General features: G+C 36.8%; 3 protein-coding genes across 3 annotated transcripts; 1 reads left to right on the top strand and 2 right to left on the bottom strand.

Annotated features, from left to right (window-relative positions):
• Positions 1-19,709: 19,709 nt before the first annotated feature.
• On the top strand, positions 19,710-21,612 carry LOC133235936 (putative olfactory receptor 2W6). The gene has a single exon (XM_061397711.1). The coding sequence runs from the start codon at positions 20,562-20,564 to the stop codon at positions 21,507-21,509; it is 948 nt and encodes a 315-aa protein (XP_061253695.1). The 5' UTR covers positions 19,710-20,561; the 3' UTR covers positions 21,510-21,612.
• A 19,810-nt stretch (positions 21,613-41,422) lies between these two features.
• LOC133236555 (putative olfactory receptor 2W6) lies at positions 41,423-42,634 on the bottom strand. The gene has a single exon (XM_061398644.1). The coding sequence runs from the start codon at positions 42,519-42,521 to the stop codon at positions 41,550-41,552; it is 972 nt and encodes a 323-aa protein (XP_061254628.1). The 5' UTR covers positions 42,522-42,634; the 3' UTR covers positions 41,423-41,549.
• Positions 42,635-62,502: 19,868 nt separating this feature from the next.
• On the bottom strand, positions 62,503-63,464 carry LOC133236554 (olfactory receptor 2W1-like). Its single transcript, XM_061398643.1, is given in 2 exon segments — positions 62,503-62,870; positions 62,873-63,464. Coding segments are annotated over 2 exon segments (960 nt in total).
• Between the last annotated feature and the right edge of the window lie 8,625 nt (positions 63,465-72,089).

Below are 72,089 nucleotides of genomic sequence, written 5' to 3'. Positions count from 1 at the left end.
TGTTTAGTAGTTTTCAAAGTAGAGGTCTTGTACATCATTCATCTAAATTTATTCTATTTAAGATGCTATTGTAACTGATATTATTTTACACTTTCAATTTTCAATTGTTTATTGCTCATATGGAAATATAATTTGGTTTAAATTTTCACCTTGTATCGAGCCACCATTCAACTTCACTTATTAATTCTTGTTACAGTCTCTACTACAGTTTTAAATTGAATTTGTGTTTATCTTGTTCCTGAATTCAGGAGGAAAATATTCATTATTTCATGATTAAACATAGTGTTAGTTCAAGCTTTTTTTTGTAACTAGTCTTTACTAAATTCATTAAGCACACTGCAACAGAGAATCTGGCGGACACTGCCATCCAATCTGCATCTTGACAACCATTAATCTAGAGATGAAATACTGGCATGTTTACATCTTCACTTTCTAGAAAAGAACACTGCAGAAAATGGTCTCTACCTGCCTCTTCCTTTCGATTCTTACATGAATATATGTAATGGTTCTTACTTTCTAGCCCTCATAGTACAAAAAACCAGACAGAGGGCAGCCAAAGTGAGTTCTGAGTATCAATCAATAATATATTTCACACACTGTTAACAATTCTTTCTTCAGTCTGTTGGTTCTGGGTTATTTGATACTTTCATTGATCTTTTTCTTGGCTGCATTAATTCTGAAAAATTTAAGAAATTACATGAATTGTCTACTATCTGAGCTGTTTCATATCAGAAAAACTTATGTTTCTTTCACATATAAAAGACAGTTTGTTTGGATATGAAATTATTTGCTAGTGAATTTTTCCACTGCAAACTTTCAGTGGCCATTTCCAGGACCATACTTCAAATGTCTTTTTTACTTCCAACATCTTTGCTTCCATCAAAGTTACTATATCTGCTTCTTTCTTTTCATCTTCAATTTTGTCACTACACTACAAAATGTTAACCCTAGCAAAAACTAGAGTACATGAAGTGATGGACTGACTCAAATTTCTGAACATCCTATTCTAGATTTTCTAATTTTGTAGGGCACTTGTTTTCAATCTTGGCTGAGCACTAGCCTTTTGGCAAATACAATTCATTGCTTTGGCAGGTGGCATAGCCATGTGCCTTATAAAATCCTATAGATGATTCCACTATTATCTATTATTTTTAAAATTATTTTATTTATTATAATTGGAGGCTAATTACAATATTGTGGTTGTTTTTGCCATACATTGACATGAATTAGCCATGGGTGTACATGTGTCCCCCATCTCCCTAACCCCACTCCCACCTCCCTCCCCATTCCATCCCTCGGGGTTGTCCCAGTGCACCGGCTTTGAGTGCCCTGTTTCATGCATTGAACTTGGACTGGTCATCTATCTCACATATGGTAATATACATGTTTCAATGCTATTTTCTCAAATTATCCCACCCTCACCCTCTCCCAACGGAGTCCAAAATGTGTTCTTATATCTGTCTTTTTTGCTGTCTCACATATAGGGTGGTTGTTACAATCTTTCTGAATTCCATATGTATGCATTAATATACTGTATTGGTATGTTTCTTTTTGACTTACTTCACTCCATATAATAGGCTCCAGTTTCATCCACCTCATTAGAACTGACTCAAATGTGTTCTTTTTAATTAGTTCAGTAATATTCCATTGTGTATATGTACCAAAGCTTTCTTATCCATTCGTCTGCCCATGGACATCTAGGTTGCTTCCATGTCCTAGCTGTTGTAAACGGTGCTGCAATAAACATTGGGGTACACATGTTTCTTTCAATTCTGGTGTCTTCAGTGTGTCTGCCCAGCGGTGGGATTGATGGGTCATATGGCAGTTCTATTTCCAGTTTTTTAAGGAATCTCCACAGTGTTCTCCATAGTGGCTGTACTAGTTTGCATTCCCACCAACAGTATAAGAGGGTTCCCTTTTCTCCACACCCTCTCCAGCATTTATTGTTTGTAGACTTTTGGATAGCAGCCATTCTGACTGGCATGGGGTGGTACGTCATTGTGGTTTTGATTTGCATTTGTCTGATAATGAGTGATATTGAGCATGTTTTCATGTGTTTGTTAGCCATCTATATGTCTTCTTTGGAGAAATGTCTGTTTAGTTCTTTGGGCCATTTTTGATTGGGTCATTTATTTTTCTGGTATTGAGCTGCATGAGCAGCTTGTATATTTTTGGGATTAATTCTTTGTCAGTTGCTTCATTAGCTCTTGTTTTCTCCCATTCTGAAGGCTGTCTTTTCATCTTGCTTATAGTTTCCTTCATTGTGTAGAAGCTTTTAAGTTTAATTAGGTCCCATTTGTTTATTTTTGCTTTTATTTCCATTACTCTGGGAGGTGGATCATAGAGAATCTTGCTGTGATTTATGTCAGAGAGTGTTCTGCCTATGTTTTCCTCTAGGAGTATTATAGTTTCTGGTCTTACATTTAAATCTTTAATCCATTTAGAGTTTATTTTTGTGTATGGTGTTAAAAGTATTCTAGTTTCTCTTTTACAGGTGGTTGACCAGTTTTCCCAGCACCACTTGTTAAAGAGTTTGTCTTTTGTCCATTGTATATTTTGGCCTCCTTTGTCAAAGATAAGGTGTCCATAGGTGTGTGGATTCATCTCTGGGCTTTCTGTTTTATTCCATTGATCTGTATTTCTGTTTTTGCCAGTACCATACTGTCTTGATGACTGTAGGTTTGTAGTATAGTCTGAAATCAGGCAGGTTGATTCCTCCATCCATTCTTCTTTCTCAAGATTGCTTTGATTATTCAAGCTTTTTGCATTTACATACAAAGTGTGAAATTGTTTTGGTTCTGTGAGAAACACCATTGGTAGCTTGATAGGAATTACATTGAATCTATAGATTGCTTTGGGTAGTATACTCATTTTCACTATACTGATTCTTCTGACCCATGAACATGGTATATTTCTCCATCTATTTGTGTCATCTTTGATTTCTTTCATCAATGTTTTATAGTTTTCTATATATAGGTCTTTTATTTCTTTAGATAAATTTACTCCTAAGTATTTTATTCTTTTCATCGCAATGGTGAATGGGATTGTTTTCTTAATTTCTCTTTCTGTTTTCTCACTGTTAGTGTATAGGAATGTAAGGGATTGTGTGTGTTAATTTTATATCCTTCAAGTTTACTATATTCATTGACTAGCTCTAGTAGTTTTCTGGTGGTGTCTTTAGAGTTTTTTGTGTAGAGGATCAGGTCATCTGCAAACTGATAGTTTTACTTCTTCTTTTCCAATCTGGATTCCTTTTATTTCTTTTTCTTCTCTCATTGCTGTGGCTAAAACTTTCAAAACTATGTTGAATAGTAGTTGTGAGAGAGGGCACCCTTTTCTTGTTCCTGACTAAAGGAAATGCTTTCAGTTTTTCACTATTGAGGATACTGTTCGCTGTGGGTTTGTCATATACGCCTTTTATTGTGTTAAGGTATGTTCCTTCTATGCCTGCTTTCTGGAGAGGGTTTTTTTTGTTTTTCCCCTAATCATAAATGGGTGTTGCTGTTGCTGCTTCAGCTAAGTCGCTTCAGTCGTGTCCGACTCTGTGTGACCCCATAGATGGCAGCCCACCAGGCTCCCCCGTCCCCGGGATTCTCCAAGCAAGAACACTGGAGTGGGTTGTCATTTCCTTCTCCAATGCATGAAAGTGAAAAGTTAAAGTGACGTCGCTCAGTCGTGTCTGACTCTTAGCAACCCCATGAACTGCAGCCTACCAGGCTCCTCTGTCCATGGGATTCTCCAGGCAAGAGCACTGGAGTGGGTTGCCATTGCCTTCTCAAGATGGGTGTTGAAATTTGTCAAAGACTTTTTTCTGCATCTATTGAGATAATCATATGGTTTTTATCTTTCAATTTGTTAATGTGGTGTATAACATTGATTGATTTGTCAATATTGAAGAATTCTTGCATCCCTGGGATAAAGCCCAGTTGGTCATGATGTATGGTCCTTTTAATATGTTGTTGGATTCTGTATGCTAGAATTTTGCTGTGGATTTTTGCATCTGTGTTCATCAGTAATATTGGCCTGTAGTTTTCTTCTTTTGTGGCATGTTTGTCTGGTTTTGGTATTAGGGTGATGATGGCCTCATAGAATGAGTTTGGGAGTTTACCTTCCTGTACAATATTCTGGAAGAGTTTGAGTAGGATAGGTGTTAGCTCGTCTCTAAATGTTTGGTAGAATTCACCTGTGAAGCTATCTGGTCCTGGACTTTTGTTTGTGGAAGATTTTTGATTACAGTTTTGATTTCCATGCTTGTGTTGGGTTCTGATAAGATTTTCTATTTCTTCCTGGTTCAATTTTTTAAGAATTTGCCCATTTCTTCCAAGTTGTCCATTTTATTGTCATATAGTTGCTGATAGTATTCTCTTATGATCCTTCATATTTTGTGTTGTCTGTTGTGATTTCTCAATTTTAATTTCTAAATTTGTTGATTTGATTCTTCTCCCTTTTTTTCTTAATGAGACTGGCTAATGGTTTGTCTATTTTATTTATCTTCTTGAAGAACCAGCTTTTTCAGTTCAGTCACTCAGTCGTGTCTGACTCTTTGCTACCCCATGAATCGCAGCATGCCAGGCTTCCCTGTCCATCAGCAATTCCTGGAGTTCACCCAGACTCACGTCCATCAAGTCAGTGATGCCATCCAGCCATCTCATCCTCTGTCATCCCCTTCTCCTCCTGCCCCCAATTCCTCCCAGCATCAGAGTCTTTTCCAGTGAGTCAACTCTTCCCATGAGGTGGCCAAAGTATTGGAGTTTCAGCTTTAGCATCATCCCTTCCAAAGAAATCCCAGGGCTGGTCTCTTTCAGAATGGCCTGGTTGGATCTCCTTGCAGTCCAAGGGACTCACAAGAGTCTTCTCCAACACCACGGTTGAAAAGCATCAATTCTTCGGCACTCAGCCTTCTTCACAGTCCAACTCTCACATCCATACATGACCACAGGAAAAACCATAGCCTTGACTAGATGAACATTTGTTTGCAAAGTAATGTCTCTGCTTTTGAATATGCTATCTAGGTTGGTCATAACTTTCCTTCCAAGGAGTAAGCATCTTTTAATTCATGGCTGCAGTCACCATCTGCCGTGATTTTGGAGCCTAAAATATAAAACCAGGTTTTAGTTTTGTTGATTTTCACTATAGTCTCCTTTGTTGTTTTTTTTTTTCCCCCACTTATTTCTGCTCTGATTTTTATGATTTCTTTCCTTCTACTAACTTTGGGGTTCTTCATTTCTTCTTTTTCTTGTTGCTTTATTAAAGTTAGGTTGTTTGATGTTTCTCTTGTTTCTTGAGGTAAGCTAGTATTGCTATGAACCTTCCTCTTAGCACTGCTTTTCCTGAATCTCATAGGTTTTGGGTTGTAATGTTTTCATTTTCATTTGTTTCTATGCATATTTGATTTCTTTTTGATTTCTTCTGTGATCTGTTTGTTATTCAGAAGCATGTTGTTTAGCCTCCATATGTTTGTATTTTTAGTAGTTTTTTTTCCCCCTGTAGTTGATATCTAATCTTACTGCATTGTGATCAGAAAAGATGCTTGACATGATTTCAATTTTTAAAAAATTTACCAAGTGCAGATTTATGATCCAGGATGTGATCAATCTTGGAGAATATTCTGTGTGCACTTGTGAAAAAGGTGAAATTTATTGCTTTGGGGTGAAATGTCCTATAGATATCCATTAGGTCTAACTGGTCCATTTTATCATTTAAGGTTTGTGTTTCCTTGCTAATTTTCTGTTTGGTTGATCTATGCATAGGTGGGAATGGGGGTATTAAAGTCTCCCACCATTATTGTGTTACTGTTATTTTCTGCTTTCATACTTGTTACATTTGCTTTACATGTGGGGTGCTCCTATGTTGGGTTCTTATAAAAAGCCATTTTAATGCCCCTTTGACATCTGTATTCCTGAGTGTATATTAGTGGGTTAAGACTTGGGGTGACAACAGTGTAAACATATACACAATGGAGTATTACTCAGCCATTAAAAAAATACAGTTGAATCAGTTCTAATGAGGTTGGTGAACCTGGAGCCTATTATACAGAGTGAAGTAAGCCAGAAAGAAAAACACCAATACAGTATAATAATGTATATATATGGAATTTAGGAAGATGGTAATGATAACCCTGTATGCGAGAGAACAATTGAGACACAGATGTATAGAACAGTCTTTTGGACTCTGTGGGAGAGGGAGAGGGTGGGATGATTTGGGAGAATGGCATTGAAACATGTATAATATCATATAGGAAACGAATCACCAGTCCAGGTTTGATACAGGATGCAGGATGCTTGGGGCTGGTGCACTGGGATGAACCAGAGGGATGGTACAGGGAGGGAGGTGTGGGGAGGTTCAGGATGGGGAACACGTGAGCACTCGTGGTGGATTCATGTTGATGTATGGCAAAACCAATACAATATTGTAAAGTAATTAGCCTCCAATTAAAATAAATAAATTTAAATTAAAAATTAGAATGGAAAAAAAGAGGATAAGAAATTTACCAGCTTTGTGCATGGAACCTTTCTTTGGTTGCAAGTACATGTAGATGACACTGCCATAAAAGAGGCTGACCACAGTGAGATGAGCACCACAGGTGTTGAGCATCACAGGTGTTAATTACCTTGCCTTCCCTAATCACCTTCCAGCCTTGCCTGACTTGATCTTAGTCACAGCTTGAGTGATGATTCCCTATGAGACAAGAATGAAAAACAGTGGCAAAACAAGGTAAATTACTCCAGGTGTGTAAATGGTAACATCCATTACTTTGGTGTATGCACAGGCTATCTTAAGAAAGACAGGCATCTCACAAAAGCAGTTATCGAGTATGTGACCACATAGCAGCAGTGAAAAGCCAAAAGCGCTCATAGCCAGGGCGCCACACATGCCAGTCAACCATGATGCTGCTGCCATCTTCTTACAGAACTGAGGGTGCATGATAACCAGGTAGTGCAGGGGTTGGCAGACTGCTGCATAGTGATCATAGGCCATGACAACCAATAAAAGGTTTTCTGTTGCACCGAAGTCAAAGGCAAAGAAGAATTGTAGGATACAACCTGCATAAGTAATTAATTTGTTTGGCCCGCACAGATTTATCAACTTCTGGGGAACAACACTAGTTGTGTAACAGATACCTAAAAATATGAGGTTATTGAGGAAGAAGTACATGGGTGTATGAAATCGGCTGTCTGGAAAAGTAGCAGGATAATTGCTGTGTTGTTTATCAGAGTCATGATATGGAAGAGCAAACTGGTCACAGAGATAATGGGGTCAAGTTTGGGTTGATTGGAAAAGCCCAGCAGAACGAAGTTACCACCTGAACTGGCATTGGGTATGTCCACTATCTTCACTTTTTGACATCTGTAGAAAGGGGTAATGAAGAAACCAGAAAGTGAGTGAGTGAGTGAAGTTGCTTAGTCGTGTCCAATTCTTTGTGATCCCATAGACTGTAGCCTACCAGGTTCCTCTGTCCATGGAATTTTCCAGGCAAGAATACTGGAGTGGGTTGCCATTTCCTTCTTCAGGGGATCTTCTCCACCCAGGGATCGAACTCAGGTCTCCTGCATTGCAGGCAGACGCTTTACTGTCTGAGCCACCAGGTAAGCCCAAAAGGGGGAACAACAGATTATAAAATTTTGTTGTTCACATAGATGACTCAATATTGTGAAGGAATAGTGTTTACCAACAAAAGCTCAGAAATTACAGAAAATGTCTTAGTTGACCACTTTGTGTTCAGTTAACAAGCTGAATAATGAACTGTGTTCCATCACTTGATTAGCTAAAAAACTACTAAAAATACAAACATATGGAGGCTAAACAACATGCTTCTGAATAACAAACAGATCACAGAAGAAATCAAAAAGAAATCAAATATGCATAGAAACAAATGAAAATGAAAACATTACAACCCAAAACCTATGAGATTCAGGAAAAGCAGTGCTAAGAGGAAGGTTCATAGCAATACTAGCTTACCTCAAGAAACAAGAGAAACATCAAACAACCTAACTTTAATAAAGCAACAAGAAAAAGAAGAAATGAAGAACCCCAAAGTTAGTAGAAGGAAAGAAATCATAAAAATCAGAGCAGAAATAAGTGGGGGAAAAAAAAAAACAACAAAGGAGACTATAGTGAAAATCAACAAAACTAAAACCTGGTTTTATATTTTAGGCTCCAAAATCACGGCAGATGGTGACTGCAGCCATGAATTAAAAGATGCTTACTCCTTGGAAGGAAAGTTATGACCAACCTAGATAGCATATTCAAAAGCAGAGACATTACTTTGCAAACAAATGTTCATCTAGTCAAGGCTATGGTTTTTCCTGTGGTCATGTATGGATGTGAGAGTTGGACTGTGAAGAAGGCTGAGTGCCGAAGAATTGATGCTTTTCAACCGTGGTGTTGGAGAAGACTCTTGTGAGTCCCTTGGACTGCAAGGAGATCCAACCAGGCCATTCTGAAAGAGACCAGCCCTGGGATTTCTTTGGAAGGGATGATGCTAAAGCTGAAACTCCAATACTTTGGCCACCTCATGGGAAGAGTTGACTCACTGGAAAAGACTCTGATGCTGGGAGGAATTGGGGGCAGGAGGAGAAGGGGATGACAGAGGATGAGATGGCTGGATGGCATCACTGACTTGATGGACGTGAGTCTGGGTGAACTCCAGGAATTGCTGATGGACAGGGAAGCCTGGCATGCTGCGATTCATGGGGTAGCAAAGAGTCAGACACGACTGAGTGACTGAACTGAAAAAGCTGGTTCTTCAAGAAGATAAATAAAATAGACAAACCATTAGCCAGTCTCATTAAGAAAAAAAAGGGAGAAGAATCAAATCAACAAATTTAGAAATTAAAATTGAGAAATCACAACAGACAACACAAAATATGAAGGATCATAAGAGAATACTATCAGCAACTATATGACAATAAAATGGACAACTTGGAAGAAATGGGCAAATTCTTAAAAAATTGAACCAGGAAGAAATAGAAAATCTTATCAGAACCCAACACAAGCATGGAAATCAAAACTGTAATCAAAAATCTTCCACAAACAAAAGTCCAGGACCAGATAGCTTCACAGGTGAATTCTACCAAACATTTAGAGACGAGCTAACACCTATCCTACTCAAACTCTTCCAGAATATTGTACAGGAAGGTAAACTCCCAAACTCATTCTATGAGGCCATCATCACCCTAATACCAAAACCAGACAAACATGCCACAAAAGAAGAAAACTACAGGCCAATATTACTGATGAACACAGATGCAAAAATCCACAGCAAAATTCTAGCATACAGAATCCAACAACATATTAAAAGGACCATACATCATGACCAACTGGGCTTTATCCCAGGGATGCAAGAATTCTTCAATATTGACAAATCAATCAATGTTATACACCACATTAACAAATTGAAAGATAAAAACCATATGATTATCTCAATAGATGCAGAAAAAAGTCTTTGACAAATTTCAACACCCATCTTGAGAAGGCAATGGCAACCCACTCCAGTGCTCTTGCCTGGAGAATCCCATGGACAGAGGAGCCTGGTAGGCTGCAGTTCATGGGGTTGCTAAGAGTCAGACACGACTGAGCGACGTCACTTTAACTTTTCACTTTCATGCATTGGAGAAGGAAATGACAACCCACTCCAGTGTTCTTGCTTGGAGAATCCCGGGGACGGGGGAGCCTGGTGGGCTGCCATCTATGGGGTCACACAGAGTCGGACACGACTGAAGCGACTTAGCTGAAGCAGCAACAGCAACACCCATTTATGATTAGGGGAAAAACAAAAAAAACCCTCTCCAGAAAGCAGGCATAGAAGGAACATACCTTAACACAATAAAAGGCGTATATGACAAACCCACAGCGAACAGTATCCTCAATAGTGAAAAACTGAAAGCATTTCCTTTAGTCAGGAACAAGAAAAGGGTGCCCTCTCTCACAACTACTATTCAACATAGTTTTGAAAGTTTTAGCCACAGCAATGAGAGAAGAAAAAGAAATAAAAGGAATCCAGATTGGAAAAGAAGAAGTAAAACTATCAGTTTGCAGATGACCTGATCCTCTACACAAAAAACTCTAAAGACACCACCAGAAAACTACTAGAGCTAGTCAATGAATATAGTAAACTTGAAGGATATAAAATTAACACACACAATCCCTTACATTCCTATACACTAACAGTGAGAAAACAGAAAGAGAAATTAAGAAAACAATCCCATTCACCATTGCGATGAAAAGAATAAAATACTTAGGAGTAAATTTATCTAAAGAAATAAAAGACCTATATATAGAAAACTATAAAACATTGATGAAAGAAATCAAAGATGACACAAATAGATGGAGAAATATACCATGTTCATGGGTCAGAAGAATCAGTATAGTGAAAATGAGTATACTACCCAAAGCAATCTATAGATTCAATGTAATTCCTATCAAGCTACCAATGGTGTTTCTCACAGAACCAAAACAATTTCACACTTTGTATGTAAATGCAAAAAGCTTGAATAATCAAAGCAATCTTGAGAAAGAAGAATGGATGGAGGAATCAACCTGCCTGATTTCAGACTATACTACAAACCTACAGTCATCAAGACAGTATGGTACTGGCAAAAACAGAAATACAGATCAATGGAATAAAACAGAAAGCCCAGAGATGAATCCACACACCTATGGACACCTTATCTTTGACAAAGGAGGCCAAAATATACAATGGACAAAAGACAAACTCTTTAACAAGTGGTGCTGGGAAAACTGGTCAACCACCTGTAAAAGAGAAACTAGAATACTTTTAACACCATACACAAAAATAAACTCTAAATGGATTAAAGATTTAAATGTAAGACCAGAAACTATAATACTCCTAGAGGAAAACATAGGCAGAACACTCTCTGACATAAATCACAGCAAGATTCTCTATGATCCACCTCCCAGAGTAATGGAAATAAAAGCAAAAATAAACAAATGGGACCTAATTAAACTTAAAAGCTTCTACACAATGAAGGAAACTATAAGCAAGATGAAAAGACAGCCTTCAGAATGGGAGAAAACAAGAGCTAATGAAGCAACTGACAAAGAATTAATCCCAAAAATATACAAGCTGCTCATGCAGCTCAATACCAGAAAAATAAATGACCCAATCAAAAATGGCCCAAAGAACTAAACAGACATTTCTCCAAAGAAGACATATAGATGGCTAACAAACACATGAAAACATGCTCAATATCACTCATTATCAGACAAATGCAAATCAAAACCACAATGACGTACCACCCCATGCCAGTCAGAATGGCTGCTATCCAAAAGTCTACAAACAATAAATGCTGGAGAGGGTGTGGAGAAAAGGGAACCCTCTTATACTGTTGGTGGGAATGCAAACTAGTACAGCCACTATGGAGAACACTGTGGAGATTCCTTAAAAAACTGGAAATAGAACTGCCATATGACCCATCAATCCCACCGCTGGGCAGACACACTGAAGACACCAGAATTGAAAGAAACATGTGTACCCCAATGTTTATTGCAGCACCGTTTACAACAGCTAGGACATGGAAGCAACCTAGATGTCCATGGGCAGACGAATGGATAAGAAAGCTTTGGTACATATACACAATGGAATATTACTGAACTAATTAAAAAGAACACATTTGAGTCAGTTCTAATGAGGTGGATGAAACTGGAGCCTATTATATGGAGTGAAGTAAGTCAAAAAGAAACATACCAATACAGTATATTAATGCATACATATGGAATTCAGAAAGATTGTAACAACCACCCTATATGTGAGACAGCAAAAAAGACAGATATAAGAACACATTTTGGACTCCGTTGGGAGAGGGTGAGGGTGGGATAATTTGAGAAAATAGCATTGAAACATGTATATTACCATATGTGAGATAGATGACCAGTCCAAGTTCAATGCATGAAACAGGGCACTCAAAGCCGGTGCACTGGGACAACCCCGAGGGATGGAATGGGGAGGGAGGTGGGAGTGGGGTTAGGGAGATGGGGGACACATGTACACCCATGGCTAATTCATGTCAATGTATGGCAAAAACAACCACAATATTGTAATTAGCCTCCAATTATAATAAATAAAATAATTTTAAAAATAATAGATAATAGTGGAATCATCTATAGGATTTTATAAGGCACATGGCTATGCCACCTGCCAAAGCAATGAATTGTATTTGCCAAAAGGCTAGTGCTCAGCCAAGATTGAAAACAAGTGCCCTACAAAATTAGAAAATCTAGAATAGGATGTTCAGAAATTTGAGTCAGTCCATCACTTCATGTACTCTAGTTTTTGCTAGGGTTAACATTTTGTAGTGTAGTGACAAAATTGAAGATGAAAAGAAAGAAGCAGATATAGTAACTTTGATGGAAGCAAAGATGTTGGAAGTAAAAAAGACATTTGAAGTATGGTCCTGGAAATGGCCACTGAAAGTTTGCAGTGGAAAAATTCACTAGCAAATAATTTCATATCCAAACAAACTGTCTTTTATATGTGAAAGAAACATAAGTTTTTCTGATATGAAACAGCTCAGATAGTAGACAATTCATGTAATTTCTTAAATTTTTCAGAATTAATGCAGCCAAGAAAAAGATCAATGAAAGTATCAAATAACCCAGAACCAACAGACTGAAGAAAGAATTGTTAACAGTGTGTGAAATATATTATTGATTGATACTCAGAACTCACTTTGGCTGCCCTCTGTCTGGTTTTTTGTACTATGAGGGCTAGAAAGTAAGAACCATTACATATATTCATGTAAGAATCGAAAGGAAGAGGCAGGTAGAGACCATTTTCTGCAGTGTTCTTTTCTAGAAAGTGAAGATGTAAACATGCCAGTATTTCATCTCTAGATTAATGGTTGTCAAGATGCAGATTGGATGGCAGTGTCCGCCAGATTCTCTGTTGCAGTGTGCTTAATGAATTTAGTAAAGACTAGTTACAAAAAAAAGCTTGAACTAACACTATGTTTAATCATGAAATAATGAATATTTTCCTCCTGAATTCAGGAACAAGATAAACACAAATTCAATTTAAAACTGTAGTAGAGACTGTAACAAGAATTAATAAGTGAAGTTGAATGGTGGCTCGATACAAGGTGAAAATTTAAACCAAATTATATTTCCATATGAGCAATAAACAATTGAAAATTGAAAGTGTAAAATAATATCAGTTACAATAGCATTTTAAATAGAATAAATTTAAATGAATTATGTACAAGACCTCTACTTTGAAAACTACTAAACATCACTAAGAGAACTCAAAGAAGGCCTAAATAAATATGGGGCTAGACCATGTTCATGGGTTGGAAGACATAATATTGTTATAATGTCAGTTTTCCCCAAACTGATCCCCAGATTCAAAACATCTCCAATTAAGTAGGCAGAATAAAGGCTCCCCTAGAGAGGTCCTCATTCTATCCCTTTGAACTTGTGAATATATTATGTGATGCAGTAAGAAAGAGTTAAAGTTTCAGATGGAATTAAGGCTGGTATTCAGAAACCTTAAAATAGGGAGAGTGTTCTGAATTATATGGATGGACCCAGTACAACCAGAAGCATCCTTAAATGAAGGAAAAAGGATGCAGGAGAGTCAATGTGATCAATGTGAGAAAGGTTAGACTGGCCATTCCTAGCTGAAGAGGGGAGGAATCCATACGCCAATGACCATGGCAGCCCCTAGAAACTGGAAAGTGCAAGAAAATGAATTCTTCCTAGTGCCTCCAGAAAATAATGCAACCCTACCAACACCTTGTGATTTTCTCAGGGATATCCATTTTGGACTTCCAGTCTCCAAAAATGTAAGATTATAAATTCATGTTATTTAAAGCCACTAAGTTTCTGGTAGTTTGGAACAGCAGCAATAGGAAACCAATAAATCAACCAATTTTTTTTAAGAAATTCACCAGCTGATTGTAAAACTGACATGGAAATGCAAAAACCTACAGTATCCCCAAATCTTCTTAGAAGAACAAAACTGGAGGAATGACATCACCTGATTCCTAGATGTACTATAAAACTGCACCAATCAGGACAGTGCAGTATTGGCCTAAGCATACACAAATAGGTCAATAGAGAGCTCAGAAATGGATGTATAGGGTCAACTGACTTTGCAAAGGTGTCAAAATTTAATAAGAAAAAGATAATCTTTCAATGAATGGTGTTGAAATTACTGGATATTCTATGGAAAATACTGACGTTCAACTTCTACCTCACACCATACAGAAAACTTTAACTTGAAATGAATCCCTGACTAAAAATAAAAGCTAAAATATAAAGCTTCTAGAATAAAATATAGAAATATCTTCATAAGCTTAGAGTAGGTAAAGACTAATCATAAAAGAAAAATTCATGTGTTGAACTTTTTAAAATTAAAGCTTTGTCTCTTCCAAAGACACCACTAAGGAATTAGAAAAGCAAGCCATAGTCTAAGGTTCCTGCATATTCAGGATGATCTGTGCAATCACCAACAGACAGCACTGCCTTTGTGAAACTCTGGGAGTCCACTGAGACGTACCAGCACATCACTGGAGCAGAGACAAATACAAGATGGACACACTGATGAGGTTAAGAAGGTTACTACCTACCACCTCTCCTCCAAGGTGTCACAGCTCAGTGCCAAAGGAGACTTCCTTAGCCTGTGATTTCTCCACTGGGAGAATGTGAGTGAACCTGAGTGATCAACTGGATTCCCTAGCTGTGCACCAAAGACACTGACAAACAAACAACTTCTTTCTCACCAAATTCAGTATGCTGAGATGTGCTGCAAGACTCGGGGAGTGGTGACCATGATGAAAGAAGAGCCTGAAAAAGCAGCAGCTAGGAGAAGGCACTGGCACCCCACTCCAGTACTATTGCCTGGAAAGTCCCATGGATGGAGGAGCCTGGTAGGCTGCAGTCTATGGGGTCACTAAGAGTCGGGAACTACTGAGCGACTTCACTTTTACTTTTCACTTTCATGCACTGGAGAAGGAGGTGGCAACCCACTCCAGTGTTCTTGCCTGGAGAATCCCAGGGTCAGGGAGGTCTGGTGGGCTGCCGTCTATGGAGTTGAACAGAGTCGGACACAGAGTTGGAAGCAACTTAGCAGCAGCAGCAGGACTCTTGGAGGGCAACAAAAAGATGCAGTTCCTACTAAATGCATTGCAGACTCCATCAGCAAAAAAAGAGGACAAAAATAAAAAAAAGTATGAAAAAGACATTACAACTGCTACCACACAAAATAGATAGGATCAAAAAACACTATACCAATAAATTGAACTACTTAGAAGAAACAGTTAATTTCTAAAAACATACAACCTACCAAGATTGAATTAGAAAGAAATATCGGTAGAAAATCTAACAGACCAATTACTAGTAAAGACATTGAATCATATATGACAAGCCCAGAGCAAACACCATACTCAGTAGTAAAGGTTGTAAGCTTTTCCTCTAATATCAAGGGCAAGACAATGATGACCACTTCTATCTTATAGTTGGGTAGTCCTAGAAAAGGAAAAGAAATGAAAAGCATCCAAATCAGAAAGTGAGAAGTAAAACTGTCTCTGCAGATGACATGATCTTTGATATAGAAAATCCTAAAGACCTAATAAAAAAAACTCCAAGAACTAATAGACAAATTCTGTGAAGTTGCACATAGAAAAAATACAGGCTATTTAGACATTCTCCACATATGTAGGGGAGTGTGTCAATGTATAAATTATATCCTAATGTAAGTATGTGATGAACACAGAATTCAAGACCGATTCCCCTGGGAGTCGGGCAGGAAGACAGACTGGACAGTGTGAAGCCACATAGGCAGCTCTAAGCTATTAGAAAATTTTCAGCTCTTGAACAGAAGGGCAGGCTGAAATGTATTCACAGTATTATCCTTAATTTATTGAAAATGAAACAATGATTATATAGCTCATGAACCTAGAATTTTAATTATTCCATGATTTTTTAATCATATATCTTATTTCCTATGGACACACAATATCTAGACAATTGCCTGTATTTCTCCAACTTGATGTCTTACCTGTTGAATAATCCAAATTTCAATTAAATGTGTTATTTTAATAAATATGGTTTACATTATATTTATAATATTCAATAGTAACTTCAGTGCAATATATAAATTTACCTCTGAAATTAATTTCCATGGGAGAAATCTAAACAGATAATGGATAGACCCCAAAATCTTAAGGGAACTTTTCATAAAATTGTTGTTTAGATAAGATTCTGACCATAGTCAAAGATTTGTTAATCACCTCTGTGGGGCACTAGTCCCCAAGGTCTAAATCACATCCACATAGTAGCCTTTAAAATTGCACACAAATATTTCCCTGCTACATCATTACGATTCTTGTAGTATACGCAGACCAATATAGCACTTTCTTTGTTTAATTAGGCAAAAATCTATCTACAAATGCATTTAACAAAAGTATACACTAAAAGACTACAAATATACTATCGAAAATACATTTAACAAAATCTAATTCTTCAACTCTTCAACCAGTCCTACATCTAGTTTTTCTCCAACATCCACATTAGATGGAGACCTCTATTTAATCTCAGTTCAGCTGTTGTATTTAAACATGAATGTGATTGTCATGTTATTAATAATATAAGAAACTGGTGGCTATTCCAATATTTCATAGGCTCAGTGACATGCCAAACAAGTTTTCTGAATTATCAATGAAATGAAGGATCATCATAGTGTGCACAGGAGTACATCTGGACTACTTAAGAGCATGACAACTGTGAATTCTACCCTCATGAAAGTATAATTACCTTCTAATATTTTTTTCTTCTGGTAAGTATTCGCTGCTATCTCCAACAGAAGACATGGAGTAGAAAACAGATCCTAGGTAGTACAGATGTTAGATCTCAGTCTAACATGAAAGCAAATATGTAACAGATATGTGAGATAAAAATAAACCCTAAGACACTAATTCCCTCTCAGGAATGAAGATTATATTAAAAATCAACAAGAGCAGTTAGTGAAAATTTTAACTTAGTAAATGTTCTCTATGCTGAGCATCTTACTAAACAGTTTATATGTAATATATCATTTAATTATCCTCACAAACCATTCTATGAAGCAAGTGCTCTAGAATAACTATTTTGCAGATGAGGAAACTCTGGCTTAAAGAAGATAATTAGTTTGCTTCATTCCACACAGTGAGAAAGTAGCTGAAGGGTCTGACTGAGTTGGGGGTCTTAACTACTTTTATATTGTATTTTTCTGCTTTGTCTTTGTATGGTTATAGCAATGTACCATCTTACTTTACAGTTATAAAAGATCCATTTAAGATCTTTTTTTTTTTTTATAAAATTTTAGACAACTATGAAATTTTATGTATCTAGTTTTATCTCCATATCATTGTGTACACTCAAGTTATGTTTAAATATGTCTGGTTCATTTGTCTTAGATTTCACTGAAGAAAGCAAAATGTAAAGTTATGCTACATTATTAGAAACTGAAGTTCATACTCTGAAAAATGAAAGTGAGTTTTAATTAAAATATAGCATGCTTCTTTTTAACATCTCTTCAACTCATGTTATAAGTCTCTTTTTTATATCATATTGACTTTTAAATTTAAAATGATATCTAAATTTTGAGACTTCAAGGCTTAAACCAAAATTTTAAAAAGCATACAATAAAGTCTTATATTTGGGTTCACAAGATTAAATTACATAAAGTATAACTCCTGTCTTCACAGCACTTCCAACAAGGGGCCTTGTATAATCCAAAGCTTAAATGAAGACTGTAATGTTTTCCACCTGCTAAAACTAGTTAAAATATTTTACAAACATTTTGTAAATCATAGACTGTCACTATTCTCTTCAACAGTGTAGCACACCTGGTGCACTGTGTTTACTTCTAAACTCACTATTCTGAGGCATTTGATAAACCATGGTGCATCCAGTGGATTGCAACCAGAAGAGCATAGTAATTAAAGATCGTTCAGTGACTTATGCACTTGGTCTGGGAACATAAATGTAAGTGTATATTTAACAATAGATTCTAATATCAAAAGAGACTTAAAAGACATATAAAAATTCTTAATGAACCAAATTAAACAATAGTGTCTACAGATGCACATTTGAGTAATTAAACTAGTAAAATACAAGGAGGTGGTTATTATAAACATCAAGATAGTGGAACTTTCAAGGACAGAGAAGGGTTATGACTGGAATGAGGCACAAAGAGAAGCTCCCAGGGTGGCTGTCAGCATTCTGTTTTTTGACCTCTGTGTCAGTTACAAAAATATTCACCTTAGCTGACCTAGCTTTTATTTTTATTTCTGTATATATGTTTTCTTTAATAATAAAACTACCTTTATAAAGCCATGTCAAATTGACTTATTCTGTATTTATTTCCAGAAAAAAGAAAAAGAGCCAGTGCCTGGATGTTACAAAAGGCACCTTTGAGCTCAACGTAAGAAGTAGGTAAGAGACACTGATTAAAGGAAAGAGGCTGCTTCATGTGCAAATGACTTTCCTGTTACTGAATTTATGAAAATAGGAGTGAAAGTGAATCTTCCTGTGGAAGGATTTCTTGTGTAGGATAGAAGACTGGATTCATGGTGCCCGAGGTTCATTTCAACTCTAAAATTCTGTGGCCTTCCTTTTAATTCCCAACACTATACCAAGCTGAAGTGGTCAAAAAAAGCCAAGTGCATTCTGTAATCAAGTCATTTTGGAAATCAAGTCCTCTCCTCCTTCTGAAGCTTATTGGTTCAATCTGTACACTGTATTTGAAAGTAATTTTGTGTACATAAGTATGATTGTGCACTTAAAAAATCATGCCAAAAAAATATTTAAGCATTCCAGTTTAGTTGTAGACCACATGGTGAATCACCAGCATGAAAAGGAAATGAAGGATAAATAGAGTAACAATGATTTGGGGGCAGGTGAATATAGCTTTTCATTTATAGAATTAGACGAGAACGAAGGCTTTAGGCCTTCATTGGAAATCCTTCCACAGAAGGATTCACTTCCAAGTGTCTTCACAAATATTAACCTTCACAATATCCCTTCACATAACACATAGAGAACCTAGTAGACAGACTGGTTAAATAAATTGCCCAAGGACACATTGCTTCTGAGTGGTGAAGCTGGAATTTGATCCCAAGCACTCTGAGTCAAGAACTTGTGCTCTTAAGCAATCGGCTTAACTTAGTCTGACATCTACAGCATAGAAACTGGACACTCATAATTAAATTACATTTCCATTTTATTGAGAAAAACTACACCTCTATTTCATACTACTTAATAATAACAGTTCTTTCATCATGATTATAATATATAATGTTCTAACTAAAATGCTTATAAAAATGATATACTGTAGGTAATTTATCTTTACCTTATCTTACTATAACTGTAACAAATAGGTTATTATTCCTTGACCCAAAGACACTATAAATGCAAAGTATACATTTAGGTCTGAAGTTCATGGCTACAGATTATATACATTAAAAAATTCATAAACTAACTCAGTAATTAGACATTCCATCTGTTTAATGATATGATACCGTATCCAGACAAAGTAAGACTGATATAATTGTATCCCTTATCTGTATTCTTTTAGAGTTAAAATTAGGTGATAGTTTTACCTATAGAGTTCCAAAGCAACCAGAGGATAAGCTCATGTAATTAGTAAATTCCATGGGGAAAAACAACTCATTGATTGTTTAATAAACTTCTTGTTTCAATTAACTGCCTTGTTAATTTTGCTGAAGGGACAGGTAAATAGGAGCTAATGCAGATTGCTATCATGTGTATGTGGGGACCAAAGCCTTCTGGAATTAGTTCAACTTTTAACTCTGCAACAAATCAATAAGACTGCTGAGATGGTGTAATAAGATTCATAAAGGTGTTCAAAGAAATCTATAGCATCTGTACACATAAATAAAGGTTAATAAAAAGGATTATTTCCTGGCACCAAAAACACATTGCACAAAAAAAGGGCAGGATAGTGAAGAACATCAAAATTAATACAAGAACAACAGTGTAATGTTGAAAAGCAGGAAAAAGCGGAGGAGGATGCTAGTTGTGATGACAATTATTATGATTATAAAGGTTGAGATATAGACATTTGGAAGTGAATATGGAAACTAATTGTTAGAAAATGGTAGAGCTTACCCCAGGAAAACATCATTTAATTTTTACTTTAAGCTCAACAGCTTTGTAAGAAAAATATTTGTGTGACTCAGTGGTCAAAAATTATTTTTAGAAGCATTCTGGGGAATTCCCTAGAAATCCAGTGGTTAGGATCCACGTTTTAACTCTCGGGGTCCCAGGCTCAATCCCTGGTCAAGGAACTAAGATACCTGAAGCCACATGGCATGGCAAATAAAAAATAAATAAATAAAACCACTATGGATATAATGAAATAGGTAGAGATTTTGGAAAATGAACACAGCAGATATGTTAAGAGGTGTTCCAAAATGGGAGAAAGCATGCAAATAAGTGACCTTTGGATATTCACGACAAACTTCAGAGGTTTTTAGTTCTACCTAAGGCTGACACTATTTTTTCTTCCCATGGTATAGCTTCCTAGTTTCTCAAAAGGAGCAATGGGAACCAGCAATGGAAGTTCCACAACAGACTTCATCCTTCTGGGCTTTTCTGATCGGCCCCAATTGGAACACATCATCTCTGTGGTTGTCTTCATCTTCTATATTATAACACTGGTAGGAAACACAACGATCATTCTTGTATCTTACCTAGACACCCAGCTCCATACGCCCATGTATTTCTTCTTATCCAATTTGTCTTTTGTGGACCTCTGTTACACAACTAGCATTATCCCCCAGATGCTGGTAAATCTATGGGGTCCAAAAAAGTCTATTACATATGGAGGGTGTGTGCTCCAGTTCTTCTTTGCCCTTGACATGGGAGCCACAGAATGTCTTCTCTTGGCTGTAATGGCTTATGACCGCTATGCTGCTGTCTGTCAACCTCTTCACTACACAGTAATAATGCACCCTGAGCTTTGCCAGAAGATGGTGTTGACTGCCTGGTTAGGTGGTCTTGGCAGTGCCTTAATTCTTTGCTCTTTGACTTTGAAGTTACCAAGATGTGGGCACCGGGAGGTGGATAACTTTCTCTGTGAGATGCCAGCATTGATCAAGATGGCTTGTGTCTATTCAAAAGTAATTGAAGTTGTTGTCTTTGCTCTTGGAGTGGTATTTCTTCTGGTACCTCTGTCACTAATTCTCATCTCATATGGAGTCATCACTCAAGCTGTCATGAGAATCAAGTCAGCAGCAAGGTGGCAAAAGATCCTTAATACATCTGGTTCCCACCTCACAGTAGTATCTCTGTTTTATGGAACAATCATTTATATGTATTTAAAGCCACATACTAGTACCTCACAAGATGAGGGGAAGTTCCTTACTCTCTTTTACACAATTGTCACACCCAGCCTTAACCCTCTGATATACACTTTAAGAAACAAAGATGTAAAGAGTGCAATAAAGAGAATATTGTGGATTAAAAAAAAATGGCCAGCAAAGTCATGAATTAAGTGGAAAAATCAGAGTGTAGAGAGTTAAAGAAATAATATTGACCTTTCCCAACAGAAGATCAATCAATACACTTATTCAAAGAGCACTTCTTGGGTGTTTACCATGTATCAAGAATTGTACTACGTACTGACTCTGTAAATAAATAGGAAGTAGGGATAAATGATAAGGAGACAGATAAATAAATATACATAGATAAAATATAATTCATACATTTAAAAGCTTCAAGATTGATCAGAGACTACAGATAAATAAATGATTATGAAATGTGGTAAGTATAGCAATGTACAAAAGATTGAGGAAATATTATTCATAAGCATCTATTATAGATAAGATTGTACTGATTTTTTTCTTCCCAGACATATCACTTATATTAGAAATAACACTCTTTCATTCACCTGATTTTGCCAGAGGAGACTTTGTGGTGAAGACTAACAGCTCACCAACACCCATTCCACCCTCTGCCTCAAGTTTTAAAAGACCATAGAGCTACTATGCTAGGGCTTCCCTGGTGGCTCAGTGGTAGAGAATCCACCTGCCAATGCAGGAGACACAAGTTGGATCCCCAGGTCGGGAAGATCCCGTGGAGAAGGAAATGGCAACCCACTCCAGTATCCTTGCCTCGGAAATCCCATGGACAGAAAGTCTGGTGGGCTACAGTCCATGGGGTCACAAAGAGTCAGACACAACTTAGCGAATAAACAACAACTACAAGTTGACCATTTATACGGAAGTCAATAAAAAAGGCTATTCCTTATTTAACACTATCTGCTTGCACTTTCGCTTTATAATGTTCTTTCTTTTCTTGAATTATAGTGGTCAATTAAGTTCAGTCACTCAGTCATGCCTGACCCTTTGTGACCCCATGGACTGCTGCTCATCAAGCTTCCCTGTCCATCACCAACTCTCAGTAGTAGATGGTAATTTGGGGGGAAGGTTTTGATGCTCTTCCTTGACAAAACAAAAATTTAGTAATCGTATGTTTAATCTCATTTTTACTTTATTTTACTGTTAAGTACATTCAAAATCTGGGGATCTCTATGCTGGAGAATAAATTAAACTTCTCTACAAGTTGATAATTTAAGAGATTGAAAATCATCTCTGCAAATGAAAGAGTCTTCACATCTACAGTGCCACTGCTATGTCATTTCAAGTGCAAATGAATCACCATCTGCCTGAAGGATCAAATATTTGGGTAAAACTGACATTAGGCTATTTCTCACCTGACTTTCAGTTCTGTTAAACAAAGGCAAACTATTGTTAGGAAAAGCAATTCCTTTGTGAGAAAGAATATTAGCTATTTGACATTTGTCAGAAACATCAGATACTTCTTGAAGAAGACACTAATTATTATCACTAGTCTGCAAAAATATAGATTTTTCTTTGGAGTTGAGGATTCAAGAGAATTTATAATTTTTTTAATATACAGTAGTATCATCAAAGGAAATAACATCAAAGAATAACATAACTTTAACATACGTTTATCTAATATTTTAAGTGCAAATTCACAGTAGCCACATGAAAATGATGGGTTTTAAGTTCTTGTGTGCCAACCAAAATATCAAAAAAAGGATTCCATCCTTGCTGTCCTGCTGGTAAGAAACATTTGATGAACTTAAATATGGCCCATTGCTTTTCTTTATTGTCATTATTTTGCAATTTATTCACCAGCCCCCAATAGCAATATTAACAGAACGTTGTCTACATTTTGTGCTGCCTTTCCCCCAGAACGATCTCCAAACCTGAAATTCCAAAAATGAGTTTATATCAGTTTGCATACCCAACAAGGAAAGGACTGGTATCTAAGTTCACTACCGCCATTTAGGCTTACTGCCACAAGGTGGTGCTATGAAAAATGGTCCTTCAAGATATAAGCACTGACATTCTAATAAGAGCTAAGAAGGTCACAGCGGTTCTTATAAGGAAACAGACTCTCCCCTTTGCTTTTTCATAACAATTCTGTAGCAGTGAGCCCGGCCTTCAGTCTCCCTTAGTGGCAGATTTTTGTTTCCAGATTTTCCAGTTCGAAATTCACCCATCTTCATCAGACGACCTGCAGCCCATTAACTCTGGCCGAATTTGCTTGGGCATGAGGTTCTTGAGGCCCGGATCACTTTGCTCTCTTTTTCGTTCTGGATTCCGATCTTCATAGGGTCGGATAATTTTTCCTTCATCAACAAATCCTCAAGCCTACACCTGGCTCTCCAGACACACACACACACACACACACACTTTTATAATCACACTCTTTTCCTGAGAAGATGGCAAACTCTACCCACATCCTCTCGATATCCCCAGCATCTCTAATTCATAAATTTGCTGCAAGAATGTGGTGCAACAGGCATTAAGATAAATACAGCAATATTACACAGTGAGAACCAAAGAACAAGATTTATTGGGGAAACACAGGAAACCAAGAGTCAGGAACAAGAGGCAAAGTACTTCCACCCTCTCATAATCTCAGGGAGAGGAGAATCAGTGCCAGGGTCAAGCTGCTCTAGTCCTGACACAATTGTTCTACCTTCTCAAAAGGTAAACTTGAATTCTACTTCTTAGTGAGACATCAAGACTACTTGGTTGCCAGGCAGTCTGGGTTTAGACGCCAACTGTTTGAGGAAGGCCAGCTGCCTGGCACCTGAAGACCATGGATACCTGGAAAGTTGGAGCCTATCCTGTTAGGGAGTGTAAGGCACTGGTCCAATGGAAAACTGAGTTTAAATGCACCCCCTTACCTCCAGGAAGAGGGGGAAACCCCAGTTCCAGCTAGCTCCTTTCCTAGGCAACCTAGAGAGAGATCTCAGGATCACTTTTGAGTAGTTCTATTCATTGCCACACAGAGGATTAAGAAAAATATTTCATACAGTGTTAGTATAGTGTATAATTAAAGTTCTCAATAAATATTAACTATTATATTTAGTTCTATTTGACTACTATTCCTTTTATATAAACCATTAGGAATCTCATATGGGAAGACGATCAGAAGCAATTGATAGGGATGGACTTAGTCTTTTTTGAATCCATTAGCAAAAAGAAAAATATATCTAGGAGTACCTCAAACCTCACCCTCAACTCTCTGTGTGTGAATTGAACTTAAACTTTACGCTAAACCAGATGGACTTAATATTACAATACATTCCATCCAAGAATAGCAGAACACATATTCTTCTCAAATACCCATGAATATTCTCAAGGATAGATCACAAAAACTAATATAGTTAAAATACCCATACTACCACCCAAGGTAATCCACAGATTCAGCACAATCTCTATCAAAATTCCAATGGTATTTTTCACAGAAATAGAAGAAACAATCCAACATTTGTGTGGAACCATAATGAACCTAAATAACCAAACCAATCTTGAAACAACAAACTAGGACGCACAACACTTCCTGGTAGTAAACTATACTACAAAGCCATAGTAATCAAAACTGTATGGTATTGGAATTAAAAACAGACACATATGTCCATGGAACAAGAATAGAAAGCCTAGAAATAAACTCATACATATACAGAGAATTAATTTACAATAAAGGGGCCAAAACCATGCAATGACCAAAGGACAGTGTCCTCAATAAATGATCCTGGGACAACTGGATAGCCACATGCAAACAAATGAAACTAGACCTCTCACAATACTTAACTCAAAGTATTACACCTCTCACAATCATTAACTCAAAGAAGGATTGAAGACTGAAATTTCATGACCTGACCATAAAACTCCCAGAAGAAAATATAGGGGGAAATGAATGGTTTTTTGCATATGACACCAAAAGCACAGTAAAAAAAAAAATGCAAAGACAACCTATGAAATAGGAGAAAATCTGTAAAATATATATCCACTAAGAAGTTAATATATACAATATATAAGGAACTCATACACTCAATTGAAGAGAACACAATTATTCAATTTTAAAATAGACTGAGTACCTGAACAGATATTTTTCCAAAGAATATATACAAATGGTCAAAAGTACATGAAAAGATGCTCAACATCACTAGTCACTAAGAGAATGCAAATTAAAAACACAATGAATTATCACCTCATATCTGTCAGAATGGCTATTATTAAAAAGCCAACACAAATAACATGTGATGGTAAGGATATAGAGGAAACAGGAACCCTGTACACTACTAGTAGCAATGTAAACTGGTATAAACCATTATTTTTAAACATATAAGAGTTCTTCAAACATTAAAAATAGGAGTAACATATGATCCAGCAATCCCACTTCTGGGTATATATCCAAAGGAATGCAAACAGAACTGATATCTGCACTCCCATTTTCATTGCAGTTTTATTCACAATAATCGCAATATGGAAATGACCTAAGTGCCAATCGACAGGTGAATAGATAAAGAAGATGTGGTATATATGATGTAGAATATATAATGGAATATTACTCAGCCATGAGAAAGAATGACATCCTGCCATTTCTAAGAATATGGATGGACCTTCAGTGAAATGTGCCAGAGAAAAACAAATACTTCATGATATCACTTATATGTGGATTAAAAAGAAAAAAAGAGTAGAAAAATGGTCGACAGGGGCTAGGTAATGGAGAAATAGAGAAAGATTTATAAAAGGTTACCAGGGGAATTATTTGCCAGTCCAGTGGTTAGGTTCAATGCTTTCACTGTCATAGTCCTGAGTTCAATCCCTGGTTGAGGAAATAAGATCCCACAAGCCATATGGTGTGACCAAAAAGGAAGGGAGGGAAATGGTTACAAACTTCAACTATAAGAAAAATAAGGTCTGAAGATCTAATGTAAAAACCTGGCGACTATAGTTGATAACTTTGTATTTTATAGTTGAAACTTATTAAGAGAGTAGATCTTAAAAGTTCTCATTCCCCCTAAAAGAAGAATAAATATGTGAGGTGATGGTGTATTAATTAACTAGATGGGTGGGGAAGAGGGTGATATCCTTTCATAATGCATACACATATCAAATCACAACGCACACTTTAAATATCTTACAATTTTATACTTCCATAAAGGTGAAATTTTAAAAAGAAAGGCAAAGCAGGATAAGGGGAAACAATCATGGAAAGTGCTACTTAGAAAGGATGGTCAGGAAGCTCTGAGTATGTGATATGTGAGCAGAGACCTGAATGAAGTAAGGGAGTCAGTCTTGCAAAAAAATACAGGAAAGAGAATTCCTAGGAATTGCAAGATATGTCTCATGTGTTTGCCAAACAGCAAGAAAGTCAGTGTAAAGCAAGTGGTAGAACTGTAGGAGATTCTTTCTACAGGGACAGTGCGGGGAGCTAAAATGAGAGGCCTTATACTTCACATACTACAAAGCTTATTCTGAAAGTGATCATTCAGAATGTAGGATGATTCTATAACAGCTGTTCCCAACCTTTTTGGCACCAGGGATAGGTTTCATAAAAGACACGATTTTTCCACGGACTGGGGGGTGGGAAGGAGGGTGGCACGGTGGGGGGGGGGAGGATTGCAATGATGCAAGTGCATTATATTTATTTTGAACTTTATTTCTATTATTATTACATCAGCTCCACCTCAGATCATCGGGCATTAGATTTGGAGGTTGGGATCCATTTTCTATAAAACAAATTGCCTCAACTCTTTCTTTAAACAATGCTTTGAAAGAAAAGGTTAGTGATTTGTTCTGATTCCACATATCAAACAAAAATACCACATAAGCAATAAATTCAAATCATATAAGTATTTTAAGTTTTCTTGCAGTCATTTTAAAAAAGGTTAAAATGAATAGCTGAGATTTTAATCATGTTTAATTATCTAAAATATTTCAACATGTGATCAATATAAAAACTGAGATATCTTACTTTTTTTCTGTACAAAATAAAAACTGGCGTGCATTTTAACTCACAGCACATCTCAATCACATTAACAGCATTCAGCTCAGTGGTTGCATGTGACTGCTGCTGCAGCTGCTAAGTCACTTCAGTCGCATCCAACTCTGTCGACCCCATAGACGGCAGCCCACAAGGCTCCCCCATCCCTGGGATTCTCCAGGCAAGAACACTGGAGTGGGTTGCCATTTCCTTCTCCAATGCTTTTTCACTTTCACTACATGTGACTAGAGTCTACTATATTAGACAGCATTGCATTAGGCAGCATTGTTGTTGTTGTTCAGTCACTAAGTCGTGTCCAACTCTGTGACCCCATGGTCTGTAGCCTACCGGGCTCCTCTGTCCATGGGATTTCTCAGGAAAGAATACTGGAGTGGGTTGCCATCTCCACATAGTTCTAAATTAGACTAAAGAAACACAACTACTGCAATGTGTGTACCTTAATTGAATTCTGATCAATGGTGTAGGAAAAAACAGCTGTAAGACTTCGGAGGATAATGGGGAAATTTGAATGTGGGCTGGATGTTAGATGTATTATTGATTCAGTAATTTTCTTGAGTATGATAATGGTATTGTGACTATGAAAAAGAATGCCACTATTGTCAGGAAAGCATTCTGGAGTATTTAGGGATAAGTATCATGATATCTTCAACTCATTTCCAAATGGTTCAGAGAGAGGCAAAGTAAATATGACAAAAATGTTTTATAAAAGTGGGGAGTGATGGGAAGCCATTGGAAAATTTTGACAGCACCTGATTTGCATGTTCAAATAATCTGATCGACTGCTCTGTAGTATGTCTAGCATCTATCCTGTAGGGAGACCAGTGTGACATGACCTAAATGGAAACAGTGAGAAATGTATTCAGGATATATTTTAAATATAGCATTAGCATGATTTGCATGTCTTCTTGAGAAAAAAAAAGGAAGACAACTTTCAAGAGAGTGGTATAAACATATGTATTTATTTTTCCCATTGCACCATCTGCCTTGAAATGACCCCATGAATAAAGAAATACCATGTGTGTGGTTTACATAAACATAATGTTGACATAGAGATGATAGCAGAGCATCATTTAGTTTAACAGGATTAGAGTGATGGTCAGGAGAAGATACAATTAAGACCCCTTGCCTGAAGAATAGATCATGATACTCAGCCACAACTTAGAACAGGGAAATCAAAAGGAGTCAGCAAAAGCAAGAGGAAAGGAACAGTTATAGACACTGAAAGGCAACCCTGAAAAAGCATATGATGGAAACCAAGAATTCATTCCATTCAAAAATTATCTTACTGTGCCCCCACCACCACCACATTTACCACATTAGGTGGCATTTATTCAGAAAGGCTGTTTTCCAAGGCAGCTATCACAAAACTTCCCACTGAACATTTCTTGATCAACACCTGATGTCTTGCTCATTTGCATAACAATTAATGTTCAAGTGGATTATAAGTGAAAAGTAGTATCAAACATATGCGGCCTGTCTAACATATATAGAAACACTCCTCATTCTGGCGTGAGAGGCATAAGAATCAAAAAGGTATGGAACCGTAATTTTAGTGACAATGCCAAGATTTCTTTCCTAAATGGACTTACATCCTGACTTTTTTTTTTGACCTGAAAATGACCAAAATTCTGCCTCTGCTGTCACATCTTCAATACACCTTTTTTTTTTTTTTTTTACCATTCATTCATTCTTTTCATTCATTTACTCTTTCACTCGCTTTTGTTGATTCACTTTTTTTAAAATTTGTACACTTTATTTTTTTATTTTTAAACTTTACAATATTGTATTGGTTTTGCCAAATATTGAAATGAATCCGCCACAGGTATACATGTGTTCCCCATCCTGAACCCTCCTCCCTCCCCCCTCCCCTTACCATCCCTCTGGGTCATCCCAGAGCACCAGCCCCAAGCATCCAGTATCGTGCATTGAACCTGGACTGGCGACTCGTTTCATACATGATATTATACATGTTTCAATGTCATTCTTCCAAATCTTCCTACCCTCTCCCTCTCCCACAGAGTCCATAAGACTGTTCTATACATCAGTGTCTCTTTTGCTGTCTCGTATACAGCGTTATTGTTACCATCTTTCTAAATTCCATATATATGCGTTAGTATACTGTATTGGTGTTTTTCTTTCTGGCTTACTTCACTTTGTATAATAGGCTCCAGTTTCATCCACCTCATTAGAACTGCTTCAAATGTATTCTTTTTAATGGCTGAGTAATACTCCATTGTGTATATGTACCACTGCTTTCTTATCCATTCATCTGCTGATGGGCATCTAGGTTGCTTCCATGTCCTGGCTATTATAAACAGTGCTGTGATGAACATTGGGGTACACGTGTCTCTTTCCCTTCTGGTTTCCTCAGTGTGTATGCCCAGCAGTGGGATTGCTGGATCATAAGGCAGTTCTATTCCCAGTTTTTAAAGGAATCTCCACACTGTTGTCCATAGTGGCTATACTAGTTTGCGTTCCCACCAACAGTGTAAGAGGGTTCCCTTTTCTCCACACCCTCTCCAGCATATATTGCTTGTAGACTTTTGGATTGCAGCCATTCTGACTGGCGTGAAATGGTACCTCGTAGTGGTTTTGATTTGCATTTCTCTGATAATGAGTGATGTTGAGCATCTTTTCATGTGTTTGTTAGCCATCTGTATGTCTTCGTTGGAGAAATATCTAGTTCTTTGGCCCATTTTTTGATTGGGTCATTTATTTTTCTGGAGTTGAACTGTAGGAGTTGCTTGTATATTTTTGAGATTAGTTGTTTGTCAGTTGCTTCATTTGCTATTATTTTCTCCCATTCTGAAGGCTGTCTTTTCACCTTGCTAATAGTTTCCTTTGTTGTGCAGAAGCTTTTAAGTTTAATTAAGTCCCATTTGTTTATTTTTGCTTTTATTTCCAATATTTTGGGAGGTGGTTCACAGAGGATCCTGCTGTGATGTATGTCAGAGAGTGTTTTGCCTATGTTCTCCTCTAGGAGTTTTATAGTTTCTGGTCTTACGTTTAGATCTTTAATCCATTTTGAGTTTATTTTTGTGTATGGTGTTAGAAAGTGGTGTAGTTTCATTCTTTTACAAGTGGTTGACCAGTTTTCCAGCACCACTTGTTAAAGAGATTGTCTTTAATCCATTGTATATTCTTGCCTCCTTTTTCAAAGATAAGGTGTCCATATGTGTGTGGATTTATCTCTGGGCTTTCTGTTTTGTTCCATTGATCTATATTTCTGTCTTTGTGCCAGTACCATACTGTCTTGATGACTGTGGCTTTGTAGTAGATCCTGAAGTCAGGTAGGTTGATTCCTCCAGTTCCATTCTTCTTTCTCAAGATAGCTTTGGCTATTCGAGGTTTTTTGTATTTCCATACAAATTGTGAAATTATTTGTTCTAGCTCTGTGAAGAATACCATTGGTAGCTTGATAAGGATTGCATTGAATCTATAAATTGCTTAAGGTAGTATACTCATTTTCAGTATATTGATTCTTCTGATCCATGAACATGGTATATTTCTCCATCTGTTAGTGTCCTCTTTGATTTCTTTCTCCAGTGTTTTATAGTTTTCTATATATAGGTCTTTAGTTTCTTTAGATAGATATATTCCTAAGTATTTTATTCTTTCTGTTGCAATGGTGAATGGAATTGTTTCCTTAAATTCTCTTTCTGTTTTCTCATTATTAGTGTATAGGAATGCAAGGGATTTCTGTGTGTTGATTTTGTATCCTGCAACTTTACTATAATCATTGATTAGTTCTAGTAATTTTCTGGTGGAGTCTTTAGGGTTTTCTATGTAGAAGATCATGTCATCTGCAAACAGTGAGAGTTTTACTTCTTCTTTTCCAATTTGGATTCCTTTTATTTCTTTTTCTGCTCTGATTGCTGTGGCCAGAACTTCCAAAACTATGTTGAATAGTAATGGTGAAAGTGGGCACCCTTGTCTTGTTCCTGACTTTAGAGGAAATGCTTTCAATTTTTCACCATTGAGGATAATGTTTGCTGTGGGTTTGTCATATATAGCTTTTATTATTTTGAGGTATGTTCCTTCTTTTCCTGCTGTGTGGAGAGTTTTGATCATAAATGGATGTTGAATTTTGTCAAAGGCTTTCTCTGCATCTATTGAGATAATCATATGGTTTTTATTTTTCAATTTGTTAATGTGGTGTATTACATTGATTGATTTGCGGATATTGAAGAATGCTTGCATCCCTGGGATAAAGCGCACTTGGTCATGGTGTATGATCTTTTTAATGTGTTGTTGGATTCTGATTGCTAGAATTTTGTTAAGGATTTTTGCATCTGTGTTCCTCAGTGATATTGGCCTGTAGTTTTCTTTTTTTGTGGGATCTTTGTCAGGTTTTGGTATTAGGGTGATGGTGGCCTCATAGAATGAGTTTGGAAGTTTACCTTCCTCTGCGATTTTCTGGAAGTGTTTGAGTAGGATAGATGTTAGCTCTTCTCTAAATTTTTGGTAGAATTCAGCTGTGAAGCCGTCTGGACCTGGGCCGTTGTTTGCTGAGAGATTTTTGATTACAGTTTCAACTTCCGTGCTTGTGATGGGTCTGTTAAGATTTTCTGTTTCTTCCTGGTCCAGTTTTGGAAAGTTGTACTTTTCTAAGAATGTGTCCATTTCTTCCACGTTGTCCATTTTATTGGCATATAATTGCTGATAGTAGTCTCTTATGATCCTTTGTATTCCTGTGTTGTCTGTTGTGATCTCTCCATTTTCATTTCTAATTTTATGGATTTGATTTTTCTCCCTTTGTTTCTTGATGAGTCTGGCCAATGATTTGTCAATTTTATTTATCCTTTCAAAGAACCAGCTTTTGGCTTTGTTGATTTTTCTATGGTCTCTTTTGTTTGTTTTGCATTTATTTCTGCCCTAATTTTTAAGATTTCTTTCCTTCTACTAACCCTGGGGTTCTTCATTTCTTCCTTTTCTAGTTGCTTTAGGTGTAGAGTTAGGTTATTTATTTGACTTTTTTCTTGTTTCTTGAGGTATGCCTGTATTGCTATGAACTTTCCCCTTAGGACTGCTTTTACCGTGTCCCACAGGTTTTGGGTTGTTGTGTTTTCATTTTCATTTGTTTCTATGCAAATTTTGATTTCTGTTTTGGTTTCTTCTGTGATTTGTTGGTTATTCAGCAGCGTGTTGTTCAGCCTCCATATGCTGGAACTTTTAATAGATTTTTCTCCTGTAATTGAGATCTAATCTTACTGCATTGTGGTCAGAGAAGATGCTTGGAATGATTTCAATTTTTTTGAATTTACCAAGGCTAGATTTATGGCCCAGGATGTGATCTATCTTGGAGAAGGTTCCATGTGCGCTTGAGAAAAAGGTGAAATTCATTGTTTTGGGATGAAATGTCCTATAGATATCAATTAAGTCTAACTGGTCTATTGTATCATTTAAAGTTTGTGTTTCCTTGTTAATTTTCTGTTCAGTTGATCTATCCATAGGTGTGAGTGGGGTATTAAAGTCTCCCACTATTATTGTGTTATTGTTAATTTCTCCTGTCATACTTGTTAGCATTTGTCTTACATATTGCAGTGCTCCCATGTTGGGTGCATATATATTTATAATTGTTATATCTTCTTCTTGGATTGATCCTTTGATCATTATGTAGTGACCGTCTTTGTCTCTTTTCACAGCCTTTGTTTTAAAGTCTATTTTATCTGATATGAGTATTGCTACTCCTGCTTTCTTTTGGTCCCTATTTGCATGGAAAATCTTTTTCCAGCCCTTCACTTTCAGTCCATATGTGTCCCCTGTTTTGAGGTGGGTCTCTTGTAGACAACATATGTAGGGGTCTTGTTTTTGTATCCATTCAGCCAGTCTTTGTCTTTTGGTTGGGGCATTCAACCCATTTACATTTAAGGTAATTACTGATAAGTATGATCCCATTGCCATTTACTTTATTGTTTGGGGTTTGAATTTATACACCGTTTTTGTGTTTCCTGTCTAGAGAATATCCTTTAGTATTTGTTGGAGAGCTGATTTGATGGTGCTGAATTCTTTGAGCTGTTGCTTGTCTGTAAAGCTTTTGATTTCTCCTTCATATTTGAATGAGATCCTTGCTGGGTACAATAATCTGGGCTGTAGGTTATTTTCTTTCATCACTTTAGGTATGTCTTGCCATTCCCTCCTGGCTTGAAGAGTTTTATTGAAAGATCAGCTGTTATCCTTATGGGAATTCCCTTGTGTGTTATTTGTCATTTTTCCCTTGCTGCTTTTAATATTTGTTCTTTGTGTTTGATCTTTGTTAATTTGATTAATATGTGTCTTGGGGTGTTTCGCCTTGGGTTTATCCTGTTTGGGACACTCTGGGTTTCTTGGACTTGAGTGATTATTTCCTTCCCCATTTTAGGGAAGTTTTCAACTATTATCTCCTCAAGTATTTTCTCATGGTCTTTCTCTTTGTCTTGTTCTTCTGGGACCCCTATGATTCAAATGTTGTAGTGTTTAATATTGTCCTGGAGGTTTCTGAGATTGTCCTCATGTCTTTTAATTCGTTTTTCTTTTTTCCTCTCTGATTCATTTATTTCTACCATTCTATCTTCTAATTCACTAATCCTATCTTCTGCCTCTGTTATTCTACTATTTGTTGCCTCCAGAGTGTTTTTGATTTCATTTATTGCATTATTCACTATATATTGACTCTTTTTTATTTCTTCTAGGTCCTTGTTAAACCTTTCTTGCATCTTCTCAATCCTTGTCTCCAGGCTATTTATCTGTGATTCCATTTTGATTTCAAGATTTTGGATCAATTTCACTATCATTATTCAGAATTCTTTATCAGGTAGATTCCCTATCTCTTCCTCTTTTGTTTGGTTTGGTGGGCATTTATCCTGTTCCTTTATCTGCTGGGTATTCCTCTGTCTCTTCATCTTGTTTAAATTGCTGAGTTTGGGGTGTCCCTTCTGTATTCTGGCAGTTTGTGGAGTTCTCTTTATTGTGGCATTTCCTCAGTGTGTGTGGGTTTGTACAGGTGGCTTGTCAAGGTTTCTTGGTTAGGGAAGCTTGTGTCGGTGTTCTGGTGGGTGGACCTGTATTTCTTCTCTCTGGAGTGCAATGAAGTGTCCAGTAATAAGTTATGAGATGTCTATGGTTTTGGGGTGACTTTGGGCAGCCTGTATCTTGGAGCTCAGGGCTGTGTTCCTTTGTTGCTGGAGAATTTGCTTGGTATGTCTTGCCCTGGAACCTGTTGGCCCTTGTGTGGTGCTTGGTTTCAGTGTAGGTATGGAGGCATTTGATGAGCTCCTGTCAATTAACGTTCCCTGGAGTCAGGAGTTCCCTGGAGTCAGGGTCTGAACTTAAGCCTCCTGCTTCCAGTTGTCAGTCCTATTTTTACAGTCGTTTCAAAACTTCTCCTTCTATACAGCACCACTGATAAAACATCTACGTTAAAGATGAAAAGTTTCTCCACCATGAGGGTCACCCAGAGAGGTTCACAGTGTTACATGGAGAAGAGAAGAGGGAGGAGGGAGTTAGAGGTGACCTGAATAAGATGAGGTGGAATCAATAGAGGAGAGAGTGGGCTAGCCAGTAATCACTTCCTTATGTGTACTCCACAACTGGACTGCTCAGAGATGTTCATGGAGTTATACAGAGAAGAGAAGAAGGAGGAAGGAGACAGAGGTGGCCAGGAGGATAAAAGGGGGGAATGAAAAGGAGGGAGATAGATCCAGACAGTAATCAGTTCCCAAAGTGGTCTCCACCATCTGGAACACACAGAAATTCACAGAGTTGGGTAGAGTAGAGAGGGGTTAGGGAGGAGACACAGGCGACCTGGTGGAGAAAAAGGAGAGTCCAGAGGGAGAGAGAGAAGTCAAGCCAGTAATCTCGTTCCCTAGTGAAAAATGAGTCCTGAAGATTGAGTTCTTAAAGGTACAAAATTGGCAGCAAATACTAAAAAGCATAAATTAAAAATCTAGAGTAGATTTTGGAATTTCAGATATACAATGTTATATAAAAGAAGAGAAAGAAAGAGAGAAAAGAAAAGTCACAAATTTATATTAAAAAAATATAGGTTGAAAATTGATAACAAATACCAAAAAGCTAAAGTTAAAAATCTAGAGTAGAGTTTGGAATTTCAAAAATGCAATATTAAAGAAAAGATGAAAAAAAAGTCAAAAAAATTATAAAAGTATATATATATGAAGTTTGCTTTAAAGAAAAAAGGGTCTTTTTTTTTGCTAAGTAATAGGTTATAAAAGTGAAAATTAAAGGAATAATAGAGGACTTAAAATTCTTTAAAAAATTAAAAAAAAAAAAGAAAGAATGATCGTAAAAATAGTAAAAATATATCTAGGACTTTCTCTAGTTTTGTTGTGGATATTGTGGGTTCAGTTCATTTTCAGGTAGTTCCTTGGTCCGACTTATATTTCTCAAGATCTATAGGCCCCTTCCTATGTAGTCGGTACTAACCACAGGGTTTTAATCTATTGCCTGTAGCTTCCAAGGCGGTTCCCTCTGTTATAGCTTCTTCTGTTTGCTGGTCTCTTCAGTGTCTGGTTTCCGCCCTGACACAAAGGGGACGGTGGAGGACACTTTTTTTTTTTTTTTTTAGGCTCACTTGTTCAGTTGCGCTGTGGGGAGGGAGGCATGCTGCAAACTAATAACACTGGCGTGTGCTTGCAGTGCCTCAGCCACACTGGGTCTGCCCTCGCTCACGGCGCGTGTAGCCTCCCTGCCCACACTGCTCAGGCTCTAGGCTGCTCCGCCGGGAACCATCTGTGGCCGGCCCTGGGCTGCTTGCACCTCCCAGGTCCAAGCCACTGAGGTGCAGGCACTCGGGGAGTCCTCAGAGGCGCAGACTCGGTTGGGCCTGCGTTTTGTGCCCTTCCCAGGTCCAAGCAGCTCAGGTGATGAGGTGTTTGGCGAGCGCGACTGCTGCGACTTATCGCCTCCCCACCGCTCAGTTATCTAGGTATACAACCGGCGCACCTTCTCAGGCGGATGTTGACCATCCAGACCCCCAAGTTTTAGTTAGCAAAGAAGCCTGCTTACAGTTTTATAGATAATGTCTCTCTGGGGCTGCGAATGCCCTCTTCCAGCTCTGGCTGCCTGTCACTGGAGGGGGATGGTCTGTAGCCGGCTATCTCTGTTCAGTCCTTTGTTCCGTGCACGGGCCTGGCGGTGTCTTAGGTTAGGGCTGGCTTTTCGCGTGGTAGATATCCCACAGTCTGGTTTGCTAGCCCAAATTATTTTGCTCAGATAGCGCTCGGGGTATTCAGGCCAGATCCTTACTCTAAGTGATGCAGCCTGCGCCACGCCTCCCTGCCCAGCCCCCTCTTTCTCGTTGCGTGTGCAGCCGTCTGCGCTGCTTCTGCACTGGGGGAGTTACCGTAGGGCTCGTAACCTGTGGTTTTTAATTGTTTATTTATTTTTCCTCCCTGTTATGTTGCCCTCTGTGCTTCCAAGGCTTGGCACAGATTCGGCAGTGAGAAGATTTCCTGGTGTTTGGAAACTTCTCTCTTTTTAAGACTCCCTTCCCGGGACAGAACTCCGTCCCTCCCTCTTTTGTCTCTTTTTTTTGTCTTTTATATTTTTTCCTACATCCTTTTGAAGACTTGGGTTACTTTTCTGGGTGCCTAATGTCCTCTGCCAGCATTCAGAAGTTGTTTTGTGGAATTTACTTGGCGTTTAAATGTTCTTTTGATGAATTTGTGGGGGAGAAAGTGTTCTCCCTGTCCTACTCCTCTGCCATCTTAGCTCCTCCTTTATTTTTAATGTTTGAAGAACTCTTATATGTTTAAAAATAATGGTTTATACCAGTTTACATAGCTACTAGTAGTGTACAGGGTTCCTGTTTCCTCTATATCCTTACCCTCACATGTTATTTGTGTTGGCTTTTTAATAATAGCCATTCTGACAGATATGAGGTGATATTTCATTGTGGTTTTAATTTGCATTCTCCTAGTGACTAGTGGCAGAGAAGGCAATGGCACCCCATTCCAGTACTCCTGCCTGGAAAATCTGATGGACGGAGGAGCCTGGTAGGCTGCAGTCCATGGAATCGCTGAGGGTCAAACACACCTGTGTGACTTCACTTTCACTTTTCACTTTCGTGCATTCGAGAAGGAAATGGCAACCCACTGGAGAATCCCAGGGATGGGGGAGCCTGGTGTGCTGTTGTCTATGGGGTCACACAGAGTCGGACACGACTAAAGTGACTTAGCAGCAGCAGCAGCAGCAGTAACTAGTGATGTTGGGCATCTTTTCATGTACCTTTGGCCATTTGTATATATTCTTTGGAAAAATATCTGTTCAGGTACTCAGTCTATTTTAAAATTGAATAATTTTTTTTTTTTGCAGTTGAGTGTATGAGTTCCTTATATATTTTATATATTAACTTCTTAGTAGATATATATTTTACAAATTTTCTCCTATTTCATAGGTTGTCTTTGCATTTTTTTTTTTTTTACTGTGCTTTTGGTGTCATATCCAAAACAACCATTCATTTTCCCCTATATTTTCTTCTAGGAGTTTTATGGTCAGGTCATGAAATTTCAGTCTTCAATCCTTCTTTGAGTTAATGATTGTCAGGGGTGTAATACTTTGAGTTAAGTATTGTGAGAAGTCTAATTTCATTTGTTTGCATGTGGCTATCCAGTTGTTCCAGGATCATTTATTGAAGAGACTGTCCTTTGGTCATTGCATGGTTTTGGCTCCTTTATTGTAAATTAATTCTCTGTATATGTATGAGTTTATTTCTAGGCTTTCTATTCTTGTTCCATTGACCTATGTGTCTGTTTTTAATTCCTATACCATACAGTTTTGATTACTATGGCTTTGTAGTATAGTTTAATATCAGGAAGTGTTGTGCCTCCTAGTTTGTTGTTTCAAGATTGGTTTGGCTATTTAGGTTCATTATGGTTCCACACAAATGTTGAATTGTTTCTTCTATTTCTGTGAAAAATACCATTGAAATTTTGATAGGGATTGTATTGAATCTGTAGTTTACCTTGGGTCGTAGTATGGGTATTTTAACAATATTAGTTCTTATGATCTATCCTTGAGAATATTCATGGGTATTTGAGAAGAATATGTGTTCTGCTATTCTTGGATGGAATGTTTTGTAAACATTAAGTCCATCTGGTTTAGTGTATAGTTTAAGTCCAATTTACACACAGAGAGTTGAGGGTGAGGTTTGAGGTACTCCTAGATATTTTTTTATTTTTGCTAATGGAGTCAAAAAAGACTAAGTCCATCCCCATCAATTGCTTCTGATCATCTTCCCATATGAGATTCCTAATGGTTTATATAAAAGGAATAATAGTCAAATAGAACTAATTACAGTAGTTAATATTTATTGAGAACTTTAATTGCAGACTATACTAATTACAGACTATACTAACACTATGTGAAATATTTTTCTTAATCCTCTGTGTGGCAATGAATAGAAGTACTCAAAAGTGATCCTGAGATCTCTCTCTAGGTTGCCTAGGAAAGGAGCTAGCTGGAACTGGGGTTTCCCCCTCTTTTTGGAGGGAAGGGGTGCACTTAAACTCAGTTTTCCACTGAACAAGAGCCTTATACACCCTAACAGGATAGGCTCCAACTTTCCAGGCATCCATGGTCTTCAGGTGCTAGGCAGCTGGCCTTCCTCAAACAGTTGTCATCTAAACCCAGACTGCCTGGCAACCAAGTAGTCTTGATGTCTCACTAAGAAGTAGAATTCAAGTTTACCTTTTGAGAAGGTAGAACAGTTGTGTCAGGACTAGAGCAGCTTGACCCTGACACTGATTCTCCTCTCCCTGATTATGAGAGATTATGAGAGGGTGGAAGTACTTTGCCTCTTGTTCCTGACTCTTGGTTTCCTGTGTTTCCCCAATAAATCTTGTTTTTTGGTTCTCACTGTGTGATGTTGCTGTATTTATCCTAATGCCTGTTGCACCACATTCTTGCAGCAAATTTATGAATTAGACATGCTGGGGATATCGAGAGGATGTGGGTAGAGTTTGCCATCTTCTCAGGAAAGAGTGTGATTAATTATAAAAGTGTGTGTGTGTGTCTGGAGAGCTAGGTGTAGGCTGGAGGATTGGTTGATGAAGGAAAATTTGTCCGACCCTATGAAGATGGGGATCCGGAACGCAAAAGAGAGCAAAGTGATCCGGGCCTCAAGAACCTCATGCCCAAGCAAATTCGGCCAGAGTTAATGGGCTGCAGGTCGTCTGATGAAGATGGGTGAATTTCGAACTGGAAAATCTGGAAACAAAAATCTGCCACTAAGGGAGACTGAAGGCCGGGCTCACTGCTACAGAATTGTTATGAAAAAGCAAAGGGGAGAGTCAGTTTCCTTATAAGAAGCGCTGTGACCTTCTTAGCTCTTAATAGAATGTCAGGGCTTATATCTTGAAGGACCATTTTTCATAGCACCACCTTGTGGCAGTAAGCCGAAATGGCAGTAGTGAACTTAGATACCAGTCCTTTCCTGGTCGGGTAAGCGAACTGATATAAACTCATTTTTGGAATTTCAGGTTTGGAGATCGTTCTGGGGGAAAGGCAGTGCAAAATGGAGACAACGTTCTGTTAATATTGCTATTGGGGGCTGATGAATAAATTGCAAAATAATGACAATGAAGAAAACTAATGGGCCATATTTAATTTCATGAAATGTTTCTTACCAGCAGGACAGCAAGGATGGAATCCTTTCTTTGATATTTTGGTTGGCGCACAAGAACTTAAAACCCATCATTTTCATGTGGCTACTGTGAATGTGCACTTAAAATATTAGATAAAGATATGTTAAAGTTATGTTATTCTTTGATGTTATTTCCTTTGATGATACTACTGTATCTTAAAAAAATTATAAATTCTCTTAAATCCTCAACTCCAAAGAAAAATCTATATTTTTACAGAGTAGTGGTAATAATTAGTGTCTTCTTCAAAAAGTATCTGATGTTTCTGACAAATGTCAAGTAGCTAATATTCTTTCTCACAAAGGAATTGCTTTTCCTAACAAAGGTTTGCCTTTGTTTAACAGAACTGGAAGTACAGGTGAGAAATAGTCTAATGTCAGTTTTTCCCAAATATTTGATCCTTCAGACAGATGGTGGATTCATTTGCACTTGAAATGACATAGCAGTGGCACTGTAGATGTGAAGACTCTTTCATTTGCAGAGATGATTTTCAATCTCTTAAATTATCAACTTGTAGAGAAGTTTAATTTATTCTCCAGCATAGAGATTCCCAGATTTTGAATGTACTTACTAGTAAAACAAAGTAAAAATGAGATTAAACATATGATTACTAAATTTTTGTTTTGTCAAGGAAGAGCATCAAAACCTTCCCCCCAAATTACCATCTACTACTGCGAGTTGGTGATGGACAGGGAAGCTTGATGAGCAGCAGTCCATGGGGTCACAATTGGTCGGGCACGACTGAGTGACTGAACTTAATTGACCACTATAATTCAAGAAAAGAAAGAACATTATAAAGCGAAAGTGCAAGCAGATAGTGTTAAATAAGGAATAGCCCTTTTTGTTACTTCTGTATAAATGGTCAACTTGTAGTTGTTGTTTATTCGCTAAGTTGTGTCTGACTCTTTGTGACCCCATGGACTGTAGCCCACCAGACTTTCTGTCCATGGGATTTCCAAGGCAAGGATACTGGAGTGGGTTGCCATTTCCTTCTCCATGGGATCTTCCCAACCCGGGGATCCAACTTGTGTCTCCTGCATTGGCAGGTGGATTCTCTACCACTGAGCCACCAGGGAAGCCCCAGCGTAGTAGCCCTCTGGTCTTTTAAAACTTGAGGCAGAAGGTGGAATGGGTGTTGGTGAGCTGTTAGTCTTCACCACAAAGTCTCCTCTGGAAAAATCAGGTGGATGAAAGAGTGTTATTTCTAATATAAGTGATATGTCTGGGAAGAAAAAAATCAGTACAATCTTATCTATAATAGATGCTTATGAATAATATTTCCTCAATCTTTTGTACATTGCTATACTTCCCACATTTCATAATTATTTATTTATCTGTAGTCCCTGATTAATCTTGAAGCTTTTAAATATATGAATTACATTTTATTTATGTATATTTATTTATCTGTCTCCTTATCATTTATCCCTGCTTCCTATTTATTTACAGTCAGTACCTAGTACAATTCTTGGTACATGGTAAACACTCAAGAAGTGCTCTTTAAATAAATATATTGATTGATCTTCTGTTGGGAAAGGTCAATATTATTTCTTTAACTCTCTACACTCTGATTTTTCCACTTAATTCATGACTTTGCTGACCATTTTTTTTAATCCACAATATTCTCTTTATTGCACTCTTTACATCTTTGTTTCTTAAAGTGTATATCAGAGGGTTAAGGCTGGGTGTGACAATTGTGTAAAAGAGAGTAAGGAATTTCCCCTCATCTTGCAAGGTACTAGTATGTGGCTTCATGTACATATAAATGAGTGTTCCATAAAACAGAGATACTACTGTGAGGTGGGAACCACATGTATTAAGGATCTTTTGCCACCTTGCTGCTGACTTGATTCTCATGACAGCTTGAGTGATGACTCCATATGAGATGAGAATTAGTGACAGAGGTACCAGAAGAAATACTACTCCAAGAGCAAAGACAACAACTTCAATTACTTTTGAATAGACACAAGCCATCTTGATCAATGCTGGCATCTCACAGAAAAAGTTATCCACCTCCCGGTGCCCACATCTTGGCAACTTCAAAGTCAAAGAGCAAAGAATTAAGGCACTGCCAAGACCACCTAACCAGGCAGTCAACACCATCTTCTGGCAAAGCTCAGGGTGCATTATTACTGTGTAGTGAAGAGGTTGACAGACAGCAGCATAGCGGTCATAAGCCATTACAGCCAAGAGAAGACATTCTGTGGCTCCCATGTCAAGGGCAAAGAAGAACTGGAGCACACACCCTCCATATGTAATAGACTTTTTTGGACCCCATAGATTTACCAGCATCTGGGGGATAATGCTAGTTGTGTAACAGAGGTCCACAAAAGACAAATTGGATAAGAAGAAATACATGGGCGTATGGAGCTGGGTGTCTAGGTAAGATACAAGAATGATCGTTGTGTTTCCTACCAGTGTTATAATATAGAAGATGAAGACAACCACAGAGATGATGTGTTCCAATTGGGGCCGACCAGAAAAGCCCAGAAGGATGAAGTCTGTTGTGGAACTTCCATTGCTGGTTCCCATTGCTCCTTTTGAGAAACTAGGAAGCTATACAATGGGAAGAAAAAATAGTGTCAGCCTTAGGTAGAACTAAAAACCTCTGAAGTTTGTCATGAATATCCAAAGGTCACTTATTTGCATGCTTTCTCCCATTTTGGAACACCTCTTAACATATCTGCTGTGTTCATTTTCCAAAATCTCTACCTATTTCATTATATCCATAGTGGTTTTATTTATTTATTTTTTATTTGCCATGCCATGTGGCTTCAGGTATCTTAGTTCCTTGACCAGGGATTGAGCCTGGGACCCCGAGAGTTAAAACGTGGATCCTAACCACTGGATTTCTAGGGAATTCCCCAGAATGCTTCTAAAAATAATTTTTGACCACTGAGTCACACAATATTTTTCTTACAAAGCTGTTGAGCTTAAGGTAAAAGTTAAATGACATTTTCCTGGGGTAAGCTGTACCATTTGCTAACAATTAGTTTCCATATTCACTTCCAAATGTCTATATCTCAACCTTTATAATCATAATAATAATCATCACAACCAGCATCCTCCTCCCCTTTTTCCTGCTTTTCAACATTGCACTGTTGTTCTTGTATTAATTTTGATGTTCTTCACTATCCTGCCCTTTATTTTGTGCAATGTGTTTTTGGTGCCAGGAAAAATACTTTTTAATTAACCTTTACGTGTACAGATGCTATAGATTTCTTTGAACACCTTTATGAATCTTATTACACCATCTCAGCAGTCTTATTGATTTGTTGCAGAGTTAAAAGTTGAACTAATTCCAGAAGGCTTTGGTCCCCACATACACATGGTAGCAATCTGCATTAGCTCCTATTTACCTGTCCCTTCAGCAAAATTAACAAGGCAGTTAATTGAAACAAGAAGTTTATTAAACAATCAATGAGTTGTTTTTCCCCATGGAATTTACTAATTACATGAGCTTATCCTCTGGTTGCTTTGGAACTCTATAGGTAAAACTATCACCTAATTTCAACTCTAAAAGAATATAGATAAGGGATACAATTATATCAGTCTTTGTCTGGATACGGTATCATATCATTAAACAGATGGAATGTCTAATTACTGAGTTAGTTTATGAATTCTTTAATGTATATAATCTGTAGCCATGAACTTCAGACCTAAATGTATACTTTGCATTTATAGTGTCTTTGGGTCATAGAATAACAACCTATTTGTTACAGTTATAGTAAGATAAGGTAAAGATAAATTACCTACAGTATATCATTTTTATAAGCATTTTAGTTAGAACATTATATATTATAATCATGATGAAAGAACTGTTATTATTAAGTAGTATGAAATAGAGGTGTAGTTTTTCTCAATAAAATGGAAATGTAATTTAATTATGAGTGTCCAGTTTCTATGCTGTAGATGTCAGACTAAGTTAAGCTGATTGCTTAAGAGCACAAGTTCTTGACTCAGAGTGCTTGGGATCAAATTCCAGCTTCACCACTCAGAAGCAATGTGTCCTTGGGCAATTTATTTAACCAGTCTGTCTACTAGGTTCTCTATGTGTTATGTGAAGGGATATTGTGAAGGTTAATATTTGTGAAGACACTTGGAAGTGAATCCTTCTGTGGAAGGATTTCCAATGAAGGCCTAAAGCCTTCGTTCTCGTCTAATTCTATAAATGAAAAGCTATATTCACCTGCCCCCAAATCATTGTTACTCTATTTATCCTTCATTTCCTTTTTCATGCTGGTGATTCACCATGTGGTCTACAACTAAACTGGAATGCTTAAATATTTTTTTGGCATGATTTTTTAAGTGCACAATCATACTTATGTACACAAAATTACTTTCAAATACAGTGTACAGATTGAACCAATAAGCTTCAGAAGGAGGAGAGGACTTGATTTCCAAAATGACTTGATTACAGAATGCACTTGGCTTTTTTTGACCACTTCAGGTTGAGATAGTTTTGGGAATCAAAAGGCCACAGAATTTTAGAGTTGAAATGAACCTCGGGCACCATGAATCCAGCCTTCTATCCTGCACAGAAAATCCTTTCACAGGAAGATTCACTTCCACTCCTATTTTCATAAATTCAGTAACAGGAAAGTCATTTGCACATGAAGCAGCCTCTTTCCTTTAAATCAGTGTCTCTTACCTACTTCTTACGTTGAGCTCAAAGGTGCCTTTTGTAACATCCAGGCACTGGCTCTTTTTCTTTTTTCTGGAAATAAATACAGAATAAGTCAATTGAACATAGCTTTATAAAGGTAGTTTTATTATTAAAGAAACCGTATATACAGAAAGAAAAATAAAAGCTAGGTCAGCTAAGGTGAATATTTTTGTAACTGACACAGAGGTCAAAAAACAGAATGCTGACAGCCACCCTGGGAGCTTCTCTTTGTGCCTCATTCCAGTCATAACCCTTCTCTGTCCTTGAAAGTATGCATTATCTTGATGTTTATAGTAACCACCTCCTTGTATTTTACTAGTTTAATTACTCAAATGTGCATCTGTAGACACTATTGTTTAATTTGGTTCATTAAGAATTTTTATATGTCTTTTAAGTCTCTTTTAATATTAGAATCTATTATTAAGTATACACTTACATTTATGTTCCCAGACCAAGTGCATAAGTCACTGAACGATCTTTAATTACTGTGCTCTTTTGGTTGCAATCCATTGGATGCACCATGGTTTATCAAATGCCTCAGAATAGTGAGTTTAGAAGTAAACACAGTGCACCAGGTGTGCTACACTGTTGAAGAGAATAGTGACAGTCTATGATTTACAAAATGTTTGTAAAATATTTTAACTAGTTTTAGCAGGTGGAAAACATTACAGTCTTCATTTAAGCTTTGGATTATATAAGGCCCCTTGTTAGAAGTGCTGTGAAGACAGGAGTTATACTTTATGTAATTTAATCTTGTGAACCCAAGTATAAGGCTTTATTGTATGCTTTTTAATATTTTGGTTTAAGCCTTGAAGTCTCAAAATTTAGATATCATTTTAAATTTAAAAGGCAATATGATGTGAAAAGGAGTCTTAGAACATGAGATGAGATAGATGTTAAAAGAGGCATGCTATATTTTAATTAAAACTCACTTTCATTTTTCAGAGTATGAACTTCAGTTTCTAATAATGTAGCATAACTTTACATTTTACTTTCTTCAGTGAAATCTAAGACAAATGAACCAGACATATTTAAACATAATTTGAACGTACACAATGATATGGAGATAAAACTAGATACATAACATTTCATAGTTGTCTAAAATTTTATTAAAAAAGATCTTAAATGGATCTTTTATAACTGTAAAGTACGATGGTACATTGCTGTAACCATGCAAAGACAAAGCAGAAAAATACAATATAAAAGTAGTTAATACCCCCAACTCAGTCAGACCATCAGTTATGGTATTAGAACACCCTTTAGCTACCTTCTCACTGTGTGGAATGTAGCAAACTAATTATCTTCTTTAAGCCAAAGTTTCCTCATCTGCAGAATAGTTATTCTAGAGCATCTGCTTCATAGAATGGTTTGTGAGGATAATTAAATGATATATTACATATAAACTGTTTAGTAAGATGCTCAGCATAGAGAACATTTACTAAGTTAAAATTTTCACTAACTGCTCTTGTTGATTTTTAATATAATCTTCATTCCTGAGAGGGAATTAGTATATTAGGGTTTATTTTTATCTCACGTATCTGTCACATATTTGCTTTCATGTTAGACTGAGATCTAACATCTGTGCTACCTGGGATCTGTTTTCTACTCCATGTCTTCTGTTGGAGATAGCAGCGAATACTTACCAGAAGAAAAAAATATTAGAAGGTAATTATACTTTCATGAGGGTAGAATTCACAGTTGTCATGCTCTTAAATAGTCCAGATGTACTCCTGTGCACACTATGATGATCCTTCATTTCATTGATAATTCAGAAAACTTGTTTGGCAAGTCACTGAGCCTATGAAATATTGGAATAGCCACCGGTTTCTTATATTATTAATAACATGACAATCACATTCATGTTTAAATACAACAGCTGAACTGAGATTAAATAGAGGTCTCCATCTAATGTGGATGTTGGAGAAAAACTAGATGTAGGACTGGTTGAAGAGTTGAAGAATTAGATTTTGTTAAATGTATTTTTGATAGTATATTTGTAGTCTTTTAGTGTATACTTTTGTTAAATGCATTTGTAGATAGATTTTTGCCTAATTAAACAAAGAGAGTGCTATGTTGGTCTGCGTATACTACAAGAATCGTAATGATGTAGCAGGGAAATATTTGTGTGCAATTTTAAAGGCTACTATGTGGATGTGATTTAGACCTTGGGGACTAGTGCCCCACAGAGGTGATTAACAAATCTTTGACTATGGTCAGAATCTTATCTAAACAACAATTTTATGAAAAGTTCCCTTAAGATTTTGGGGTCTATCCATTTTCTGTTTAGATTTCTCCCATGGAAATTAATTTCAGAGGTAAATTTATATATTGCACTGAAGTTACTATTGAATATTATAAATATAATGTAAACCATATTTATTAAAATAACACATTTAATTGAAATTTGGATTATTCAACAGGTAAGACATCAAGTTGGAGAAATACAGGCAATTGTCTAGATATTGTGTGTCCATAGGAAATAAGATATATGATTAAAAAATCATGGAATAATTAAAATTCTAGGTTCATGAGCTATATAATCACTGTTTCATTTTCAATAAATTAAGGATAATATTGTGAATACATTTCAGCCTGCCCTTCTGTTCAAGAGCTGAAAATTTTCTAATAGCTTAGAGCTGCCTATGTGGCTTCACACTGTCCAGTCTGTCTTCCTGCCCGACTCCCAGGGGAATCATGGTCTTGAATTCTGTGTTCATCACATACCTACATTAGGATATAATTTATACATTGACACACTCCCCTACATATGTGGAGAATGTCTAAATAGCCTGTATTTTTTCTATGTGCAACTTCACAGAATTTGTCTATTAGTTCTTGGAGTTTTTTTTGTTAGGTCTTTAGGATTTTCTATATCAAAGATCATGTCATCTGCAGAGACAGTTTTACTTCTAACTTTCTGATTTGGATGCTTTTCATTTCTTTTCCTTTTCTAGGATTTCCCAACTATATTGATAGAAGTGGCAAGAGTGGTCATCATTGTCTTGCCCTTGATATTAGAGGAAAAGCTTGCAACCTTGTACTAGTGAGTATGGTGTTTGCTCTGGGCTTGTCATATATGATTCAATGTCTTTACTAGTAATTGGTCTGTTAGATTTTCTACCGATATTTCTTTCTAATTCAATCTTGGTAGGTTGTATGTTTTTAGAAATTAACTGTTTCTTCTAAGTAGTTCAATTTATTGGTATAGTGTTTTTTGATCCTATCTATTTTGTGTGGTAGCAGTTGTAATGTCTTTTTCATACTTTTTTAAAATTTTTGTCCTCTTTTTTTGCTGATGGAGCCTGCAATGCATTTAGTAGGAACTGCATCTTTTTGTTGCCCTCCAAGGGTTCTGCTGCTGCTAAGTAGCTTCAGTCGTGTCCGACTCTGTGGGACCCCATAGATGGCAGGCCACCAGACTCCCCCGTCTCTGGTATTCTCCAGGCAAGAACACTGGAGTGGGTTGCCACCTCCTTCTCCAGTGCATGAAAGTGAAAAGTAAAAGTGAAGTCGCTCAGTAGTTCCCGACTCTTAGTGACCCCATAGACTGCAGCCTACCAGGCTCCTCCATCCATGGGACTTTCCAGGCAATAGTACTGGAGTGGGGTGCCATTGCCTTCTCCTAGCTGCTGCTTTTTCAGGCTCTTCCTTCCTCACGGTCACCACTCCCCGAGTCTTGCAGCACATCTCAGCATACTGAATTTGGTGAGAAAGAAGTTGTTTGTTTGTCAGTGTCTTTGTTGCATAGCTAGGGAAGCCGGTTGCTCACTCAGGTACTCTCACATTCTCCCAGTGGAGAAATCACAGGCTAAGGAAGTCTCCTTTGGCACTGAGCTGTGACACCTTGGAGGAGAGGTGGTAGGTAGTAAAGTAAAACTGTTCTTCTTAACCTCATCAGTGTGTCCATCTTGTATTTGTCTCTGCTCCAGTGATGTGCTGGTACGTCTCATTGGACTCCCAGAGTTTCACAAAGGCAGTGCTGTCTGTTGGTGATTGCACAGATCATCCTGAATATGCAGGAACCTTAGACTATGGCTTGCTTTTCTAATTCCTTAGTGGTGTCTTTGGAAGAGACAAAGCTTTAATTTTAAAAAGTTCAACACATGAATTTTTCTTTTATGATTAGTCTTTACCTACTCTAAGCTTATGAAGATATTTCTATATTTTATTCTAGAAGCTTTATATTTTAGCTTTTATTTTTAGTCAGGGATTCATTTCAAGTTAAAGTTTTCTGTATGGTGTGAGGTAGAAGTTGAACGTCAGTATTTTCCATAGAATATCCAGTAATTTCAACGCCATTCATTGAAAGATTATCTTTTTCTTATTAAATTTTGACACCTTTGCAAAGTCAGTTGACCCTATACATCCATTTCTGAGCTCTCTATTGACCTATTTGTGTATGCTTAGGCCAATACTGCACTGTCCTGATTGGTGCAGTTTTATAGTAAATCTAGGAATCAGGTGATGTCATTCCTCCAGTTTTGTTCTTCTAAGAAGATTTGGGGATAGTGTAGGTTTTTGCATTTCCATGTCAGTTTTACAATCAGCTGGTGAATTTCTTAAAAAAAATTTTGTTGTTTTATTGGTTTCCTATTGCTGCTGTTCCAAACTACCAGAAACTTAGTGGCTTTAAATAACATGAATTTATAATCTTACATTTTTGGAGACTGGAAGTCCAAAATGGATATCCCTGAGAAAATCACAAGGTGTTGGTAGGGTTGCATTATTTTCTGGAGGCACTAGGAAGAATTCATTTTCTTGCACTTTCCAGTTTCTAGGGGCTGCCATGGTCATTGGCATATGGATTCCTCCCTTCTTTAAGCTAGGAATGGCCAGTCTAGCGTTTCTCACATTGATCACATTGACTCTCCTGCATCCTTTTTCCTTCATTTAAGGATGCTTCTGGTTGTATTGGGTCCATCCATATAATTCAGAACACTCTCCATATTTTAAGGTTTCTGAATACCAGCCTTAATTCCATCTGAAACTTTAACTCTTTCTTACTGCATCACATAATATATTCACAAGTTCAAAGGGATAGAATGAGGACCTCTCTGGGGGAGCCATTATTCTGCCTACTTAGTTGGAGATGTTTTGAATCTGGGGATCAGTTTGGGGAAAATTGACATTATAACAATATTATGTCTTCCAATCCACGAACATGGTCTAGCCCCATATTTATTTAGGCCTTCTTTGAGTTCTCTTAGTGATGTTTAGTAGTTTTCAAAGTAGAGGTCTTGTACATCATTCATTTAAATTTATTCTATTTAAGATGCTATTGTAACTGATATTATTTTACACTTTCAATTTTCAATTGTTATTGCTCATATGGAAATATAATTCGGTTTAAATTTTCACCTTGTATCGAGATACCATTCAACTTCACTTATTAATTCTTGTTACTGTCTGTACTACAGTTTTAAATTGAATTTGTGTTTATCTTGTTCCTGAATTCAGGAGGAAAATATTCATTATTTCATGATTAAACATAGTGTTAGTTCAAGCTTTTTTTTTTGTAACTAGTCTTTTCTAAATTAATTAAGCACCCCGCAACTGAGAATCTGGCTGACACTGCCATCCAATCTGCATCTTGACAACCATTAATCTAGAGATGAAATACTGGTATCTTTACATCTTCACTTTCTAGAAAAGAATACTTCAGAGAACAGTCTCTACCTGCCTCCCCCTTTAAATTCTTACATGAATATATCTAATAGTTTTCACTTTCTAGCCCTTATAGTACAAGAAACCAGACAGTGTGATGCTAAATTGGATTCTGAGTACAAATCAACAACATATTTCACATACTGGTAACAATTTTTCTTTAGTCTCTTGGTTCTTGGATATTTGACACTCTCATTGATCTCTTGCTTGACTGCATTAATGCTGAAAAATTTAAGAAATTACATGAATTGTCTACTATCTGAGCTATTTCATATCAGAAAATTTCTGTTTCTTTCATATATAAAAGACAATTTACTTGGACATAGGATTATTTGCTAGTGAGTTTTTTTATTGCAGACTTTCAGTGGGCATTTCACGGCCCACACTTAATATATCATTTTTACTCTTTAAAAGTAAAGATGTTACTTTCAACATCTTTGCTGCCATCAAAGTCACTGTATCTATTTCTTTCTTTGCACCTGCAATTTTGGCACTACACTACAAAATGTTAACCCACAAAAATATAAAATGAAAGTGAAGTCGTTTAGTCGTGTCCGACTCTTAGCGACCCCATGGACTGCAGCCCACCAGGCTCCTCCATCCATGAGATTTTCCAGGCAAGAGTACTGGAGTCAGTTGCCATTGCCTTCTCCAGAAAAACTGCTGCTGCTGCTGCTAAGTCACTTCAGTCTTGTCCAACTCTGTGTGACCATAGACGGCAACCCACCAGGCTCTCCCATCCCTGGAATTCTCCAGGCAAGAACACTGGACTGGGTTGCCATTTCCTTCTCCAATGCATGAAAGTGAAAAGTGAAAGTGAAGTCACTCAGTCGTGTTCAACCCTCAGTGACCCCATGGACTGCAGCCTTCCAGGTTCCTCTGTAAAGAGTACATGAAATGATGGACTGACCCAAATTTCTGAGCATCCTATTCTAGATTTTCTAATTTTATAGGGCTTTTGTTTTCAATCTTGTCTGAGCACTAGTCTTTAGACAAATATAATTCATTTCTTCGGGAGGTGGCATTGCTGTGTGGCTTAAAAAAAATCCTATAGATGATTCCATTACATATCATCTTTTAAAAATACATCAGAATAAATCTTGCTATGAGAAAATGAATTTGTTGATAAAATGGTTTTACCTTCTTAGAGACACCTTTGTCTCTTAAACATAAGTATAAGAGATTCTCAGATTACAATTTCCTGATTTTTCAACCATTGATCTATATATTTAATTGTAGATCAGCAATTAACATATTGATAACCTACTCTGTAGCATGAAATTAAAAAAAATTCTTCCAAGTCAGGAAAATTGTTTATTGATTCATTTAATGATATTTCTGTAAAATCTGTCAGCAGATTTTTGTTTTCTGCTGTATCTCCAGTATCTATTTTAGTAGTGACAAAAAGTAGGGACTCACTTAATATTTGTTGAAGTCTGTAATTGCATACTTTCTAGTATTAAAATAATTATATACAGATGGCTAACAAGCACATGAAAAGATGCTCAACATCACTGAGTATCAAAGAAATGCAAATCAAAACCACAGTGAGGTACCATCTCATGCCAGTCAGAATGGCTGCTACAAACAATAAATGCTGGAGAGGGTGCAGAGAAAAGGGAACCCTCTTACACTGTTGGTGGGAATTCCTTAAAAAACTGGAAATAGAACTGCCATACGACCCAGCAATCCCACTGCTGGGCATACACACCGAGGAAACCAGAATTGAAAGAGACACGTGTACCCCAATGTTCATCACAGCACTGTTTACAAAGCTAGGATATGGAAGCAAGCTAGATGTCCACTGGCAGAGGAATGGATAAGAAAGCTGTGGTACATATACACCATGGAATATTACTCAACCATTAAAAAGAATGCATTTGAATCAGTTCTAATGAGGTGGATGAAACTGGAACCTATTATACAGAGTGAAGTAAGTCAGAAAGAAAAACACCAATACAGTATATTAACACATATATATGGAATTTAGAAAGATGGTAATGAGGACCCCATATGTGAGACAGCAAAAGAGACACATAGATTAAGAACAGTCTTTTGGACTCTGTGGGAGAAGGCGAGGGTGGGATGATTTGAGAGAATAGCATTGAAACATGTATATTATCATATGTGAAATAGATCACCAGTCCAGGTTTAATGCATGAGACAGGGCGCTCAGGGCCAGTGCACTGGGATGACCCTGAGGGATGGGATGGTGAGGGAGGTGGGAGGGGAGTTCAGGATGGGGAACACATGTACACCCATGGCTGATTCATGTGAATGTATGGCAAAAACCACCACAATATTGTAAAGTAATTAGCCTCCAATTAAAATAAATAAATTAATTAAAAAATATAGAAAATATTCATTGAAAGATAGGCAAATCTCTGCATATACTGCAAAGATAAACAAGAACATCTTTTTTTTTTTTTCCATTGGGCTTGATATTGGACAAAGCGTGTATATGTGTATTTGACTTGCAGTAGCTGTTACTCTATAAAATCCGTCACTATTCAAGTATTGAGTATCACAGCATCTTCAAATTTAACCTATTTATGATATGGTTTTTGTTTCACAAACGAGGGAAAGCTCAGTTGGTAAAGAATCTGCCTGTAATGCAGGAGACCCCAGTTCAATCCCTGGGCTGGGAAGATCCCCTGGAGAAGGGAAAAGCTACCCACTCCAGTATTCTGGCCTGGAGAATTCCACAGACTGTATAATCCATGGGGTCGCAAAGAGTTGGACATGACTGAATGACTTTCACTTCACTCAGTTATTTAAGAAAATTATTTATTTATTTCGCTACATTTGGCAGCTTGTGGGATCTTAGTTCCTCAACCAAGGATCGAACCCACACCTACAGCAATGAAAGTGCAGACTCTTAACCACTGCCCTGCCAGGGAATTCCAAGAATGATTTTAAATGAAACCAATCATAGTCAAGATGACATTTCATCTTTCTTGTATGTTTGTGAATCTCTGAATTTGAAAAATGTATGTTTAGATTACACTCTTATAAAAAGAGAGATGTTGAAAGAATTAATCACTTATCTGCTGTGTGAAGAACCTTAATATCTGTTTCCCACTCTGGATTTCTTAGTCCACCACTCTTCAAGTTGCAATGATTAGTTTAGTTAGTAGGGTTGCTTTTATCTGGAACATTAAATCACTATGGATTTAATGGTCTGATTAAATCCAAGGATTTCCTGGTCTGAACCAGCCATTATAAACTGGCTGGGTGGTTAATTAGATCCAATCAGAGAAAAATATGGAGATGATCTTAGGAAAAGGGACTATGGAATAAAAGCTATTATATTGTGTTCTGTCTTTCCACCCTGAGAATAATTGAGTTTAACAATTATGTTTTTATTGGGCATATTTTAGGTATTTGTTAACCTTACAAAAAGAGAAGTGTGATGGGTAAAAGATAGTTCATGGGTATGATATCTAAGAAAGTTGGTAATTTGATTTCTAGATATTTCTAAAGCCCTGGGGATTGGTGACCCACAAAAGTAATTAAACATCATTATGATGCAGGTCAAGGTGAGGCATTCAGAAATTTCCTAGGATATGTTCTGCGAAAGCTTGGCATAGTTTGTTTATCTCATCTTTACTTGTCCTTCATTAAAAAAAACACAAGCATTTAAATGAATGCTGAAAAGTTAATCCAGAAGACAAATTTGAATACTGAAAGATATATGATAACACGAAATTTAAAAAAATAATTTCAATTAATTTATGTATTTGTTGCTGAGAAGAATAATAGTCAAAAGACTTGCAAAGGAACAAATATAATACATTACTGTAAAATTCTGGATGAGAGGAACAATGGAAATATGGCTTCAAGAAGAAATTTCCAACTGTTGAAGAGCTTGTTAATATATTCAAAAAAGATTTTTAAGACATTTAAAACCTATTATAGACGCTTTATAACATGTACAAAAATAGAGTGAATAATACTATAACCCCATGGATCCATCATCTAGTTTTATTTTATTTTATTTTATTTTTAAATTTTATTTTATTTTTAAACTTTACAATATTGTATTGGTTTTGCCAAATATCAAAATGAATCTGCCACAGGTACACATGTGTTCCCCATCCTGAACCCTCCTCCCTCCTCCCTCCCCATACCATCCCTCTGGGTCGTCCCAGTGCACCAGCCCCAAGCATCCAGTATCCTGCATCGAACCTGGACTGGCAACTCGTTTCATATATGATATTATACGTATTTCAGTGCCATTCTCCCAAATCATCCCACCCTCTCCCTCTCCCACAGAGTCCAAAAGACTGTTCTATACATCAGTGTCTCTTTTGCTGTCTCATATACAGGGTTATTGTTACCATCTTTCTAAATTCCATATATATGCGTTAGTATACTGTATTGGTGTTTTTCCTTCTGGCTTACTTCACTCTGTATAATAGGCTCCAGTTTCATCCACCTCATTAGAACTGATTCAAATGTATTCTTTTTAATGGCTGAGTAATACTCCATTGTGTATATGTACCACTGCTTTCTTATCCATTCATCTGCTGATGGACATCTAGGTTGCTTCCATGTCCTGGCTATTATAAACAGTGCTCGATGAACATTGGGGTACACGTGTCTCTTTCCCTTCTGGTTTCCTCAGTGTGTATGCCCAGCAGTGGGATTGCTGGATCATAATGCAGTTCTATTCCCAGTTTTGTAAGGAATCTCCACACTGTTGTCCATAGTGGCTGTACTAGTTTGCATTCCCACCAACAGTATAAGAGGGTTCCCTTTTCTCCACACCCTCTCCAGCATTTATTGCTTATAGACTTTTGGATCGCAGCCATTCTGACTGCTGTGAAATGGTACCTCATAGTGGTTTTGATTTGCATTTCTCTGATAATGAGTGATGTTGAGCATCTTTTCATGTGTTTGTTAGCCATCTGTATGTCTTCTTTGGAGAAATGTCTATTTAGTTCTTTGGCCCATTTTTTGATTGGGTCATTTATTTTTCTGGAATTGAGCTGTAGGAGTTGCTTGTATATTTTTGAGATTAGTTGTTTGTCAGTTGCTTCATTTGCTATTATTTTCTCCCATTCTGAAGGCTGTCTTTTCACCTTGCTTATAGTTTACTTTCTTGTGCAGAAGCTTTTAAGGTTAATTAGGTTCCATTTGTTTATTTTTGCTTTTATTTCCAATATTCTGGGAGGTGGGTCATAGAGGATCCCTCTGTGATGTATGTTGGAGAGTGTTTTGCCTATGTTCTCGTCTAGGAGTTTTATAGTTTCTGGTCTTACGTTTAGATCTTTAATCCATTTTGAGTTTATTTTTGTGTATGGTGTTAGAAAGTGGTGTAGTTTCATTCTTGTACAAGTGGTTGACCAGTTTTCCCAGCACCACTTGTTAAAGAGATTGTCTTTAATCCATTGTATATTCTTGCCTCCTTTGTCAAAGATAAGGTGTCCATATGTGTGTGGATTTATCTCTGGGCTTTCTATTTTGTTCCATTGATCTATATTTCTGTCTTTGTGCCAGTACCATACTGTCTCGATGACTGTGGCTTTGTAGTAGAGCCTGAAGTCAGGTAGGTTGATTCCTCCAGTTCCATTCTTCTTTCTCAAGATAGCTTTGGCTATTTGAGTTTTTTTGTATTTCCATACAAATTGTGAAATTATTTGTTCTAGCTCTGTGAAGAATACCGTTGGTAGCTTGATAGGGATTGCATTGAATCTATAAATTGCTTAGGGTAGTATACTCATTTTCAATATATTGATTCTTCCAATCCATGAACATGGTATATTCTCCATCTATTAGTGTCCTCTTTGATTTCTTTCTCCAGTGTTTTATAGTTTTCTATATATAGGTCTTTAGTTTCTTTAGGTAGATATATTCCTAAGTATTTTATTCTTTCCGTTGCAATGGTGAATGGAATTGTTTCCTTAATTTCTCTTTCTATTTTCTCATTATTAGTGTATAGGAATGCAAGGGATTTCTGTGTGTTGATTTTGTATCCTGCAACTTTACTATAATCATTGATTAGTTCTAGTAATTTTCTGGTGGAGTCTTTAGGGTTTTCTATGTAGAGGATCATGTCATCTGCAAACAGTGAGAGTTTTACTTCTTCTTTTCCAATTTGGATTCCTTTTATTTCTTTTTCTGCTCTGATTGCTGTGGCCAAAACTTCCAAAACTATGTTGAATAGTAATGGTGAAAGTGGGCACCCTTGTCTTTGTTCATCATTTAGTTTTAAAAATTATCATCATATGGCTGTCTTGTGGTATGTTAAGAAAAACCCACAAAATTATCATATTAAGTTAATTGATTAATTTTTTTGTTTTATTTAAAAATTTTTATTTTTTGAGGTAACATTGGTTTATAACATTATATAAGTTTCATGTGTACAATATTACATTTTGACTTTTATATACACTACAAAAGTATAGTTTCTATTCATCATACAGTTGATACCCCTTTACCTATTTTACCTTTCCCTTCTGGTAACCACCACTCTATTCTCTGGATCTATGTGTCTATTTTGGTTTGGTTTGGTTTCTTCACTTATTTTTATTTATTTATTCATTTTTAAATTCTACATATGTGTGAAATCTTACAGTATAGGTTTTTCAACATTTGACTTATTTTACTTAGCATTATACCTTTAAGGTCCATTCATATTGTTGTAAGTGGCAATATTTCATCTTTTTTATGGCTAAGTAGTATCCAGTCATATATTTATACATTTTCTTTATCCATTCATCCCTTGTTTGTGTATCTTGACTATTGTAAATAATGCTGTGATGAACAGAGGGTTCCATATATCTTCTCAAATTACTATTTTAATATTCTCAGATAAATATTCAGAAGTTTAATACCTGAAACATATGGTATTCTATTCTTAATTTTAAAAGGAATCTCCATACTGTTTTCCATAGTGGCTGCACCAATTTATATTCTCACCAACAATATATGAGGGTTTTCTTTTCTCCACGTCTTCTCCAATACTTGTTACTTATGGCCTTTTTGATAATATGGACACTAATGTCTATGAGATTTTATCTCATTGTGGTTTTTACTTCCATTTCTCTGATAACTAGTGATGTTAAACATCTTTTGTTGTTCCTATTGGCCATCTGTTTGTATTCTTTGGAAAAATGTCTATTCAGATACTCTGATCTTTAAAAATTTTTTTAATTTATTTTAATTGGAGGCTAATTACTTTACAATATTGTGGTGGTTTTTGCCAAACATTGACATGAATCGGCCATGAGTACACATGTGTCCCTCCATCCTGAACCCCCCTCCCATCTCCCTGCCCACCCCATCCCTCTGTCTTGTCCCAGAGCACCAGCTTTGAGTGCCCTGCTTCATGGATCAAACTTGCACTGGTACTCTGACAAGTTTTTAATCAGGTTTTGTTGTTGTTGAGTTGTATGAGTTCTTTATATATTTTGCAAATATATATATGATTTGCAAAAATCCTCTTCCATTTGCCAGGTTGTCTTTTACTTTAGTTGATTTCCTTTGCTGTGCAGAATCTTTTTGGTTTGATGTAGTCCAATCTTTACTTTTGCTTTTGTTTTCCTTGCCTGAGGTCATATATCCAGAAAAATATTGCTAAGACCAATGTTACAGAACATACTGCCTATGATTTCTTCTAGTAGTTTTATGGTTTCTTTAAATCATTTTGAGTTGATTTGTTGTATGGTGTAAGATAGTGGTCTAGTTTCTTTCTTTGCATGTTGATGTGCACTTTTCCCAATATTTATTTATTTATTTTTTCTAATTTTATTTTATTTTTAAACTTTACATAATTGTATTAGTTTTGCCAAATATCAAAATGAATCCGCCACAGGTATACATGTGTTCCCCATCCTGAACCCTCCTCCCTCCTCCCTCCCCATACCATCCCTCTGGATCGTCCCAGTGCACTAGCCCCAAGCATCCAGTATTGTGCATCGAACCTGGACTGGCAACTCATTTCTTACATGATATTTTACATGTTTCAATGCCATTCTCCCAAATCTTCCCACTCTCTCCCTCTCCCACAGAGTCCATAAGACTGTTCCATACATCAGTGTCTCTTTTGCTGTCTCGTACACTGGGTTATTGTTACCATCTTTCTAAATTCCATATATATGCGTTAGTATACTGTATTTATGTTTTTCCTTCTGGCTTACTTCACTCTGTATAATAGGTTCCAGTTTCATCCACCTCATTAGAACTGATTCAAATGTATTCTTTTTAATGGCTGAGTAATACTCCATTGTGTATATGTACCACTGCTTTCTTTATCCATTCATCTGCTGATGGACATCTAGGTTGCTTCCATGTCCTGGCTATTCTAAACAGTGCTGCGATGAACATTGGGGTACACGTGTCTCTTTCCCTTCTGGTTTCCTCAGTGTGTATGCCCAGCAGTGGGATTGCTGGATCATAAGGCAGTTCTATTTCCAGTTTTGTAAGGAATCTCCACACTGTTCTCCATAGTGGTTGTACTAGTTTGCATTCCCACCAACAGTGTAAGAGGGTTCCCTTTTCTCCACACCCTCTCCAGCATTTATTATTTGTAGACTTTTGGATCGCAGCCATTCTGACTGGTGTGAAATGGTACCTCATAGTGGTTTTGATTTGCATTTCTCTGATAATGAGTGATGTTGAGCATCTTTTCATGTGTTTGTTAGCCATCTGTATGTCTTCTTTGGAGAAATGTCTATTTAGTTCTTTGGCCCATTTTTTGACTGGGTCATTTATTTTTCTGGAGTTGAGCTGTAGGAGTTGCTTGTATATTTTTGAGATTAGTTGTTTGTCAGTTGCTTCATTTGCTATTATTTTCTCCCATTCTGAAGGCTGTCTTTTTACCTTGCTGATAGTTTCCTTTGATGTGCAGAAGCTTTTAAGGTTAATTAGGTCCCATTTGTTTATTTTTGCTTTTATTTCCAATATTCTGGGAGGTGGGTCATAGAGGATCCTGCTGTGATGTATGTTGGAGAGTGTTTTGCCTATGTTCTCCTCTTGGAGTTTTATAGTTTCTGGTCTTACAAATATTCATTTATTTATTGAAGTATAGTTGATTTACAATGTTGTGTTAGTTTCTGGTACATAGCAAGGCAATTCAGAATATATACACACACACACACATATTCTTTTCCATTATGTTTTATTACAGAATATTGAAAATAGTTCCCTGTGCTATACAGTAGGACCTTGTTGTTTAGCTGTTTTATATATACTAGTTTCTTTCTGCTAATTCCAAATTTGTAGTTTATCCCTCTCCCATTCCCTTTCCCCTTTGGTAGCCAAAGTTTATTTTCTTTGTCTGTGAGTCTGTTTCTGTTTTGTAAATAAGTTCATTTGTATCTTGTTTTAGCTTCCACATATAAGTCTTATTTTATGGAGTTTGTCTTTTTCTGTCTGACTTTACTTAGTATGGTAATCTCTAGGTTTATCCATGTTGTTGCAAATGGCATCATTTCATTCTTTTTTATGGCTGAGTGCCCAACACCACTTATTGAAGAGACTATCTTTTTTATTTGAGATTTTTATTATTTCTTGAGGTAGGCCTATCTTGCCATAAACTTCCCTCTCAAAACTACTTTTTCTGTATCCCAGTGATTTTGATGTGTCATATTTTCATTTTTGTGTGTCTTCAGATATTTTTTGCTTTCTTCTTTGATTTCTTTATTGACCAAGTAGTTGTTCAGTAGCGTTTTTCAGTCTCCACATATTTGTGTGATATTTTCAGTTTTCTTCTTGTAGTTGTTTCCAGTTTCATACCATTATGATCACAAAAGATGCTTGATATGATTTCAGTCTTCTTAACTTATTGAGACTTGTGTCACAGCATATGGTCTATTCTTAAGCATTTTCCATGTACACCTGAAAAGAATGTGTATTATTCTGAATTTGGATTAAATGTTCTATATAAATCTATTGAATCAATAGGTCTAACATTTCATTTAAGGCTGCCCTTTCCCTATTTTCTTTCATTTGGATGATCTACCCATGGCTGTAAGTGGGATGTTAATGTTCCCTACTGTTATTGTGGTCCTATCAATTTCTCCCTTTAATTCCCTTTATGTCTGTTAATAATTGCTTTATATATTTTGGTGTTGCTATGTTAGGTTCATATATATAAGTAACTATCATGTCTTCTTGTAAATCGTCCCCTTTATCATTCTATAATGTTGATCTCTGTCTCTTGTTTTTTTTTTGCTTGAAGTCTGTTTTATCTGATGTCATAAATGTGGCTACACTCCTTTCTTTTGGCTGCCATTTGCTTACAGTATCATCCTTCATCCTTTCACTTCGAGTCTATATTTGTCTTTAGGGCTGAGGTGAATCTCCTGGAGGCATCATATAGTTAGGTCCTATTTTGTAATCCCTCCAGATGCTCTGTGTCTTTTGATTGGTGAATTCAATCCATTTATATTTAGGGTGATTATTGATAAATTAGGATTCAGTACTGCTGTTTTATTTTTTATTTTCTGCTTGCTCTGTATCTCTATTGTTTATTTTTCCCTTATGTTTCTACCTGCCATTTTGGTTTACTTTTTTTCCTCTTGTTAAATGTAATGGGTGGGTTGGCCAGACTATATAAATCAGGATCACATAGTTTACATTTTGTGTACTGATGAACTTTTTTATAGGCTGGTGAACTGTTTTTGAAGGTAACTCTAAAACATGTAGTAGATGGACAATAAGAACACTGACAATATCCTATACCATATTAAATATATTTTATGTGAGTCATCACATTGTTCTGCCTGGGAAAGTAAAATTATCTAGTGACTCCTTTCTACAGTTCAAGAATTATGAAGTGATAGAGGAGGAAATACTATGTATTTAGATTGATTACAATTTTAAATTATGGAGTCTGTTAGAGAAACCCACTCCAGTGTTCTTGCCTGGAGAATCCCAGGGACGGGGAGCCTGGTGGGCTGCCATCTATGGGATTGCACAGGGTCGGGCATGACTGAAGCGACTTAGCAGCAGCAGCAGCAGAAAAAGGTATTGCATAGAAAATATCAAAGTTTAATTCAAAAGTATCACAATAGTTTCATAATAAGTTTCATAATATATATATATAACTAAAAAGTTATATCAAGATAAGTGAAGATATTCATTCATTGTATGAAACTCCACTACGTACAAATTTACAAATCTATATTTCTAAAAAAATCACATGAATTCTACTGTCCACAGGTCTCCCCCAAAGCCTAACTAATCTCAAACTAGCCATACTCTTCTTTCCATTGAGATGGATAATCATGAACAAAATGTTTTATAAATAAATAAGAAATGAATATGACTGTGTTGTCATCTTTAAAATCATTTTTTGGTGTCTTCTCACTTCCTCATATCATTATAAAGATGTAACAGACTTAAAAAACAGAGATCTTTTACTCATGCTGTTAATGATCAAATTTCATTGAAAAAAAGTGAATTGTTTCAAGTGGTGCTTATGACAAATTACTACCTTGTAGATTGCATTGTCTGCACAAAAGAAGTATATATGTTTGAATGGTATCATAAGATATTTAATGCAGAAAACCATTAGCATATTATTATTTTATATACAACTCATAACATACATGAAGCTATTCATCCAGGTCTGTATTTCTGAAGATCTAAGCATTAGCGTTGAAAATACATAGCTAGATAACCAGAACAGTTTTTAATGGGGCTTCAGTTCTGTTCAGTTGTCGCTCAGTCATGTCCACCTCTTTGTGATCCCAATAAATTAAGTGCATTCAAGTTTATGTTTACATTCCCTCTGTGTTACATTACAAGCAAAAATAAAAATTTCTATGACTTGTTTTTCCTGGAGATATGCCAAAGGTTAGAGGCATAAAGGGCTTCTCAGATGGCTCAGTGGTAAAAAATCTGCCTGCCAGGCTTTGAAATCCTTGGGTTGGGAAGATCCCCTGGAGTAGGAAATGGCAACCCACTTCAGTGTTCCTGCCTGGAGAATTCCATGGACACAGGAGCCTGCCAGACTGCAGTCTGTGGGGTTGCAAAAATTTGATGTGACTGAGCATGCATATAGAGGAATGAAAGAGCTAAATAGGATGGTTGTAATATTGTTTGTATCCAAAAAATGTTTGTATACAAAAATTATTATATTAATTGACCTTTGTGATCTAGGGATTACATGCCTCACTAAAAATGAAAGACAACTAGAAAATATTTTATTGTCTTATCCACGCTAATTTTTTTCTATGACTTCCAGTTTCTCCTTGATTTTGTAGATTTGTGGTCAACTCTCATCAGCTTCTTCAGTGCATCTTTCATGTCCTTATTCCTTAACGTATAAATGAGAGGGTTGAGACTTGGAGTGATGATAGTGTAAAAGAGGGTGAGGAACTTACCCTGGTCCTTGGAGGCATTGTTACCTGGTTGCAGGTACATGTAGATAATAGTTCCGTAGAAGATGGACACTACGGTGAGATGAGATCCACAGGTATTAACTGCTTTTCTCTGGCCTGCTTTTGATTTCATTCTCAGCACAGTTTTGGCGATGTAGCCATAGGATATAAGAATAAGGACGAGTGGTGTAAGGACAATGACAATGCCTAAAGCAAAACAGACATTTCAACTGCTGTGGTGTCTATGCAAGCTATCTTGACCATAGCTGGCAACTCACACAAGAAATGATCCAGAAGGTTGTTTCCACATCTAGGCAAATTCAGGGTGAGTGTACATAATACCACAGAATTGGCCAGACTAATACTCCAGACTATGATAACCATCTTGAGGCATAAATGTGGGTTCATGATGACCAAATAATGCAAGGGCTTACAGATAGCTGTAAAACGATCATAGGACATAACAGCTAGGAGAAGGCACTCAATGGAGCCAAACCACATGTAAACATAGAGCTGAATGACGCAGCCCACATAGCTGATGGTCTTATCATGTCCCCACAAGTTAACCAGCATCTGGGGGACGATGCTGGTTGTGAAACACAGATCTAGGAGAGATAAATTCCGGAGGAAAAAGTACATTGGTGTGTGGAGATGGGAATCCAGGAGAGATGCAAGAATGATGGCTGTGTTACCGACCAAGGTAATTAAGTAGAAGACAGTGACAACTCCTGACAGGACCGTCTGCAGTTTGGGATGGTCAGAGAAGCCAAGCAGAATGAAGCCATGTAGAGAAGTATAATTTCTCTGGTCCATAATCCTTCAGTGGCAAATCCAAAAGAAGAGCAGGTGGAGAAGGTGAAGGACGATGAGGATGAATGGGAGGAGGAGGAAGAAAAGGAGAAGGGAAAGGAAGAGGAGAAACTTGTCAACAAAGACTATCTGAATAATTTAAATAAATATAGAACTAAACAAAGGTAACAAATTTATATTACTAGTAAAAATTACAGCCAAGTAATCTGATATTTGTTGTAGGTTCTTTTATGGTGATGAGTTGAATATATTTTTATATTAAACTTACGGAGTTTTACTAAGGGTCTGAATTTTCTCATGTGTAAATTTGAAAGTTTGGAATAGATTTGCTTCTATGATTATTTATAATTTTCATTGACTATGTACAGTGAACATGCTATTTTACTTGGTCAGTGGATTCACCTATATGATATAATTATTTGGCTAATGTTAGAACGAGGAAGAGTATTCCTTTTTTTGCATATCCTAGTGAATAGCACCTTTGGTCTTGTAGTTTGATATGCAGGAGATCTGGCATTTATTCTTGGCACATTTCTCTCTCTCATCTCCAATACGTAACATCACCAAAACTTGTAAGTTTTAATGCAAAAATATATTTTAATTGTCCTCTCACTCTAAAAACTTACATGATCAGTGCCCTAGTCCAAATCACTGTCATCTCTATTCTGCTGCTGCTAAGTCGCTTCAGTCGTGTCTGACTCTGTGCGACCCCATAGCCGGCAGCCCACCAGGCTCCCCAGTCCCTGGGATTCTCCAAGCAAGAACACTGGAGTGGGTTACCATTTCCTTCTCCAATGCATGAAAGTGAAAAGTGAAAGTGAAGTCGCTTAGTCGTGTCCGACTCTTCGCGACGCCATGGACTGCAGCCTACGAGGCTCCTCCGTCCATGGGATTTTCCAGGCAAGAGTACTGGGGTGGGGTGCCATTGCCTTCTCCAATCTCTATTCTAGATTCTGGCAATAATCTTTATTCCTTACTTCTAGTTTTATGCCTTTACATTTTTACAAGATTAAATAAAATCACATTATCCATGTGCCCAAACCTAGCCAGTCATTTTCCATTACATTTAGGAAATATTCTAATTCTTTAAGATGGCCTAGATGAACCTGCACAAGGCCTCATTCTCATTTCACAGATCACTTTACACATATTGACTACTAGCCTCCTCTCACTTTGACAAGTCAGATTCATTCCTATCTAAAGCCCTGGAAACCCTTCTCCTTTTCTGGACTCCTATTTATTCTGCAAGTTCTGCTCATTCTTTTAACTACCTCTTGAATGTTCATTGCTTAAAGAGGGATTGCCTGAACTCATAATCTCTTTTTGTTTGATATCATGTATAGAGAGATTTACAGAGGGCCAGTGTAGCATGGAGTATGACAGCACAGGCAGAGAGAGTTTGTTTATATTTCTGCAAATTATTTAGCTGTGCAATCTCAGACGAGTTACATCACACTTCTGGTCTCAGTTTTCTCATCTGTAAAAATGGGGACAAAAATCATTTGGAGTTGGGGTGAAGATTGAATAAGTGGAAAGTTTTTAGAACAATGCTTGGAATGTAGGGTATCTCAATAATCATTAGTTACTACAGTTATTCTAATAATAAATTATAATCATTCACCATGTGAGTAAATGTTTAACAACTCCCCCCATCTACGCAGTGGTCTATAATACCTAATGCATTTCACCTAAGTATGTATATGTTTATATATATGTATATCCCCTTGTGTATACATAATTTTTGAATAAAAAATTTCACACTATGAATAATGATGAAAAATCACTGAAAGTGATTTCACGTCACTGAAAGTGAAAGTGAAATGAAAGTGTTAGTTGCTCAGTTGTGTCCTACTCTTAGTGAGCCTGCCAGACTCCTCTGTCCATGGAATTTGCCAGGCAAGAATACTGGAGTGGGTTGCTATTTTCTACTCCAGGGAATATTCCTGACTCAGGGATTGAACTCAAGTCTCCTGCATTGGCAGGCAGATTCAATCACTTTGTTAGTAAGCACTTTTTTTTTTTAATAAGCGATAAAGACTTAGGCTTCTATTTTATGATTGTCTAAATAGGATGATAGAAGGTGGCAGATGAATGGAAAAATTTTCATTTAATCTATATAGTTGCAAATAACATTTATTTAGTTTGGTGAAAAATAGTTGAAAATATTAGTTTCTATTCAAAGGCATAGTAAACTCATCATGATTTAGTAGTGTGATACAGATAGAGTTCCTTTAGACATGCATGAGCATATCAGAGCTGTCAAAACTTTTAACAGTCGAACAGATTATCAATAGTCCACCTACATTTTTCCCTATCACGGGGTATAAAATGATCACTTCTCAACAAATAACATCCAGAACCCTTCCATTAAAAATGACTAAAAGAAAATAGATGATTGAAAAATAAGTTAAATATCACACTGATTTGCCTCTCTCTGTATAGATATAGTAGAAAAAGCTGTGCTTTCTTTGTTTGTTATACATTTCAAATATATTTCTTGAATATTAGGAAGAAATTACTTCAAACTGTGGCTGTGATTCAAAAGTGGACACATTTAGAAGAGTAATTGAGTATAGTGGTTAAGATAGCTGTTTTGAGAGAGTCATTTGGTAATTTTCTCAGAAATAGCTTTCCAAGAGTCATGATTTGAGCCTGGGTTCTATCATTGACCTACCTGCACAGGAAGAAATAAATAACTCTGAAATGTATTGCAAGCTGTCACACACTATTAGAGCAATATAATATCTAATGACAGACAGGTCTGTGTGTGTAATTGTGCCTAAATTCTGAATAAAACAGAGCTTCAGTTAAAATTATAAGAAAATGAAATCTAAAAATTTAAAAAAATTAAGTCAATGACAAGTTAATTTCTTAACTTTTTGCAATATCACTGTAGCCTCCAAAGATTAATTCAGGAAGGTAAAAAGAATCCTTCTGCCTATTAAAATCTCAACATAGGAAATCTTCAAATTATTTTTCATGCATCTATGAGGTTTAGAAATGGAATAAAATTGTCTGTCTTTACTAGCTTCAAAGTCTTAATGAAGAAAATATTACATTTCAATTCTTTATTTTTAATTTAATCTACATTTCCCTCTTTTATTTCTGCTGGATGAAAATATCTGAAATCACAAAAATTGAGACATAACTTCATGTCTTCCTCTTTACTATGGTAGAGAATAAAGCAATATTTCCTTCATAATAAAGATAAAAAGGAGAATTTCTATACAGAGATTTATATTTATTCTAAACATCCTGAAAGAAAATCAGAGGAATCAGTCTTTGTCGGTCCAAGTTCTCTCTCTTTTACTTCCTACAAGTTGTTTTACCAACTCAGGCATACTATTTTCCAAGAGATATTAAAGATTAACATTACTGTGATCCAGAGAGAGTTCCACTTACGTTCTGCTTCTTGACCAATGTGGAGCCCACACTGTGGACAATAGATCCTGTGGACATTTGCTTTGCAGGGCTGCAGCTTGTTCATGTTTTCTCTGCAGTGCCACTGTGAATTCTGCTTTTCCTGATATATACTAAGGTATAGATTCTCGATGGGACTCCTCCCTCTTGAACATGTGACTTCAGGTGAGGGGTTGAGACTTGTCAGAAATTCTTACTACTTGTTCTGACTTTAAATCAACCTGCAGATAGGTCTTTGCCCTAGAGAAACATTAAAAAGCAACTATTAATTCACTATTCTGAACAATTTGAACAAAATTTCCCAGTGTTGCTAGAAAACCCAGATCATTCAGAAAAGTTTGCTAAACCATTCAGACCATATCTGATTGACTTTAGTTAAGTGCCATAGATAAATCCTGTAAAAGAGATAGTTGGAGAATTAGTCAATATCCTGATATGTCACCTGAAGAAATTTAATAGATGTAAAAGTTACTTAGTATAAAGGAAAGCTATTAGTACAGGGAAATGAGAAAAAGTATTTTTAGAATTTTTTCTCTAGGTAAAGAATGTATTTCAAATAAAAATTGCTCTTAAGTAATATGCATTTTCAATACTCAAATTATAGCATGTAACTCTGTAAAATCATTTTACCATTAATAGTACACCTATGTTTTTCTTTCTGGCTTACTTCACTCTGTATAATAGGTTCCAGTTTCATCCATCTCATTAGAATTGATTCAAATGTATTCTTTTGAGTAGTAGCTGAGTAGTTGATGTATTGCAAAACCAATACAATATTGTAAAGTAAAATAAATAAATAAATAGTACACCTATGGATTTTTGAAATAATTTTGTCCTGAGCAGATATCATTTAAATAAAGTGTCTCTAATAATTGCCTCTGATATCCAAAGTCAAAACAGTTATCTGTGGAAGAGAATGTTGTTTCCAAAGCTCTAAAACAATAAGTTGAAGATCATAAGATTTATATTTTTATTAAACAGTCCTAATGTACCTTTGACTTAATAGCCATGGTAAGTAATTCAGACATTTTGTGTTCATGACAATTCAGTGTCTCAGAGGTCACTATTATGGAATGAAGTTTTTATAACTTGGCTTATGATCAATCATAAGTTATAAGAGCTCCTTTTAATTAGAAGTACATCAGATCAGATCAGATCAGATCAGTTGCTCAGTCGTGTCTGACTCTTTGCGACCCCATGAATCGCAGAAGTACATACCATCAATAATTGCTTTAATAAAATACATGAACACAAATTGACTGCCTCATGATACCTGTTTAATTGTGCTGAGCAATAAAACAATTTTAACTATCCATTTCTGTGTGATAGTAATCACTATATTCTATATTTAAGACATAGTTGGTGACGGACAGGGAGGCCTGGCGTGCTGTGATACATGGGGTTGCAAAGAGTTGGACACGACTGAGCGACTGATCTGATCTGATCTGATAGTGTGAAGTAGATGGAGCCAGATATTTTGGACTGAAATTCCAGGGATTCCAGTTATTAGCTGTGTAAACCTGGGAAAATTACTTAACATTTTGGTGCCTCAGAGTTGTTATCTATAATAGGAGGATAGTAACAATACATACTTAGAGGGTTAGTACGAGTTTAAATGAATTCAGTCCAGTTCAGTCACTCAGTCGTGTCTAACTCTTTGTGACCCCATGGACTGCAGCATGGCAGACCTCCCTGTCCATCACCAACTCCTGAGTCTACCGAAACAAATGTCTATTGAGTCGGTGATGCCGTCCAACTATTTCATCCTCTGTCGTCCTCTTCTCCGCCTGCCTTCAATCTTTCCCAGCATCAGGGTCTTTTCAAATGAGTCAGCTCTTCATATCAGGTGGCCAAAGTACTGGAGTTTCAGCTTTAGCATCAGTCCTTCCAATGAACACCCAGGACTGATCTCCTTTAGGATGGACTGGTTGGATCTCTTTGCAGTCCAAGGGACCCTCAAGAGTCTTCTCCAACACCACACTTCAAAAGCATCAATTCTTCAGCACTCAGCTTTCTTTATGGTCCAATTCTCACATCCATACATGACTACCGGAAAAACCATAGCCTTGACTAGATGGACTTTGTTGACAAAGTAATGTCTCTGCTTTTTAATATTCTTTCTAGGTTGGTCATAACTTTCCTTCCAAGGAGTAAGCGTCTTTTAATGTCTTGGCTGCATTCACCATCTGCAGTGATTTTGGAGCCTAAAAAAATAAAGTCAGCCACTGTTTCCACTGTTTCCCCATCTATGTGCCATGAAGTGAAGGGAGTGGATGCCATGATCTTAGTTTTCTGAATGTTGAGCTTTATTAAGCCAACTTTTTCACTCTCCTCTTTCACTTTCATCAATAGGCTCTTTAGTTCTTCTTCACTTTCTGCCATAAGGGTGGTGTCATCTGCATATCTGAGGTTATTGATATTTCTTCTGGCAATCTTGATTTCAGCTTGTGCTTCATCCAGCCTAGCGTTTCTCATGATGTACTCTGCATATAAGTTAAATAAGCAGGGTGACAATATACAGCCTTGACGTACTCCTTTTCCTATTTGGAACCATGGTTAAATGAATTAACCATTTGTAAAATATTACAGTATTGGTTGACACACAGTAAACATTCAAATAAATAAGCTATTACTATTTCAATCAATTTAGGGAGTCTGTATGGTATAACAATGTTCATTTTAATCAATTTTGGGAGAGCTAATACAGATACTTGATAAAACATCTGGTAAGTACATTCCCTGTTTCAACCAGTTCCTTTAGAATTAAATACATACTGCATATGTATTTTGTATATATATTATTATATATTGTATTAAATTAGGATAATAAGAAACTCTGATGCTGAGAGGGATTGGGGGCAGGAGGAGAAGGGGATGACAGAGGATGAGATGACTGGATGGCATCACCGACTCGATGGACATGAGTTTGGATGAACTCCGGGAGGTGGTGATGGACAAGGAGGCCTGGCGTGCTGCAATTCATGGGGTTGCAAAGAGTCGGACTCGACTGAGCGACTGAACTGAACTGAACTCAAATAAGAAACAAAATCAATTAATTGGGATTTTTGGTCTATCAAAATTCTAAACATATGGATAGTTGAAAATACTCACTTTAACTAAAGATCTCAATTTTAAACATGTATTTTCATGTCTCTCTTTTAATTTTCTATAGTTCTCTTTTTTCTTTAAAAAAAGTTCAAGTTGTAATTTAACTTTATAGTTGGAGCCCAAACATCAAAAATACTCATTTTTTTTGTTTGAAAACAAAAATGTATATGAATTGTCATATATATGTCATATATATTTAATTCCATTCTTGCACAGTAACTTTCCTATTCTCCTGCTCTTTATTCTTTTTTTTTTTTAATTTATTTTTACTTGGAGGATAATCGCTTCATGTTGTATTGGCTTCTGCCATACACCAACATGAATCAACCATAAGTATACATATGTCTCCTTCCTCTTGAACCTCCCTCACATGCCGGACCCCTTCCTACCCTTATAGATTGTCACAGGGCACCGGGTTGCCTTGCTCCTTATTCTGTGATTATATCCTATGGGTTTGCTACTCTGGAGAAATTACAGAGAAATCATCTGGATTCTTTAGTGTTTGAAAATTTTCTCATTGGTTTTCCAGCAATGGGTAGATTCAGATTGTGAAGCAGGTGTTTTTGTGTTAGATATGCAATATAGTGTCTTTTTTGAACCCCTTGACTAAATCGAGATGTTTTTCTGATCACTTTCTATTTCCCCATTTTTTCCTGGCTTTCTTTAGCCCTTTACTAACAGGAACCATTTAGAATGAAATTATTGGCTTCCCCCTTTGGCTGCTTTTCAGAATAACTGAGGTATGTGGAAATTTTAGAAATACAAAATCTGAGATGCTTATGCTCTCACCAGAGGCTATATTATTCTGCTTCTACTGCGTCTCTGGATAATATAGTTTCAGGGCTTTAAATGCCATCTACATGTTGATGGCTTTCAAATTTATATTTCCGGTCTTCTCTATTGAGCATGAAACTAGTAATGCCCACCACCTAATTTTGTTCAAATTTGAATGTCTAATAAGAATATGAACCTAACATGGCTAAAATGGGCTTCCTTGGAGGAGGAAATGGCAACCAACTCCAATATTCTTGCCAGGCAAATCTTGTGGACAGAGGAGCCTGGTTGGCTGCTAGCCAGCTGTGGTTCATAGGGTCGCAAAGAGTCGGATACTGCTGAGCGCATGCACCGCATGCATGGCTAAAATAGAACTCTTGATCCCACTGCACCAAATCTGATAGTACCTCAGTCTTCCTAATCATAGTAAATGGTACAAACATCTACCTGTCAATGGCCAGAAACCTGTCATCCTTAATTACTTCCCTGCCCTTACCTTGAAAGTCTGAACTATTTCAAACTTTGCCTGTTCTCCCCATTTCTACTGTTATTTACACTGAGCACCTGTCTTCCCCCCCCACCCCCAACCCCGGGTTACTCAATTGCCTCTTATCTTTATCCCTGCTAAATCCATTCTCTATATGACAGCCAAAATTGTTCTTAAAAAATCTAAATGACCTGTGGCAGATTCATTTTGATATATGGCAAAGCCAATACAATATTGTAAAGTTAAATAAAATAAAATAAAAAAAATCTAAATGAAATATTTTCATTTACTTGTCTGAAATCTTTCAAGATTGCTATGTACTTAGAACATAATGTGAACTCCTTGAGATAGGGGTCAACCAAAATTAAAACAAAGCTAGTTCCTGAACTCCACTCTTCCTATGGATACATCCATTGTACAGTAGCACATAGAGCAATTCCCTCTGAAAGAAATCCAGAGATTTCTTGAGTAACTTCTACACATTGGATGAGTGTGAAAATACTTAAATTGTAATGGGTAGGACTAATTGAGACACAATCTTTTGTTTTTCTGAACTTTATTTATTTAGCTGTATGTGGTCTTTCTTTCCAGTGCATAGACTCTCTAGTTGTGGTGCACAACACTTGTATTTCTTGCCTTCCAGATACTGGTCATTCTAATAGGTGTAAGGTGCTATGTCATTATGGTGTTTATTTGCATTTCCCTGATGATGACTGACATTGAGCACTTCCTAATTTACATGTTTGCCATTTGTGTGTCTTCTTTGAAAAATTTTCTATTCAGTACTTTTGCCCATTTTGAAATTGAATTTTTTTTTTGTTATTGAGTTGTGTGTTTTT

Source organism: Bos javanicus, chromosome 23 (assembly GCF_032452875.1).
Source record: "Bos javanicus breed banteng chromosome 23, ARS-OSU_banteng_1.0, whole genome shotgun sequence".
Taxonomy (NCBI): Eukaryota; Metazoa; Chordata; class Mammalia; order Artiodactyla; family Bovidae; genus Bos; species Bos javanicus.
Note: the sequence above shows the minus strand (reverse complement) of the source record. Positions and strands in the feature narration are given on the sequence as shown.

Coding starts and splice junctions, on each gene's coding strand:
- LOC133235936 (XM_061397711.1), top strand. CDS start 20,562: ATGGGAACCAGCAATGGAAGTTCCACAACAGACTTCATCCTTCTGGGC.
- LOC133236555 (XM_061398644.1), bottom strand. CDS start 42,521: ATGGGAACCAGCAATGGAAGTTCCACAACAGACTTCATCCTTCTGGGC.